We start from the raw sequence: 72089 nt of genomic DNA on the forward strand, positions 1-72089 counted from the left end.
TCCGCATGATGACGAAGTTGTCGGGCTTCAAATGCCACCAGATGGGCGAAGACATCATCAAGAGTTGGAGCGGCGGGCAGAGTTGTCATCGTCGTGACAAACGGATCATATTCAGCAGGTAATCCTGCAAACAAATATGCGAGGATCTCGTCGTCGCGAAGAGCAGCATTAGCAGCAGCCAGCTCGGTGGCGAGGCCACGAACCTTGTGAAAGAAGTCGGCTGCTGTCATGTCGCGTTTCTTGCATGTTGCCAGTTCCACACGGATCTGCACCGTGCGTGCTCGTGTGGAGGACGCGAAGCGCTTCTGTACCGAGTCCCAGGCGTCCTTGGCAGAGGCGGCATCGATAACGTCGCGCAGCACCTCCTCCGGCATGGAGGATAAGAGGCCACTCAGGAGCTGTTGGTCAGTATTATACCAACGCTCGTACTCCGGATTGGAAATTTGTCCGGCACCGGTCGCCGTGGATGCAGCGACGAACATCAGGGGCGCCGGCGTGGTGCCATCAAGATGGCCCAGCAGCTTCGTGCTACGAAGAAACGGCAGAAGCTGGGCGCGCCAGAGGAGATAATTCCCCTTGTTGAGTCGGATTGTCACAGCTTGATGATGGGACAGGGACGCCATAGCAGATTGGGAGTTGGCAGCCATGGGCACCACGGAGGAATTGGTGGCAGGGGAGGAGGAGGATATTGTGGAGGAGATGGTGGACATTCAGAAAACCATTGGCTCTGTTACCATGTTGGTTGTGATAGGCAGCGCACAATAATGGGATGCGATGGCCCTTCTTATATAGATGATCACCGTGTACAACGATAGTAACAGCATGAGATAATTGAGGAGAGAATAAAGGAGACGCAGCTCCTAGGATGGAAAGGGTTCTATCCTAACCATATATACGAGATACATGCTATACATCTAACAATGTGCACCGACGGATCCAGTAACGGATCATGATGGAGCTACTAAACTAAGGCTATAAAATTCTTTAAAACAGAAGAAAACAATCTAATTGATGTTAGGAACAATTAGTACTCAAGAAACATGTAGTCTAAAAAAGTCGATACGAATTCTACAAATACAATAATAAATAATCAATACATACCGTTCTGATTCTTGATAAGGAATCCATCCATTCTATCTCTATAAACATAAAATTTAATTTTATCAACTAACCTACTAACCTAGCAAATAATTGATTAAGCCAAAATACCAAATAATCTTACTTTTTACCTAGCAAAGTAGCACTAGCAGCCACACACACATAACAGACTAACACGCACATAGCAGACTAGCAGCCACACGCTGCTCAGGATTCCTTCCTCCATGGTGGTCGGTCGGAGCAGTAAACGCAGGAGCTAGCGAGGGCGAGCTGCTCACGGGAAAGCGGGAGGCCGAGCGCGTGCCGGTGCCACGCCCGCGAGGCTGCGATGGAGCGCCGCCGCGCCGGCGCCCGACGATGGACATCCCTGTGCCCCTGTGGGAGTGTTGGCTGTCGCGGTGTCTCTAAGACTAGAGAGAGCGGCGGCTGGACCGTGTTCATGGGCACGAGGTCGAGACGAGTTGAGGAGTGGCTGATGTAGCTCAGGGTGACCTATTTTTTCTTGGACTTTTTAGGCCTATTCGGTGTTGTTAGTGGGCCACGACCGAGGCTACAGCCCGGACAGCCCCAGACGCAGATTCGCCTCTATCTATACAGCCCCGGACAGCAACTGGACTGGACTTTACGGCTTGGTTGTTTAGGGGTTGAAGGGTACATGAGCTAAGATTTAGCCCGTGCCACATGGATGTTTGAATGCAAGCATTAAGTACATTTTGATTATAAAAATAATTACACAACTAAATACTAAACGGCGAGATAAATTTGTTAAGCCTAACTATTATTTGATTAAAAATGTTCGCTATAGCATAGACCTGCTCATGGGCCATACAATCCGATCCGACCAATGTAATGGATGTGTACGTGCTATAATATTAATGGAACGGGTATGAGATATGATTTTTGACCAAAACCTGATCTACCCCGAAAATACCTGACCCGACATGTCAAATATGGTAGCATAGGCCGACCCGACACTAGGAACGGGTCGGGTATGGACCGTGTAAATGACCCATGGCTCGATCTTAACCCGACCCGACGTTTGAACATGGACTACATAACTTTAATAGATCCGTCTTATCGTATAGTTCTTTGTGTAATTACTTTTGTAATTAGACTATATTTAATACTTGTAACTAACATCAAACATTCGATTGACAAAGACTAAAATTTAGTCAGTTCAACCAAACATGGCCATAATTTTGGAGCTTCTTGGGCACAAATAGCAAGGGCCAAATGCCATTTCTATGCTCGTGTTTTCGCTAAACCATGTCCCGTCCCCGCCCATTTGTTTAGTCATGGTGCTGTCCTTGGAACATTCCAATTCCAGATGCTGACGCCTAAAAAGAAGCCGAAGAACCACGTGCACGCGCTGGGGAGAAAAGGCAGAGCGAGCGAGCGAAGCGGAAGCCAGAAGTGCATCGCACACGCACGCCGCCCACACGTTCGGTGGGTTTGGCTGACGCTCGCGCCGGACCCGCCACATCGGATCCCAGTCGGCGGCCTTGGGCCTAGCGGGCAAAGGCACTGTACGTCTGTACCTCCTGGATAAGTCCTGGCCCATTATTATATTATTATTATTATTATTGGAGCACATATCTACTCCGTTTTCTCTTTTCACAAGTGTGTGCAATCCATGTCACGTCACGCTCGCCAGCCATCAGCAGCCACAAAGAATCAGAATCTCGGAAGACTGTCATCAGCCGGATTAGCAAAGGCGGTCGCTTTTGTTATTATTATCTACACGGTTCCTTCATCTCATGCGCAATTTCGCTTAAGACCAACCACCCGATTCGTTCGTCCAGGACGATTCACGGCGTGGGCACGTCGGCACGTTCACGAGCTCACGCTTCTTAAGAACCAAACACCTTTTCAATTCTGTATTGAAAATTATGCTAGTATCTTAGAATCTCTCTATAACCTGATAATGAAATTTGCACTAGATTGTGTGGACTATCCAGATTCTCAAAATCTGCTATGAACCAACTGCCATCAGAGTTAGAAGCTATATCAGATCAATAGCTCCTTAGAATAAACTAAAAGAAAGCAATAAGTAAGTTGTTTTTCACTAGCTTCTTAGATAAGTTGTCTTTTTTTTCAACAAAAAAAACAGCTATGCTAAATAGGTCCATATATATCTCAACTTGGGATTCAAGTTTTCTTAAAAGAAATGATCAATGTAAACACCATATTTAGAGGTGTTTGGGTCTTCTCTAGACCACCATTTTTAGCTTTGCTGCAACATCTCCGGCGTGAGTAACTTCACCATAGAGTTTACGTAGTTTTTAAATTAAACTGTTTGGTTTATATGGTAACTCTAACTTTATAAATAAAGCTTGAGATGGCCTTGAGTGGGGAAACGAGCAAAGAAAACAAAACAAAACGAACCGGTTAATTATTTGTTCGTTCTTTTGTTTTCCATCACTTCTTTTTCCAATCTTGAAGTGAATCCCAATTTGACAATCTGATAGAAACTGCAAAACATCCTTATTAATTGAAGCATACTTTGAGATCTAAAAATCTAACTAAGGTGAACTTTACCAATCCAAAAATCTTACAAAACTTCCTATAGCTTTGGTTTACAACATAAAGCCAAAATCCGAGGCTAAGTTTGTGTAAACACCAAAAGAACAAATTCTATATAAAAAATTTTGAGACTGAAAATTTGTCTGATTGAAGCTATTTAGCAAATTCTATACAAATTCTATATAACAAATTCTATATAAAAAATTTGCCCAGGCGCCCAGGCGGACAGGCACAGTCAGCGACTCAGCGGTGATTCGGCAGCAGCCAGCGGCGGCGCAAGGCTTGGGTTGGGACTTGGGCGGCGGCGCGACGCTCTAGCTAGGGTTCGGCTTCGGCGTGGGCGCATGGCGTATTGACGTCTGGGCGATGCCGGCATGCCGCGATGGCGTATTGACGTCTGGGCGTGGGAGATGGTGTGATGCGTGATGGGCTGGCCTGAATGCCTAATGGGTTGGCCGATAGGGAATGAGAAAATATGGGATGGCCCATGTGCTTCCGGTTCGGTTTAAACCGAAATTTAAAACCGAACACCGAAATTAGTTCGGTTTCTGCATATTGGTAACCGAAAATAATCTGGTTTATTCGGTTCCGATTTTTTCGGTTTCGGTTCCGGTTTTTTCGGTTTCGGTGTTCGGTTTTCGGTTTTTATGCCCAGTCCTAACCATGACCCCCATACGCACCCCACCTTCGGTCAGCCAAGCCCTGACCGCCCCAACCGCTTCGCACTCGCGCGCCTGTGCCCAACCTGCTCCAGCCGATCGCACCTCACCCTCATCGTGTCGGGCCCAACCCACCCTAGCTGGTTACGCCCAACCCTACCGTGCTCAACCCGCCTAGGTCATGCGGTATCCACGAGCACTAGTCGCCCCGCATCCCCACTCACACGTGCTCCCTGTACATTCTCAATCAGGCCTAGTTTGGATACTTTGGGATTGAAGTGTTTTCAAGGGATTGGAGAGGGTGTAAATCCCCAATAGATCAAATACTCTCTCAATACATCTTAATTCACTTCAATCCCACTCATTACTAGAGTATCCAAACTAGGCCTCAAGAGGAAGAAGAACAATCGTTCTCGCGCTGGATCAAGAGGAAGAAGAACGATCGTTCTCGCGCTCGTAGGAAGAATAATGGATCATCCATTGATAGGTAGGGGTCCTAGGGACAAAAGAGGTCATTCTAACTAAAATGATTTTGTTTGAATCTGGAGCTACAACGTAAGCTAAATCGTTTCATGGTGGATCTTAAATTTACTAATAAAAATGCTCCATAGTAAATCCTTGATCTAGATTTAAATTTTGCTAAAGACCTCCATATTCATTCGTCCAAGACAGTCCATGGCACAGGTACCAACACGAGCTATTCTGGGACATCTCCCACAACTTTAGATTCACTAGAAATAGTTTTGTTTCACAAAAAGTAGTCCAACAATATGGATCCACGAAATTTAGGTTCACCAAATTGATAAATCTAAGAGCTAGATTTACTATTTTTGGTAAAGCTCCTCTCATGAGGTCCTCTGTCAACTTAAGTTTAGTGAAGTTGGTGAAAATTACCCACCAGCATCACCCGTTACACAAATTATTTGTTCGTTCTTTTGTTTTCCATCACTTCTTTTTCCAATCTTGAAGTGAATCCCAATATGACAATCTGATAGAAACTGCAAAACATCCTTATTAATTGAAGCATATACTTTGAGATCTAAAAATCTAACTAAGGTGCACTTTACCAATCCAAAATTCTTACAAAACTTCCTATAGCTTTCGTTTACAACATAAAGCCAAAATCCGAGGCTAAGTTTGTGTAAACACCAAAAGAACAAATCCTATATAAAAAATTTTGAGACTGAAAATTTGTCTGATTGAAGCTTTGACTACTCTCTCATCTTAAATCTGATTTAAATGTTCTTGAAATTATCTACAACTCATATAAAGACTTGATATTTTTGACACCTCTAAGACCACTCCAGACTACCTTGAATGCAAACTGCATATAGATCGACGATGTAATGAAACCAACCGTGAGCAAGTATTGTGCTTACACTAACCTGAACTAACTTATCTTGTTCTACGCACTTAATGTCATAACCTCGGATTGAGTTTGGATTTTTTCAGTTAAATTCTAGGTTTCACCTATTCAACCACGTCTAGACGACTATCACTATCTCCAGATAAATAGATTTCTAGCTTACACTGTTTTTACAAATAAATCAATCTCTAAGAGGTTCGATGATCTACCCCCGTCCATTTATTCTTCTCGAAGCCTCATTGCATTTACTCCATCTATACCATTTCCCATTTCAGTGTTGAGTTAGTGTGCTCCTGTATCACCGATTAGTGTGAAATAGCTCATCACTGCATCTTTAAGGGCTAGTTTGGAAACTTAAATCCCCTTCGGGATTGAAGGGGATTGGAGAGGAAATTAGTGCATTTCCACCTCAATACCCTCCAATCTCGAAGGGGATTTGAGGTTCCCAAAGTAGCCCTAAAGCATGAAAATCGCTCCTCCCGTCTCCTATGTGTGCCCTCCCAGCATTTAAATTCCCATAAACAAAAAACGTGGAGTCGGTGAGGATTCAAACCATGCTCTCATCGGCTCAAAGCGTTCAACTTCTACCACTGCAACGCACATCCGTTTGTGTTATGTAAACCAGAGATATTATATATATATACTAATAATTTGAAAATAAAAATATAATTATGTTTAAATAAATATCTCATTTTAGTAAGATCTACATACATATTATAAATTTTGGTAGTTCTTTCAAAAAAATTGATAAAAAAATACTTACGATAACATTAGAAATCTATTTGTTTAAAGGTAGATGAAGTACTAATTCACCCTAAGTCTCTCTAAGAATATGCGTATGTTGCAGGTGTTAGTGTATACGCGTGGGTGTGAGGGTGTGGGGCTAAAGATGGTAGACTTCGATAAGGCTGGTTCCAACACGCATAGTTACTAACCGCGTATGTGGCCTATAGACTGGTCGGTACCGTCTGGTCGGCTTCAATGTTGGTCGATTCGACCATCCGGACAATACTAAGTGTGTTGGAGCCGGATTGGTCAATACCGACTGGTGCATTGGACGGTTCGATCAGTATCAACCACCTTTAGACATGTGGCATGCTTTGATTGGTCAATGCCATTTTAAACCGTTTAAAGTCCATTTTTTTAAAATATCATTTAAAAAAACTAGAATATGACCTATAAGTAGAGAAGGATGTATTATATCCCCCTCTCTATTTCAATATAGATATGAGGTGGAGTCTGAACTTTCAAACCTTCACCGACTTGATCACAACTAACCTTCACAACTTTCTACCATCCATGTCAGTGTGTCTGGAGGGTCTTCTTCGATGGTCTTTCTCCCATACATCATCATCAAAAGGATATTTTTGTATGTCCCTAATCTCGCACTCCACAACCTCTATTTCCATACTCATATTCCATGGATGCTCCTCCTTCCAATGATGACCCTACCATGATGTTCCTCCTCCAACCACTAAAGCTTCTATCATCAATGCTCCTCCTCCACCATCTACTTATCCATACCCTCCTCCATACTGTATGAATATTCATAAGATGGTCCTCTATTGGATCATATGGTGCTCCTCCTCAATTCCCTTCTGCATTTGGTGCTTCTCCTTCATATGATGCTCATTCTCATTTTGTCCTCCAGCATGCATGATAGTACCCCAAGCAGTGATAATGATGACGATTTGAATCAGTCAGTTTACTCCAATGCTCCTCAATTCTAATGACGAAGGGACTGGAAAGGCATATAATGAAAGGCTAGTGTATATATATATATATTTTTTCAAAATCTACATATTTTGAGGTCCACAATGATTTTTTGAGTTCATAAATTTCTAGGTCCACATATGGCTACTTCATTTAGTGGACGCCAATGACGAAAACAGTAAAAAGGGGCCCAATCGTTCGTATTTAATCTGATTACACCCCTACGAATGATGGGAACAAAATATCCTATCTGAACTTGGATGATGATAATAGCTCCATGTCACAAGAAAGTGTGGACGCACCACGTTCTATTGACTGTGAAGGGCAAAAGTTCAATAGAAGAGAAATGACATAGCGACAAGTAGCAAAGAGTCCCTGTGTGAAGAAAAAAGATGTTAAAGAAGATATACAAGGCTAGTTAGAGGATTACTCAAACTAAATTATTTGAGAAATTCATCAAATTGTTGGATTACTTCACATGGACGAAGATATGAAAGGAGATTAAGGATCCACAAGCTGTTCTTAAAATAGTTGACAAAGCAATCGAAATTAAATGAGGTAGAAGCGAAGAAAAAGGTGAAAGAGGATAATGAGGAAGGGACGTAGTGGTGTATTAATTATTTTTATGAACTATATAATTTTTATCTTTTAAGTCACATGTATTTTAATTGTTTTTTTACAAATTATGTAAATTTTATTTACTTAATTATGTAATCGAATGTATTTATGTTTTTAATAAAACAATGTGTTTTGTGTCAACTAAAAATTTGTGAAAAAGTTGACGTAGTGCTGAGATAGTGAGATGCATGTGTGCATGGAAATGTCGATAGTAGAATCCATAGTACGATTGGTAGTTGATGTGGCAGTAATACATACTCGTAGAGTTGGGACCAGCGTAAGGAGTTAGACATGCATGGACGTTGTTTATACTCAATATAAATAAATGTTTGCGACAGACATAATATTTTTCCTAGCATAACAGATATTATTTGTGTAATCGAGACAATCCTTGTTTCTATATATATCTAATTGATACCCACATACATATAAACTCGGAATCCAATATAAGATGTAAAATAAAATACGGGGCTACTGATAACTGTTATCTGTTCATATTCGAAATTCGCAAAGATCTGTTTCTCGCGAAAAGAAACCTGCAAATCGAAGCGAAAGTTACGTTCGATCCTGACCTTGTACTTTCTGCGAATCCTCATGGCATCATGCATGGACACACGTTCGTCCCCGGCTTTCCTCATCTCGTCTCAGGCTCTAAATTAAACGGAATAAGGAACAAAACGAGTCGTGTTACGAGCTCCCACTGCCCGTTTCCTGCTTTGAATCCGGATGACTAGATGTGCCAAGCCTTTTCCCGTCAGTCCTTTTTTTTATGCCTTGCCAGAGCACCGGTTTATTAGACTAAAGTCATCAATTTTCTATTTTAAAATTTACCTATACGAATAATACAGTCTAAATTTCGCATCTATGAATAATAAATACAGTCTATATATCCACTCGAGTACTCGACCGAGTACACCCACGCTCAACGCGGATCGGAGGTAAGGTGAAGCTTCGCGCGCGTCGTGCAGATTCCGTACGTGAGCTCGAGCTAAATCTGGGTTTGGCGGTTCGATCGAATCTGATTCCTTGACTAGACATAGCACTTCGGATATTGTTCGAATCTCCTGAGAGATTGGAATCTGATGAACACTGTTCCACGTTTGGAGCCGCGTGCTGCCATTATTTTTTGTTTCTGCTGAGCTGGGCTAGTTTTACACAAATCTAATCATGGGTCGCTGGATTCGAAAAAAAACGCAGCTCGACTCGACCCACTCAGCAGCGTGGGCTACTGGGCTGTCATTTTTAGCCTGGTGCAAAAATCAAGTCAAGCACGGGCCTAATTTTTAGCTCGTTGGCCAACCACAGTGCCCTAATCTGGATCTGGAAATAGTTTGGTTTAACGTTAAAGTAGGATAGGAGGGGGCGATACCGTCTCATCGATTTTTGTGATCATGTTACCACAAAAAATTAAGTCGGTGTTCATCTTTTTTCTACGTGACTCTCATCTAAACGTTATTAAAAATATATCTGTTTTCTTCCACTCTTCTCATACGTCCAACCATACACACCCTAAATGTCTATTTCAAAAAGCTCGAGCCAATTTTATACCTCCTCGTAGAGTTTAAGATAAATTATACACTGTCACTAACTAATGTGCTTGTACCAACTCTACGGTAACTTTTTAGATGAATTGCAATTGATAGAACAAATTCTGCACTCACTTACTTCACCGCATAATTTTCTATGCTCTTGTTAAAAGCTAGTTAAAACAATCAGCTGAAATATTTTGGCGTGTGCTGTTTTTTCTCCTGTGTGATGTCTTTATAAACTGAACCAGAATTCGGTAAGTAGAAGTCGAAATTGCATATGCTTCATAGCTTATCAAGATGCAGATGCCTATAGTAATATGAACACTAATGTTTAGACATAGCACTTGCATTCTCTCTCCCATTCTCAAAGAAAGGTACATAGGTCATCAAAAAGAGAGGAATTTCATCTCAGATTTAAAGTTTTCTCCAAATTTTGACACCCTAACATCAACAGGGATAAAAAAACTCACGATCCATTGTTGCTACTGTCATTGCTTTAAGTCAGGTATCCGCTAACCGTCGTACTCCGTCGGTACGACGCACACCATCATTGTTGCAACAACCCTACAAATCCGAGATCCAAAAATCCATTTCAAACTTCTTCAACATTTCCTTGATATATTTTCTTTGACTCACAAAAGTACCATTCTTCATTTACTTGATATGATGTCTAAGAAAAATACTAAGCTCTTCAATTACAGACATTTCAAATTCATGAGACATCATTTTTCTAAACTCTTCGCACAATTCTTTATTTGTTGATCCAAATATGATATCATCCACATAAACTTAGAATACAAACAAGTCTTTTGTAATTCATTTGGTGAAGGGAGTAGTATCAACCTTGCCCATCTTGAATCCCTTTGAGAATAATAAATCCTTTAACCTCATACCATGATTTAAGTTCTTGTTTTAATCAATACAATGCCTTCTTAAGCTTATAAACATGGTTGAGTTTCTTGCAATCTTTAAAACCACATCGTTGTTCAATAAAGACTAGTTCATTGACATCCATTGAGGAACGCACTCTGGGCGTCCATTTGATATAACATGGTATCATGAGCACATGTATATATTTACAATATTCTTATTGCTTCCATACTTGCAACTAGGGCATATGTTTCTCCAAAGTCATATCCTATTAACTCGAGTGTAACCTTGAGCCCTAGTCTTGATTTGTTTCTTACCACTATGCCATCTTCATTTTGTTTGTTCTTGAAGACCCACTTGGTTCCAATCGTATTTCATTTCTTGGGCCTCTTAACTAATTTTCATACTTCATTTCTTGTGAAGATGTTGAGCTCTTCATGCATAATATTAACCCAATCAATATCCAATATTTCTTCTCCAATCTTCGTTAGCTCAATGAATAACACAAATGAATAGTGCTCATAAAAGGAAGCTAGCCTTGACCTTGTTTGAACACCAAATCTCAAATCTCTAACTATGGTCCAAAGGATGATTTCTTGAAATTGTAACTGGTTGGATAACTCGATCTTGAGTACATGTGCTAGTTTGATCACTTGATTTTCTTATTTCCTACCTAAGGGCTAGTTCATGATTCAAGTTCTTCTCTATTTCACAGAGATCAATGTTAGCATGATTCCTATAAAACATATAAAACTGAAAAAATAGTTTGATATTGAGCTCGATAATAATTGATATGCTTGTTAATATAAATGATGTAAGCATTATGGACAACAAAAACAAAGGAAAACACGGGCAAACATAAGTTTGTGAGTAGGGCTGGAAATGAGTCGAGCCCTCGGCTCAGCTTGGTGCGGCTCGTTGGCTGACCAAGCTTGGCTTGGCTCGGTTCGTCCACTCAACAAGCTGAAGGAGAAGCCTCAACTCATCTCAAAGTCGGATCACGAGCTACACCTTGATAAAAAATATTACATTAGTGATTTAATAGTATTTAAATATGAAAAATACAATTATCATTCGATTTTATAAGTACTATAAATTATAAATTGTCTTATATTCATCATCAAAGGCTAATGAACGAGTCAAATATCTATAAAATTATCCAATATCCACTGTCGGAGATGGAATCTCCGGCCGGGTGGCGGAATGCACCCGCCCTAATCCTAAGATGAGGAGGGGCCTAAGCGTTTTGCTTGTTAGTTGGAAAATAGGAAGAACACAAGAACACACAAGAGTTTAGAGTGGTTCGGGCCACCGGAGCGTAACACCCTACTCCACTGTGTAATGTATTGAGCTTGTATGAACTTTGAGAGCCTGAGCTAGGTCTAAGTGTGCTTGAGTCTAAGTTCGGTCTGAGTCCCAGTTCGGTCTGAGTCCGTAACGTTCCACACCTCCCCTTTTATAGCTCAAGGGGGGCGCGTACAAGAGTACTGAGCCCCGACATGTGGGCCCAGGAATATAATGGATGTAATACTTGGAGTTGCTGGAGCAATCTTCTTGCACCCTGACATCCGCAATCTGCGTGGTATTGGCGTGCAGGGGAAACTTCCCTGGCAATGCATAAGTGATGATGGACACAATGCACCTTGCAGCACGGGCGTACTGTTTGGCAATGGACTGGACAGGCACGCCGCCTACAGGATGGCCTGGTCGCCGCCTGCCAGCTGAGTGGACAGGTCACAATAAATGCTGAGGCGGCACATCGCCTGTCAGCAGGGTGGACAGACGGCGTGTCCTCTCTGCAAAAAATGCAGAGACCGCGCAACCCAGAGGCCTTACGTCAGGCTCCGCCCGCTGGCTTACGTCATGGGCAACAAGCCACGTGGCAGCATCGGGTCTCCACCTGAGCGGGGAGCGCAAGCGCATAGGATAAAGCCTGGGCATGTGTCAGTACCGAACCCTTGCTTAGGCCAGGGTATCCCCTGTCCCGGGACCTCGTTGTGGGTGGCCCGGACCTTACTCGGAGGGATCTGGACCCCATCCAAGGGACCCGACATGCTTACTTGGGAGTCCCGGACCGTATTCGGGGGTCCGGGCTGTGCGTACAGGGGTCTGGTGCTTCCTCGTGGAGGTCCGGTCCAACTGATTGCATCCTGAGATATATCATCTTTTCTGGCCACGTGGCGCCCCTGGAGCCGTCCACGTGGTAGGGTCGGGTGTTGTTCACCGCGCGGCTAGAGATTGCCGCACGGGCACCATGTCTTCATACTGTAGTAAGGGGTGCCCCTGATTCAGGGTACCGACAGTGGCCCCCGGGCCCGCCTCAGAAGAGGGAACGAGCCTGCATGTGGGGCCAAAGTTTGATTGGTGATTGGCACGCTGCTTCTGTGCGCTTGCTGTCGTAATTACTGCATGTTTGCGCCAAATGTCACGCCTGTCCCCGCGACTGACTGACCCATGACTTCCGTACTTGATGGTTCCGCTGGGCCATGCGCGGGGTGCCTCGATACCGCTGCATTGGTTTTGAAAATTCATCTTCTCAGTCTTCTGCGGCGGCCCCGAGGAGGCGCGGTACTAGCGCGAGCGGTGGTGCGACTTCTCTGCACCCAGGAACCGGCGCCCAAGGAGGATGACTCGTAGGCCCGGGCCCTTATGCCAGGGACTGGGCTGTTGGTTTTGGCGGAGGCGAAGAGGCGCACTACCGTAGGCGGATGCGCGCTCTTCACACGGTGGTTCGCCTTCTTCGTACTCAGGAACCGGCACGCCAGGTGCGTGACATGTGGGCCTGGGCCCCCACGTAGGAGGTTGGGCCGTTGGTCGCGGCGAAGATGAAGCAGCGCACCTACCGCGGGGCGGTAGCACACTCCTCGCGCGGCGATTCGCCTTTTTCGCGCTTTGGGACCAGCGGCCCAGCTGTATGACATGTGAGGCCATGCCCCCGTGTCATAGGATGGGAACCCTGGTGCACATCGGGGGAGACTTTGCATGTGACGCTTCGGGGCGCGAGCGGGGGAATCTGCCTTTAAAAAGAGGTTCATCCCTCGAGTAGCAGCCATGCCTTGCTTCTCTCCCACTCGCGGTGCCTTTTCTCCTTCGAGCTCTCTGCGCCCCTTTGCCTTCAAGGTTTCTGCTTTGTGTCGCCATAGTTTACCATGGCCTTGTAAGTTCATCTCGAGCATGCCCAGACTGAGTGGGTGCTCGACATGGTGTGCCGCCTACTTGGATGGGATGCGTCGGCGTTCGGCGGAAGGATTTGCGTCGGCGCCATCCTCCCCGCGAACTTGCCGCCAGAGAGTTCGTGCTCTTTTTGTCTTCAACCTCTCCAGCGGGCTGGTGTTGCCGATCTTGCCTTTCCTCTGCTGGAGGTGCACGGCCCCGTGGGGGCGGCGCTCTTCCACTAGTGCTTGGCTTCAATGATGTTCATCAGCCTTGCAGTGGTGGAGAGTGAGCTGGGCTGCGGCTCCATCTTTCACATGAGCTGGTGACCCGCCTCTTCCTCCAACATTCGGAGGAAAAGGATGATCACCAGCCTTGTGAAGGTTGGAGGCGAACTTTAGCTACGCGGCTTTAGCCAGACCACAAGCGCCGTCTGCCACCGTGCTTCCAGCTCCATGGCTTGGATGGTCTTGTCCACACCCCTGTAGGAGGGCAGGGGCGAGGGCCTCTTCGCCATGGCGCGCACGCTGAGGTGGTCGCCACCGCTGGGGAGGCTGCTCGGCGCAGAGGTGGTTGCCGCCGCTGGCAAGCTGTCGGTGTAGAGGTGGTCGCCTCCGTTGGCGAGCCGCTCGGAGCAGAGGTGGTCGCCTCCGCTGGCGAGCCGTCGGCGCAGAGGTGGTCGCCTCCGCTGGCGAGCTGCTCGGAGCAGAGGTGGTCGTCGCCGCTGGCGATCTGCTCGGAGCTAGCTACCCACGCAACCCTACTGGTGTGGAGGTAGTTCATACCTGTAGAGTAGAGATGGATCTAGGACTCCGCTTGAAGGCGGATGTAATACTTTTGCTTTTTGTAAGGTACTTTTGAGTACTATTTATTAAGCAGTATTAGCACTTATCTGTGTAACACTTGTCCCTATTGTGTGTGGTGTAACCGATTCCTCCTTGGTACCTGGCCCCCCTGGGATGTAGGCTCGATTTGTCGAGGCTGCAGACCAGCATACCTAAGAAAGAGTTGGCAATGGCCCCAGGAGGTAGCCTCGACTGGGACCTGGGCCTGCACACAGCTTCGGCTAGGAAGCATTAGTAGTACACCCACAGGACCCGCCATCTGACACTAGCCATCCTTTGATACATGCTCGGGACCTGCAGGGTCTAGTCTGGGAAGCCAAGTTGTGCGTCCGGACCCCCTGGACGGTGGTTCTAGATACTAGGACACCCGTCACAGAGTGGTGGAGCGTGCAGGCCCACGGTACGGGACTAGGCTGAGCGGCTACATGGCTCTGGACCACCTTAGGAGACAAGTGTACATTCTCTAGTTTCGGACCCCAGGTTGCCGGACCCACATGACTTATAGCTCCAAGTACTAGGGTACCCGTCACGAAGTGGTGGAGTGTGCAGGCTTTCGGGTATGGAACCAGGCTAAGCGGCCACACAGGCTCCAGACCACCCCATGGAACGGGCTCCCGTTCTTTAGAACCGGCCCCCAGGCTGTCGGGCCCTCCTGCTTTCGCAGAGAGGTCCTAAAATGCAAGCCTGGTTGTTCAATTCGGATTCATCATGTCTGATGGGATGGGAACTGGTTGGGTGGGTTAGATAAAATAACATCCGGAAAACTGCAAGGTAAGACCATGGAGCAGTAGGATAAAACTATCATAGAGGCACATCTGAGGGGGTAAATCTTTTCTTTATAACCTGTCATGCATGGGTGTAGACCAACAGGACAGGCTTATGAGGGCGGACCTCACCGGGCTGGCGTACACGTATGCGTTACCTAGTTACAAAAGGGAGAAAAATTCGACCCTACAAACTTGCTCCTATGGATAGAACTTACAGAGATGCTCCAGTGGTCAGGAAGAGGTACTCCTTCAGTCGTAGCAAGATAGTCACCCCCGGGTCGGCGTATTCCCGTCACCTTGAAGGGTCCTTCCTAGCTGGGGGAGAGTTGTGGAGCCCTTCTTGGTTTGGTACTTGTCGTAGGACTAGGTCCCGACCCTGGGTTCCCATCTGCGTTTGATGACGGAGTCCTCGTCCTCGTGCTGTAGCCATTTCTGCATGGACTTGTCAGAAGCCTGGACTCGGGGGGAGTCCAGAAGGGTTTCCGAGGGAAGGCAGGCTTCGGTCCCGTAGACCAGGGAGTACGGGGTCCCTCCGGGGGTCCATCTAGTTGTCGCCACCGGAGTAGGAGTCTCCGGCGAAGACATTCTTCAAGTCCCCATCGGGTGACTGATACCCGAGGCCCCGTTCAGCCGCGACCACCTCGCCGTCGTCGACCCTTTCCTTGCCAGGTCAGCGACGAGGTGGGGAGCCATCCTTGGAAGACTGCTCGCGCCGCTCGCTGACGCGTTTTGCGAGGTCGATGATCTCGCGACACTCTGCAGCGTTGTGGTGACCATTGGGATGCACAGGGCATGAGCCGCTGTTACCCCTCTACGGCCATGGGCGTTTGTTGCGGTCGCCCCAGCCCCCAGTCGCGGCTGCGACGACTAGAGCGGTGGACCGCGACTTCTGGTGGTCGCGGTCCTTCTTCTTTTTCTTTTTACCGCCCCGGGGGACAGTACCAGAGCCACCCGTCTGGGTAACCCCGGTCTGCGGGGCCGAGTGCCATGCACGGCCCTTGGCGACTCTGGCGCACTTGTCGGCCAGAGCAAAGAGTGTGGAGACAGTCTCCACGTCATGCGTGGCCAACTTCTCCAATATTTTCTCATCACGTACTCCCTGGCGGAAGGCCGTGATGATGGAAGCATCGGAAATGCGAGGTATAGTACCTCACACCTTGGTGAAGCGGGAGATGAATGTCCAGAGAGTCTCCCCGGGTTCCTGCCTCACTGCATGGAGGTGGGCCTCCACGCCGTGCTGTTGGTAAGCGCTGGCGAAGTTCGTTGTGAACCACGCACAGAGCTCTTCCTAGGAATAGATTGATCCTGGGGCAAGATTCATGAGCCAAATCCGGGCAGGCCTAGACAAGGCAACATAAAAATATGTTGCCATCATAGCGGTGTTTCCACCTGCTGCTGTGATAGCGGTGACGTACACCTGCAGAAATTCCGACGGATTTGACGTATCGTCGTACTTTTCTGGCAGGTGCGGCTGGAACTTGGACGGCCATGACGCCGCGCGGAGATGATCCGCGAGAGCGACGCAGCCCACGCCGGCCAAGGGGACACCCGCTTGGTACCGGGTGCCCATTGGGGCCTGCGGTGCTAACGTAGCGAAGTCTTGATCGAGGTTGCGACCCTCGATGTTTTTCCGGTGCTCGTGTGAGAGCACCTAGAGGGGGGGTGAATAGGTGATCCTGTAAAACTTAAACTTATAGCCACCAAAAAGTTGTTAAGTGTTAGCACAATTATTGCCAAGTGGCTAGAGAGGAGCCAAAACACAATAACCACAAGAAAGCAATCACAGAGATGACACGGTGGTTATCCCGTGGTTCGGCCAAGTACAAAACTTGCCTACTCCACGTTGTGGCGTCCCAACGGACGAGAGTTGCACTCAACTCCTCTCAAGTGATCCAATGATCAACTTGAATACCACGGTGTTCTTCTTTTCTTTGCTCTTTTCCCGTTTGCGAGGAATCTCCACAACTTGGAGTCTCTCGCCCTTACAATTGAGTTTCACAAAGAAGCACGGAGTAAGGGAGGGAAGCAACACACACAAATCAACAGCAAAATGCGCACACACACGGCCAAGACTCGAGCTCAAAAGACTATCTCGAAGTTCTCACTAGAACGGAGCTCGAATCACTTAGAATGACAAACGAATGCGCAAAGACTGAGTGTGGATGTTCAAGATTGCTCTAAGGTTGCTTGGTGTTCTCCTCCATGCGCCTAGGGGTCCCTTTTATAGCCCCAAGGCAGCTAGGAGCCGTTGAGAACAATTCTGGAAGGCCATCCTTGCCTTATGTCGTCGGGTGCACCGGACAGTCCGGTGCACACCGGACACTGTCCGGTGCCCGATTTATTTCCATAAACAGCGCAGCCGACCGTTGCTGACTGTTGGAGATCTGGGAGCCGTTGGCGCACCGGACATGTCCGGTGCACACCGGACAGTCCGGTGCCCCCTTCCGACCGTTGGTCCAGCCACGTGTCGCGCGCAGATTCCGCTGCCGACCGTTGGCTCAGCCGACCGTTGGCTCACCGGACAGTCCGGTGAATTATAGCCGTACGCCGTCGGTGAATTCCCGAGAGGAGCTAGTTTGCGCCGAGTCAGCCTGGCGCACCGGACACTGTCCGGTGCACCACCGGACAGTCCGGTGCTCCAGACCGAGCTGAGTCTTGGCTGCACACAGCCAAGTCTTTCTCTTTTCTTTTTCTTTCTGTTTCTAACACTTAGACAATTATATTAGTACACAAAACCAATGTACTAAGACTTAGAAACATACCTGTTCTCTTGATTTGCACTTTGTTCATCCAGAAGCATAAATTCACATTTAAGCACTTGTGTTGGCACCCAATCACCAAAATACTTAGAAATGGCCCAAGGGCACATTTCCCTTTCAATCTCCCCCTTTTTGGTGATTTATGCCAACACAACATAAAGCAACAAGAACAAGTGCAATATCACTTCAAATAAAACTCATTTTTGTTTTGAATCGAATTTGGCATATATGGATCATCCTTTGCCACCACTTGGTTTGTTTTTGTAAATCAAACTCAAATCTCTATCTCTAAGTCAAACACACATGTTGAAGCATAAAGAGAGTCATTCTAAAAGAGATTGATCAAAGATTTCAAAAACTCCCCCTTTTTCCTATAATCACTACTTCTCCCCACAAGAAGCCAACTTTTGACAAGAGATGCAATAAAAGCGTTTTGACAAACCAAAAAGCTCTATTCTACTATTTTCAAAATCTCTCAAGTGGTAGCTGATCCATTTATTACTTTGGCCTTTATTTTCTCCCCCTTTGGCATCAAGCACCAAAACGGGATCAATCTTGGCCCTCTTAACCCCATTGCCTCACAAACATCTTCAATTAAGATCAAATGGCAATAAGAGTTCATGAGATGAACTTGGAATAGGTTACCCTCTCATCGGAGTGCAGTGGAAGTCTTTCATGGTCCAAGTCCACCTTTTCCCTTTCAATTCTCCTTCGAGACTAAGTCAAACAAACTCAAGCATATGGTTAGTCTCAAAGGGTCAAGTTGTAACACATCTCCCCCTAAAACTGTGCATCATTTTGCAACGGACTTGTGAGGTCCAGGGAGTGTTTGTACAACTTGAGCACCACAATAAGCAACAAAATGCAGAATGAACATGATCAAAGGCATAAACACATGTATGCTACAATTCAATCCAAGTTCCGCGAATCTAAGACATTTAGCTCACTACGCAGCCTGCAAAAGGTCTTCTCATCTAGAGGCTTGGTAAAGATATCGGCTAGCTGGTTCTCGGTGCTAACATGAAACACTTCGATATCTCCCTTTTGCTGGTGGTCTCTCAAAAAGTGATGCCGGATGTCTATGTGCTTTGTGCGGCTGTGCTCAACAGGATTTTCCGCCATGCGGATAGCACTCTCATTATCACATAGGAGTGGGACTTTGCTCAGATTGTAGCCAAAGTCCCTGAGGGTTTGCCTCATCCAGAGTAGTTGCGCGCAACACTGTCCTGCGGCAACATACTCGGCCTCAGCGGTGGATAGGGCAACGAAAGTTTGTTTCTTAGATTTCCACGACACCAGGGACCTTCCTAAGAATTGGCACGTCCCCGATGTACTCTTCCTATCGACCTTACATCCAGCATAATCGGAGTCTGAGTATCCAATCAAGTCAAAGGTAGACCCCTTTGGATACCAGAGCCCGAGGCAAGGCGTAGCAACTAAATATCTAAGGATTCGCTTCACCGCCACTAAGTGACACTCCTTAGGATCGGATTGAAATCTAGCACACATGCATACGCTAAGCATAATATCCGGTCTACTAGCACATAAGTAAAGTAATGACCCTATCATTGACCGGTATGCTTTTTGATCAACGGACTTACCTCCTTTGTTGAGGTCGGTGTGTCCGTCGGTTCCCATCGGTGTCTTTGCGGGCTTGGCGTCCTTCATCCCAAACCGCTTCAGCAGATCTTGCGTGTACTTCGTTTGGGAGATGAAGGTGCCGTCCTTGAGTTGCTTCACTTGGAACCCAAGGAAGTAGTTCAACTCGCCCATCATCGACATCTCGAATTTCTGCGTCATCACCCTGCTAAACTCTTCACAAGACTTTTTATTAGTTGAACCAAATATTATGTCATCGACATAAATTTGGCACACAAATAAATCACCATCGCATGTCTTTGTAAAAAGAGTTGGATCGGCTTTCCCAACCTTGAAAGCATTAGCAATTAAGAAATCTCTAAGGCATTCATACCATGCTCTTGGGGCTTCCTTAAGTCCATAGATGGCCTTAGAGAGCTTACACACGTGGTCGGGGTACCGTTCATCCCCGAAGCCAGGGGGTTGCTCCACGTACACCTCCTCCTTGATTGGCCCGTTGAGGAAAGCGCTCTTCACATCCATTTGGAACAACCTGAAAGAATGGTGAGCGGCATATGCTAGCAAGATACGAATTGATTCTAGCCTAGCCACAGGAGCAAACGTCTCCTCAAAGTCCAAACCTGCGACTTGGGCATAACCTTTTGCCACAAGTCGAGCCTTGTTCCTTGTCACCACCCCGTGCTCGTCCTGTTTGTTGCGGAACACCCACTTGGTTCCCACAACATTTTGCTTGGGACGAGGCACCAGTGTCCAAACTTCATTGCGCTTGAAGTTGTTTAGCTCCTCTTGCATGGCCAACACCCAGTCCGGATCTAGCAAGGCCTCTTCTACCCTGAAAGGCTCAATAGAAGAGACAAAGGAGTAATGCTCACAAAAATTAACTAATCGAGACCGAGTAGTTACTCCCTTGCTAATGTCACCCAGAATTTGGTCGACGGGATGATCCCTTTGAATCATCGCTCGAACTTGGGTTGGAGGTGCCGGTTGCGCTTCTTCCTCCATCACATGATCATCTTGTGCTCCCCCTTGATCACATGCCTCCTGTTGATGAACTTGTTCATCGTCTTGAGTTGGGGGATGCACCATAGTTGAGGAAGAAGGTTGATCTTGCTCATCTAGTTCCTGTGGTCGCACATCACCAATCGCCATGGTTCGTATAGCGGCCGTCGGAACATCTTCTTCATCTACATCATCAAGATCAACAACTTGCTCTCTTGGAGAGCCATTAGTCTCATCAAATACAACGTCGCTAGAGACTTCAACCAAACCCGATGATTTGTTGAAGACTCTATACGCCTTTGTATTTGAGTCATAACCTAACAAAAACCCTTCTACAGCTTTGGGAGCAAATTTCGAATTTCTACCCTTCTTCACTAGAATGTAGCACTTGCTCCCAAATACACGAAAGTAAGATACGTTGGGTTTGTTACCGGTTAGAAGTTCATACGACGTCTTCTTGAGGAGGCGGTGAAGGTAGACCCTGTTGATGGCGTGGCAAGCCGTGTTCACGGCTTCCGACCAAAACCGCTCGGGGGTCTTGAATTCTCCAAGCATCGTCCTAGCCATATCGATTAGCGTCCTGTTCTTCCTCTCTACCACACCATTTTGCTGTGGTGTGTAGGGAGCGGAGAACTCGTGCTTGATCCCTTCCTCCTCAAGAAACTCTTCCACTTGAAGGTTCTTGAACTCGGACCCGTTGTCGCTTCTTATCTTCTTCACTTTGAGCTCAAACTCATTTTGAGCTCTCCTGAGGAAGCGCTTGAGGGTCCCTTGGGTTTCAGACTTATCCTTGCCTTGATTCCCATCACCGAATACAATTGAATCTTGGGAATCTTTACTCTTGACGTAGGAGGTGAACATCTTCTTCTCCCCCGTCATATGGTTTGTGCATCCGCTGTCTATAATCCAGCTTGAACCCCCGGATGCATAAACCTGCAAGGCAAATTTAGGCTTGGGTTTTAGGTACCCAACTCATGTTGGGTCCTACAAGGTTAGCACAAATATCCTTAGGGACCCAAATGCAAGTTTTATCACCCTTGCATTTTGCCCCTAACTTCCTAGCAATTACCTTTCTATCCTTTCTACAAATTGCAAAGGAAGCATTCAAAGCATGATATATTGTAGAAGGTTCATTCACTACTTTCCTAGGAGCATGAATAACATTCTTTCTAGGCACATGATGAATAGCATTTCTCCTAGACATATTTCTACCATGCATATAGGAAGAGCTAGAAGCGATCATGTGATGAGAATCAACATCATAAGCATTGTTACTCCTATAAGCATTTCTAGGTTGTCTCCTATCATGATATAAAAAGGCATGGTTCTTTTTAGCACTAGTAGCCATAGGGGCCTTCCCTTTCTCCTTAGCGGGAATGGGAGCCTTATGGCTTGTTAAGTTCTTGGCTTCCCTCTTGAAGCCAAGTCCATCCTTAATGGAGGGGTGTCTACCAACAGTGTAGGCATCCCTAGCAAATTTCAGTTTATCAAAATTACTCTTGCTAGTCTTAAGTTGAGCATTAAGACTAGCTAATTCATCATTCAATTTTGAAATAGAAACTAAGTGTTCACTACAAGCATTAATATCAATGTCCTTACACCTAGTGCAAATTTCAACATGTTCAACACAAGAGTTGGATTTATTTGCTTCTACTAGTTTAGCATTTAAATCATCGTTTATGCTCTTTAAGTTAGAAATAGAATCATGGCATGTAGACACTTCACAAGCAAGCATTTCATTCCTCTTAATTTCTAATGCAAGGGATTTTTGAGCCTCTACAAACTTATCATGTTCTTCATACAACAAATCCTCTTGCTTTTCTAAGAGTATATTCTTTTCATTCAAGGCATCAATTAATTCATTAATTTTGTCTACCTTGGTTCTATCTAGGCCCTTGAACAAACATGAATAATCTACTTCATCCTCATCACTAGATTCGTCCTCACTTGAAGAAGCATAGGTAGAGTTGCGAGTACATACCTTCTTCTCCCTTGCCATAAGGCATGTGTGACGTTCGTTGGGGAAGAGGGTTGATTTGTTGAAGGCGGTGGCGGTGAGTCCTTCATTGTCGGAGTCGGAAGAGGAGCAATCTGAGTCCCACTCCTTGCCTAGATGTGCCTCGCCCTTTGCCTTCTTATAGTTCTTCTTCTTCTCCCTCTTGTTCCCTTGGTCCTGATCACTATCATTGTCGGGACAGTTAGCAATAAAATGACCAAGCTTACCGCATTTGAAGCATGAGCGCTTCCCTTTGGCTTTGGTCTTGCTTGGCTGTCCCTTGCGACCCTTAAGCGCCGTCTTGAATCTTTTGATGATGAGGGCCATCTCTTCATTATTAAGTCCGGCCGCTTCAATTTGTGCCACCTTGCTAGGTAGCGCCTCCTTGCTTCTTGTGGCTTTGAGAGCAAGAGGTTGCGGCTCGTTGATCGGTCCATTCAAGGCGTCGTCCACGTACCTCGCCTCCTTGATCATCATTCGCCCGCTGACGAATTTTCCTAGTACTTCTTCGGGCGACATTTTGGTGTACCTGGGATTCTCACGAATATTATTCACCAAGTGAGGATCAAGAACGGTAAAGGACCTTAGCATTAGTCGGACGACGTCGTGGTCCGTCCATCGCGTGCTTCCGTAGCTCCTTATTTTGTTGATAAGGGTCTTGAGCCGGTTGTATGTTTGAGTTGGCTCCTCGCCCCTTATCATCGCGAATCGTCCAAGCTCGCCCTCCACCAACTCCATTTTGGTGAGCAAGGTAGCGTCATTTCCCTCATGAGAGATCTTGAGGGTGTCCCAGATTTGCTTGGCGTTATCCAAGCCGCTCACTTTGTTATATTCATCCCTGCACAATGAAGCTAGAAGAACAGTAGTAGCTTGTGCATTCTTATGGATTTGCTCATTAATGAATATAGGACTATCCGAACTATCAAAGTGCATTCCACTATCTACAATCTCCCATATACTAGGATGTAGAGAGAATAGGTGACTACGCATTTTGTGGCTCCAAAATCCGTAGTCCTCCCCATCAAAGTGTGGGGGCTTGCCGAGTGGAATGGAAAGCAAATGTGAATTTGAACTTTGCGGAATACGAGAGTAGTCAAAGGAAAAGTTAGAATTAACCGGTTTCCTTTGCTCGTAGTCGTTGTCCTTTTGGGAAGAGGAAGATTCGTCGTTGTCGTCGTAGTAGACGATCTCCTTGATGCGCCTTGTCTTCTTCTTCTTCCCTTCCTTCCGTCTATGGCCCGAGCCGGAGTCGGTGGGCTTGTCATCTTTGGGCTCGTTGACGAAAGACTCCTTCTCCTTATCGTTGATCACGATTCCCTTCCCCTTAGGATCCATCTCTTCGGGCGGTTAGTCCCTTTCTTGAAGAGAACGGCTCCGATACCAATTGAGAGCACCTAGAGGGGGGGGGGTGAATAGGTGATCCTGTAAAACTTAAACTTATAGCCACCAAAAAGTTGTTAAGTGTTAGCACAATTATTGCCAAGTGGCTAGAGAGGAGCCAAAACACAATAACCACAAGAAAGCAATCACAGAGATGACACGGTGGTTATCCCGTGGTTCGGCCAAGTACAAAACTTGCCTACTCCACGTTGTGGCGTCCCAACGGACGAGAGTTGCACTCAACTCCTCTCAAGTGATCCAATGATCAACTTGAATACCACGGTGTTCTTCTTTTCTTTGCTCTTTTCCCGTTTGCGAGGAATCTCCACAACTTGGAGTCTCTCGCCCTTACAATTGAGTTTCACAAAGAAGCACGGAGTAAGGGAGGGAAGCAACACACACAAGTCAACAGCAAAATGCGCACACACACGGCCAAGACTCGAGCTCAAAAGACTATCTCGAAGTTCTCACTAGAACGGAGCTCGAATCACTTAGAATGACAAACGAATGCGCAAAGACTGAGTGTGGATGTTCAAGATTGCTCTAAGGTTGCTTGGTGTTCTCCTCCATGCGCCTAGGGGTCCCTTTTATAGCCCCAAGGCAGCTAGGAGCCGTTGAGAACAATTCTGGAAGGTCATCCTTGCCTTCTGTCGTCGGGTGCACCGGACAGTCCGGTGCACACCGGACACTGTCCGGTGCCCGATTTATTTCCATAAACAGCGCAGCCGACCGTTGCTGACTGTTGGAGATCTGGGAGCCGTTGGCGCACCGGACATGTCCGGTGCACACCGAACAGTCCGGTGCCCCCTTCCGACCGTTGGTCCAGCCACGTGTCGCGCGCAGATTCCGCTGCCGACCGTTGGCTCAGCCGACCGTTGGCTCACCGGACAGTCCGGTGCATACCGGACAGTCCGGTGAATTATAGCCGTACGCCGTCGGCGAATTCCCGAGAGCAGCTAGTTTGCGCCGAGTCAGCCTGGCGCAACGGACACTGTCCGGTGCACCACCGGACAGTCCGGTGCTCCAGACCGAGCTGAGTCTTGGCTGCACACAGCCAAGTCTTTCTCTTTTCTTTTTCTTTCTGTTTCTAACACTTAGACAATTATATTAGTACACAAAACCAATGTACTAAGACTTAGAAACATACCTGTTCTCTTGATTTGCACTTTGTTCATCCAGAAGCATAAATTCACATTTAAGCACTTGTGTTGGCACCCAATCACCAAAATACTTAGAAATGGCCCAAGGGCACATTTCCCTTTCATCGTGTGCCCTCTCTAAAGAGATCCGGGCGTCCTCTCCCGCACGCCTGCGGTTGAGCTCTGCCCGAAGGTCGTCGGTCTGCGTGCCCCTTACTGAGGGTGAGCGCACAGACGCCGTCGCCTCACGTTGGCGCCAGGATGACCAAGGCTTGCACCAGGTCGAGGTGGAATGCGCTATGCCGAGCAGCCGGTCGACATCGTCGCGCCACTGCTTCATGGCCCCTGACGAGACCGTGGAGCTTGGAGGGTGGCGCAGCAACTCTCTGGTCGTGGACAACGCGCCGGGCGCCGCCCTTGACGGAGTTCGGGACGCCTGTGCAGGCGTGTGCTGCCGCACAACATGCACAACAGCAGCCCCAGACATAGGGAGGTTGGATACTCGTGGCACGAAGGACGCAGCTTCTTCCTCCACCACGAAATCCTTCGAAGTGTCGGCGCGGTGCTCAACGATTTGCACCATCATGCCGAGCAAGAAAACAAGCAAAAACATAATGCCAAGCCCCTACATGGCGCGCCAAATGTCGGAGAGGGAATCTCCGGCTGGGTGGCGGAATGCACCCGCCCTAATCCTAAGATGAGGAGGGGCTTAAGCGTTTTGCTTGTTAGTTGGAAAATGGGAAGAACGCAAGAACACACAAGAGTTTAGAGTGGTTCGGGCCGCCGAAGCGTAACACTCTACTCCACTGTGTAATGTATTGAGCTTTTATGAACTTTGAGAGCCTGAGCTAGGTCTAAGTGTGCTTGAGTCTAAGTTCGGTCTGAGTCCCAGTTCGGTCTGAGTCCCAGTTCGGTCTGAGTCCGTAACGTTGCACGCCTCCCCTTTTATAGCTCAAGGGGGCGCGTACAAGGATACTGAGCCCCGACATGTGGGCCCAGGAATATAATGGATGTAATACTTGGAGTTGCTGGAGCAATATTCTTGCACCCTGACATCCGCGATCTGTGTGGTATTGGCGTGCAGGGGAAGCTTCCCCGACAATGCATAACTGATGATGGACACAGTGCACCTTGCAGCACGGGCGTACTGTTTGGCAATGGACTGGATAGGCACGTCGCCTGCAGGATGGCCTAGTCGCCGTCTGCCAGATGAGTGGACAGGTCACAATAAATGCTAAGGCGGCACATCGCCTGTCAGCAGGGTGGATATGCGACGTGTCCTCTCCGCAATAAATGCAGAGACCGCGCGGCCCAGAGGCCTTACATCAGGCTTCGCCCGCTGGCTTACGTCACGGGCAACAAGCCACATGGCAGCATTGGGTCTCCGCCTGAGCGGGGAGCGCAAGCGCACAGGATAAAGCCTAGGCACGTGTCAGTACCGGACCCTTGCTTAGGCCAGGGTATCCCCTGTCCTGGGACCTCGTTATGGGTGGCCCGGACCTTACTCGGAGGGATTCGGACCCCATACAAGGGACCCGACACGATTACTTGGGAGTTCCGGACCATATTCGGGGGTCCGGGCTGTGCGTACAGGGGTCCGGTGCTTCCTCGTGGAGGTCCGGTCCAACTGATTGCATCCTGGGATATATCATCTTTTCTGGCCACGTAGCGCCCCTGGAGCCGTCCACCTGGTAGGGTCTAGTGTTGTTCACCGCGCGGCTAGAGATTGTCGCACGGGCACCGTGCCTTCATACTGTAGTAAGGGATACCCCTAATTCAGGGTACCGACATCCACCATTATTCTATAGGTAAATTAATTTGGTACAGCTCGCGAGTCGGCTCTCGAGCTAGAACGGACTAGCTCGGCTCGACTCTCTAGACCAACGAGCTCAAAAACTAGGCTCGGCTCGTTCGAGGCTCGCGAGCCACTCCGAGTCAAGCCGAGACGTCCGATCTCGAGCGGGCTTGCGAGCAAAGGTACATAAGGATAATGCATAAGAGTTTCTGTTGTGCTCACTGGGGAGATAGGACATCACCGTTTCATGCGATATCCTCAAACTCCGACACTTAGTGGTGGCGCTCACGAATAAGAAAGACTTGAGGAAGGTTGAATTTATAGCAGGAAACTTTAGTACGTTTGGACGAGAACTAAAAGTTCTTGGAGGGAACCCTAAACATCTAGGAAGGAATGGAAAAATTCCTAACATCCGTACTAAAGGTGTCTCTATTTGGCCACATCTTGGAGATCTTGATTATCTGTTGGTGTTTCGAACCGGTACTAAAGAGTTGAACTTTAGCACCGGTTCTTCGCTACATTTAGTACTAAATATATCTCTACATATTAGTAATAGTTGGTGTCTTGGACTGGCACTAAAGGCTTAATATTAGTACCAGTTAGTGTGTTGAACCAGTGCTAATGCATGTGCTTCACATGAACTTGTTATTTAAAACTAGTAATGATAATTGGATCAGTACTGGTTTTAAATCAACCGGAACAAAAGTTGATGGACGAAATCCTCATTAATTCTCCAGTAATGCTACGGTTACTCGTTAGCGGTTACTATGGGCTAGTTTGGGAACTCCATTTTCCCATTGGATTTCTATTTTCCAAGGGAAAATAAACTAATTTCCCTTGGTAAAATGAAAATCCCTTGGGAAAATGTGGTTCCCAAATTAGCCCGAATAGTGTATGGTTTTCCAATAGTTTCTATTCCAGCACTGTAATTTGAATCATCTCAATTATATTCCACTCTAGTTTTCCATTTTATTGTTTGCGAAATCGTATATGAGAAAACAAAATAATAATGTGATTCAAAGAAACGATATTGAAAAATGTTTTTATCGTTCCCGAACATTTTCAAGTTTCAGTCCTAGAGTGGCATATAGATCTTGTTAGAGAAATAGGCATTTTCAGTTTTAATTTAATCCAGAAAACCACAGTGATGTATGTGACGACATGTATGTACATGTATGTATCACTACTCACATAAGCAGTAAACAATAGTAAAACATGCACAATTACTAAGAATAGAATGTACCCTGCGGAGGGACCGACGCTCAAGGCATAAGTGACTCCATTAATTCACACGATACATCTCGTGTGTATGTTCGATGTAGCCATACGCAGTCGATGCAGGCAGATGTACGCAGTGTAGTCCCTCAAACGGCGACGGTGGCGAGGAACCCGATCAGCGCTGGTCGAGCTGACGAAGCGAGCAGTCGCGAGTACGCTCCCTAAAAACCTGATCGCCCGCACACCCGTGTGAAAGGGAAATAGGGTTTAACCTTTTCCTATAAATAATTTTGGTGGTTGAATGCCCAACACAAATATTGCACTAACTAGTTTGCTTTAGAGTATATGATATACAGGTGCATAAAGGTTTAACACAAATCAATAAAAGATTGAAGAAAGGGTTCAAATTCAAAAGGAGCAAGAAACCGAGTGTGCCCTGGTCTGGCGCACCGAACTGTCTGGTGTGCCACCGGATAGTGTTCGGTGCATCAGAACCGTACAACTCCAAACTCGCCACCCTCGAGCTTCTCTAGGTGTGCTCCGCTATAATTCACCGGACTGTCCGATGCACCAGCAGAGCAACAACTCCTTCACGCAACGGTCGACTGCAAAAGCTGAAGAATCATATGAACAGTGCGCCGCAGAGCAGAGCAGCCGTCAGAGGCGCACCTGACAGTGAACAGTACATGTCCGGTGCGGCACCGGACTGTTCGGTGCCACTAGAAGACAAAGCCTCCAACGGTCGACCGCGCCCGAACCCTAATGATTGGGTGACGTGGCTGGCGCACCGGACAGTGTCCGGTGGCGCACCAGACTGTCCGGTGCGCCCATCGACAGCAGCTTAACCCCAACAGTTGTTTGGTGGTTGTGGGCTATAAATACCCCTCAACCACCTCCACTCTAGCAACCATCCAAGCATTCCACACATTGCATTCAATACAAAAGCAATAGACTTCACTCCAAGACACAAATCAAGCGATCGATCCACTCAAAGTCCCAAATTCAACTCTAGCGCATTAGGGCTTGTGAGAGGATCACTTGTGTTTCTTGTTGCTTTCGTTTGCTTGGTTGGCTTTCTTTTTCTTGTCCTTGTTACTCTCAAGTGCTTTGTAAGCAAGAAAAGAGACACCAATTGTGTGGTGGTCCTTGCGGTGTCTAAGTGACCCGTAAGAAGTAAAGAAGAAAGCTCACTCGGTCTAAGTGGCCGCTTGAGAGAGGGAAAGGATTGAAAGAGACCCGATCTTTGTGACCACCTCAACGGGGACTAGGTTCTTTAGAACCGAACCTCGGTAAAACAAATTACCGTGTTCATCCGCTTTATTTCTTGGTTGATTTGTTTTCCCTCTCTCTCCCGGACTTGATATTTGTTCTAACGCTAACCCCGGCTTGTAGTGTGTGCTTAAGTTTGTAAATTTCAGATTCCGCCTATCCACCCCCTCTAGGCGACTTTCACTGTGCAAGTGTCGCTCTGCGGTCGGCGATTTCGGAGGCCTGCTCTCCCACACTCTCTGTGCTCGCAGAAGGTGGGACGGGAATGATTGTGTGCAACGCGTCTAAGACTGTTCGGTGTTCGTACGTGTTGTTGTAAGCAGAAGCAGCCTCACCTTCTCCGTATATATATACACCGTAAAGGGAGGTAAACGGACAACAACGGTCGCCACCAGAGCCACCGTTACAGCCAGTCAGAAACTGACGCCATCAGCGACGTCTGTTACTAGCTGACAACCATTACAACTTGGTTGTTACTAACCATAACCCAGGAAACGACCAGTAACGTACGACAGTAATGGACGGTCATCACTTTAGGCAAAATGCGCAACCGTTAGGAAGGAATATTCGGACCAAGGTCCAATCTACCACGGCTACGACCATGGCCTGGCCGGCGGCGCGCGTGCATGTGGCAGTCCTTCATCCTTTTCTCTGCTTCTCGATAGATGTACCAATGGTCCACCTATTTAAGTTGATTGAATTATCCCTTAAACTTCCGGTATGGTACTAAAGTACTAGTACACCATGGCATTAAAGTGAGCCTTTAGCATTGACTCTTATTGAATAATAATATGGGTCAGGCTCACATTAATTCAACAGATCTTCGAATTCATTTGTCCTGATAATATTAATACATGACAATGGAGTAATCTAGCAACGAATTTACGACAGTTGATGTTTGTCAGTACGATTGCTTGCCACTCAGATGAGACCTTGTTCGGTTATTCCTATCCCATGTGGATTGGATGTGATTGGAAAAATTTAAGGAAAGATTTAATTCGTTTGGAGTTGAAACCCGTTGAGGGTTGTTTCCACACTAATCAATGTGGATTAGAAGGGATTTGTTGTGTTTGAATCCTTAGACCATCTCCAAAAGCTTCCCAGAAGTCTCCCCTAAATCTATTTTTTTTTTGGGAAAAACACAAAAACATGTCTCCAACAGTTTCCCTAAAGTGCCCCCAACTTTTTCATAGCACTTAAAACTCCCTCATTTGTAGCTACAAATAAGGGTTTTTTTGGGCTCCCCAGAAACAAACTGCTGCTTTAAGGGATCTATTGGAGAAAGGATTAAAATTTACCCCCAATTATTATTTAGATGTCCCTTAAAACTGATTTTAAGGAGTCGTTTTATGGAGAGCTCTTGGAGATGCTCTTAGTAAGTCAAAATCCCTCCTAAAACATGTCAACCCCTATAACCCATATGGATTACTTAATAGGAGTATCATTTAATTCATATGGATTGCGGATAAAACGAATAAGTACTGAAGTGGATGGGAAATATATATGTACGTTCCTTCTGCACCAAATGTTCAACGGTTAGTCAATATGAGAATTGAAATCCTGTTACTGTTATTGTATATATTGTGCGCGTTTGGCCGGCTTCTTCAACATAAATAAGATGTCAAAATCGCTGCAACGTACGGGGCCTATCAATACCCGAAGACAAAAAGGACTACACGACACATGGAATAATAATGAAAAGATTCTTCCTGTGCATGCATGGGCAAAACACAAATGGCGTTTTTTTTTTTTGCCTCTGGCCGCATCAAAAGGAGAAGTTTCAGCAAAAAGCCCAAGAGTTGACTAGCTTTTCTGAAGTCTTGTTTACATTGAGTTGAAAAAATGTTTCTTGTAATAAGCTGTGAGCTTAATTAGATTACAACAGGTGATCCACAGTTTAAGGTAGTATATCCCAAAATTAATATCCACTCCGACTGGTCATATATATATTGGCAGTCGATTGGGTAAAGAATTGTTAAAAAAATCTTGTTCCTGTAACAGAAAAATATCGCAAAAATAAGAGCTCGAGCATGGATTTACGTAGCACAGGCGGACCCAATGCAAAGTATCAAATGCAGTCGTCCAAGAACTCTGACCACCAGTCGGTCATGTCCTTGACTCCCTCATCATCGGCCCCTCTCTGTGCCAGCCGCAGCCGCTGCTGCGTGGAGACGTCCTCGTCGCCGTCCTCGTAGCTGGAAGATGTGTCGTCGGTGGGCGCAGCCCTTTTCCTCTTCTGTCCCGTTTGGTCACCGTCTGGCAGCGCAGTAGATGGCGCCGGCGGCTTGTTCTCGTTGCCGCCACCCGTCGCGGCGGCGGTGCTGGACCGGCGGCGATCGAACTGCCGCAGGCACCCGGACTTGGTGTAGAGCCGACACAGGCTGTACTGGCTCCACGTCTGCAGAGAGAAACAGAGACAGCAATGCACCTTTGGGCGTCGCGTCGCAAGAAATCGCGCAACTTGTGCGCGTGTGTGCCTGTGCCCTCACGACTCGCGTGACTACAGTGTGCAATTAGCAGATAGTGAAGTGATAAGCAGGCACTTTTGTCGGCTGACCGGAGCCATGCATGAGTTAGTTACCTGGAGAGCATGGCTCGGCGGCGCCGGAGCAGCGACGGCGGCGGTGGCGTCGTCGTCCTCGAAAGCCTTGTACTCGTTTAGCTTCCATTTGGTCTTGGCCCCCGCCGGCGCGCGGCCGCGGTAGAACACCATGGTCTTCTTGGTCCCGATGGGGCGGCCGTCGGCGGCGTAGACCAAGCCCGGGGTGCCCGCCGCCTTCCAGTAGCCGGACGGCGTGGTCCGGCTGGGGCGCCCGCCCCGCGCCTCGCGCTCCTGCCGCGGGCAGAAGTAGAACCACGGCTCCTCGTTGCCGGAACACGCGCCGCGGTGCGCCTCTGCATATGGATGCAATCGAGGCATCGTTGAGTAACTAACTAACTAACCAAAGACATGCAGCTAGTCGATCGGTCGATGGACTGTGCTTTTGCCATGATGGACGACGCTACGCTAGCTTTCTGCGGATGGGACGTCGAATGAACGTGCCTGAGATCAGGTCCCATGGATCAAGGGTGCAGACGTCGGCGACGGGGATGACGCGCTCGATGTCGGCGCGGCGCGTGCCGCTGAGCTTGTTCCTGAGGTAGAAGCAGATGAGCTCCTCCTCCGTCGGGTAGAAGCGGAACCCTGGGGCGAACTCGGCCATGTCGACGACGGTGTATAGGTCGCCCGTACGTGGTCGTGTTGACTGTTGAAGAAGAACGCAACGTACTACGCTACGCTTCGAAAAAGGCTCCAAGAACAGAATGAGAATTGAACACAGGTAGGTAACGTCAGGTTATATATATAGGCAGGCTGGATGCGCGTTGTTGTTGTCGAGAGTTTGACATGGTGATGGTTTAATTTCACGCTGCTTCATTGCCAAAGAATTTTCCTTTCTCGTGCTGTGGAAAAAGGGGGGAGTGGAGGTTGCATGCTGCGGTACTGCGACGTGCGCTTTAATTTGTGGTGTGGAGTGGAGGACGACCGGGTCAGTCTTCTTTTCGCTCTTTTCTCTAGTTGTTGTGTCTATTCTGTCTTCATTTTACTTATATTATTATTATTATACGTATTAGACTTGGAGTAACTCTGTGATGAGGATTATTATGCTCTCGGTACTACAGGATAACTGGCCGGGCAAATATTTGGGAACCAAAACATCTGAAGTGACCTCGTTGAAGAACGGAGGCGCGTAAAATAGTTTCCAAATGCAAAGTCAGTAGCTGCATGCGGACAGCAGCATCAGGCTAGCTAGTTGCAATGCCCGCTTCTCTCAGTGCCTAACCTCCAGCAACACCCCCCCTTAACTTTAGATTACTTTACGGCTGCTAACAGGTTGATACAGTTAGCATCTACACGACCTTGTTTAATTTATTTGTTTACCAACATCTAGAGCATATGAGGCACTTGGCCTTGACGGTTTCGACAAAAAAAAACCTACTATTCAATTAAGCTTTTCATGTAATCGATGTGCAATTAAACTAACAAAAGTTATAAAGAAATTCTCTACCAAAATATATCAAATTTGGAGTTCTAACAAGTCATCATATATTAAAAAATAAAAAAAACACACAAAATCTTATCCAATATAAAAGTGATTAAAAACTCTTTTATGGCTCTTAATATGGGACGGGTTAGAACTTGGAATTTGATGTATTAGTAGAGTAAATAATAAAGTATATTTCCAAAAAAATGCTTTAACAATTTTTAACAACCTTTAGTAGTTTACTTACACAACAATTGCTGGAACGGTTTCATTACACAGCAGCATCCGGCTAGTTGTAATGGCCGCTTCTTAGTGTCCGGCAACCCACCCGCCCTTTAATTGTAAGATTACTTGCGGCTGCTAACAGGTTGACACAGTTAGCAACTCAACGACCCTTAGCTTGTTCAATTTATTAGTTGACCATCTACAAGCGCAGATCAAGCACTTGCGTGACAGTTTTGTTAGAAACTATTGTGCAATCAAGTTTTATGTGTGACTAACTAACTATGAAAAAAAAATTAAACTTATAGACGTATTTTATTATTTACTCTACCAATATATATTAAACTCCGAGTTCTAATTTAAAAACATAAATAAAGAGATAAAAAAACAAAACCACTTGCATTATAAAGGATTAAAAATGATAAAAAATTGTCTTCTATGGCCCTTAACACAGCATAAATTAGAACATAAAACTTGATATATTTATAGAGTAAATAATGGAGCAGGTCTTAAAATTATTTTGAGAATTTTTCATGATTTTTAATAGTTTGATTGCAAGAAAAGTTCCATTATTGTGCAGAAGTTTTTGCAGATGGTTTTCACTTCATTTTTATTTGGGTTTTGAGGAAGTGGTTAAGGATGCTTTTGTGTCCTTAGTGCGGGAGGTTGAGCAGAAACTTCTCAGATGTGATGTTATTTCCCCCCTAACTCCAAAGGACGACAGAGCCATCACCCTTACTAGCCGCAGCTTAACATTTTTTTTTGTTTCAAAAGAGCTGAATTACATGTTGATCAAGATTTGACATAGGTTGACTTCTCAAAATCAAACTACTTTTATTAAATACAGATAATATATTTTGGATAGCCTTGTTGCCGGTTGCGAGATTATTTATGGCGTTGTTAGAAACAAGGAAAAAGTGATCGTGCAAACCGCGCAAGAAGTCATTATATATATTTTTGAAAACAACTCTCTTACCGTGCACCAACTTTTAAAATGATTCTTGCACCTCTCCTCATATATTTTTAAATACATCATCATACATTCTATCATCATGTTGGTTTGCACAGTTTACACCAAGTGGTTAGTTTTGAATATGATACGTATGCATCAAGTGCAAACTAGCCACTTGATGTAGATCGTGCAAGCAAGCGATCTTGATAATTTTTGAAACAACCCTCCTACCATGCATCAACTATCAAAACAACTCTTCCACCTTCCCTGCTATTTTCAAATATGTCATTCCACCTCCACCAATATGTTGTTTGCACCTGATATGTTCGCTACTATATAACAAAGGTAATGATATATTTTGAAAAGCATCCGGTCCTACAAACTATAACCAAGGCAATTGAATCTTTTGAAAGTCCTTTCATGGTTAACCTAGTAACATCTACCTTAATTACAATGTTAATCAATGCAAAATTTTATATACTGAGCTAAATTATTATTATTTTGTAAAATACGGTACAGATGATCAAAGGGAGTATATACCACGCGAGTAGTCGAGTACTTACGTAATGCTTAGGGCTTGTTCGGTTGCTAGGGGATTGGAGGGGATTGAAGAGAATTAAATCCCCTCCTATTCAATTTTAAATAGAAGGGGATTTAATCCCCTTCAATCCCCCTCAAACCACTAGAAACTGAACATGGTCTTAAGTGGATCGACGCAAAAGTCCTAGACCCCTCACCCTAGTTAATAATTTAAATTGGTATGGTACTATGCACTCATGCATGTTCCTTTTGCTTTTTATTCTTTTATTAGCAAAAGAAAGGTTTTGTCCCGCTTCGACAGCGAAAAGGTTGATCTGCGGTAACAAAAAAAATCCAGCCACTTATTTCTTGACGTGTTCAATGACCCATAGTACATAAAGCGATCTGCAGTCTAGTCACGAGATCTGGCTAACAGGGGCGAGGAAATCCTCTGAATAAAACGTTGATCTCACTAAAATCCAACCAACGATCCAACCCGTTGACCCTAATAGATGTTGGGATATCTAAATGAATTATCCATTTTTTCCCTATCAACCTAGATTTTTGAGCTAAACTATTCAATACATGAAACATAATAAAGTATCAAAGGCAGACACATGTCTTGATTTTGAATCCTGGACAGAATCCGTTAATTTTTAGTTTTAACCTAAGTAAGAGTCTATTTGATATATGTGGTTAATTAGGATAAAAATCTATTTGATATATATTGTAAATTAGGATTAAAAAAGTCTAAATTAGTTATGGTTCAATAACAACTAGTTGCAGATTTGTCTAAAAATCTAGCACATCTATTAGCTCTCATGGATGTACTACTAGAACTAATTTTTAGCTAGTTAGTAATATGCTATTGTATATAAAGAAATACTAAATAGAAGCTAATAGTTCAGCTAAGCCTACAAATGAAAACGGTCGTTAAACACTAAAACCATTATTTTTTTCATATTTTTTATCGGAAACAAAATCGAAAACGGTAACTTTAGAAATAGAAACGATATCGGTATTTCGGAAACATCGGAAACGAAATTTTGGTGCGGAAAATACACCGGTAACTATCGAAATCCAAAATACGATCGGTAAACATATCAAACTTCACAATACAACAAAGTTGACAAAAGATCACAAAGACCACAAGTTCACAATCCATGATATAACAAGTTCACAATATAATAAGTTCACAAGGATCGCAAATTTATAATATAAAAAGTTTACAAATATCACAAGTTCACAATATGACAAGTTCACGGTATAACAAGTTCACAGACTCAAAGTTCACAATTCACAATATCCACTTGATCTAGCTGACATGGCATGCTTACTTATGAAATATTTTTTCCTCACATAAAGAGTTTTTTTCACAGCATCACATGAAAATCCTAAAACCTAGTATGTGCAAAAGACAGATTGTTATATATTACTAATACATAACATGTGCATAGAAAATAGTTGATTCGTTCGAGAGATAATAATCGTTAATCCCAACTGCTTTCCAACACCATCTAACCCAAAAAAATCTTAAGGCGTCCAAAAAATACAAAATTAAGTAATCCTTATCTAGAGACGTACATGCGATGCGAAAAATCACATGCTGGAAAATTTCGAAAAATTCCGAGACACAATTCTGGAAAATTCCGAGACACAAATCCGGTAATTTCCGACAAAAATCGGTAACCAAAGGAAACGGTCGGTAAAACACACCACGCCGATTTCGAAAATCGATTATATTTTCGAAAAATACTGTTACCGGTGAATACGATCGAAAAATTTCGAAATCGGTTTCCGGAATACCGAAAAATCAAAACTGTTTTCATCCCTAGCTAAGCTTTTAACCAGCTATTATCTAGCTATCTAAACGAACTCAGCTAATTTAGACCAATTTTGGGTCCTAGCTAATAACTAATCCTACCAGATCTAAACAGCAGGGCACGTGTTAACTACTTGTCAGGACTCATAATCATAAGCAGTGCTGGTATTGAAACCTTCAAACATTCTAATAAAGGAGAAAACAGTGGAAGTTGACTCGCACAAAACGGTCAGCTAGCTCGAGGGTCTAGATACCAGCTGTTATATATATTCCATGTTCCTGCAATTTATTTTGTCTGCTCTACCTTGGAGAAAAGACGAAATTACGAACTCGATGTTGAACTGCCATGCATTCTGAACTGTTCAGTGTTGGACCTTTTCATGTTTGTTGTGAATAATTGTGATAGGCAGGCAAAATTGTACTCTCTGCAGACCAAGAGACCATAATCACTGGAGTCCATTTCGCTAGCTGCTGATGGTATACATGAGTGCTAAAGTGTCGTTAGTACACAAGGGTTGTGTCTGTCAACTCCTAATACCATAGATAGTAGTGGTCAGCTGCCCAGCTCGTTTACCGGATCGACGACAAATTAAAACGTGTGATGTAAAGCCGACCGCGCACTTTGGATGTATGTATGTACTTGTCGATAAAAGGTCCACGCGCAACGAGCGGCAGTCGTGCTTGCTTTCTCTCTTTTTCTCTCCCGCATAGCGTATACGATGGAACTGGAACTCCGCACACTCTCTGCTATCCGGTGTTTTGACAGTCAGACAATGATGGTCCAAAGCAAGGTACTCGTTGCTGTTCCCCAACAACACACGAAAGCACTAGCTAGGAAATGAATTTTAAAATCTAGGAACTCAAAACGAATATTTAGATCCCCAAACTATCTCAAATAAAAATACCATCAACTACAAAGTTCTAGATTACATTAAGATAGCAAACTTTGTGATTTTAGGGGACTGAGACAAGATTTAAAATAGAGTTTGTTCTAATTATTTTTTATATATACATGTTACCAATATAAGGACTCAATATACATCTAAAAATATTTATTTATATCAAATAGCAAGTAAATCAAAAGATACCAGCATCATTTCTAGTTGTAGTCCTCACAACATGAGGGCACATGGGTTGAGAGTTGAGACAACCCAGGGTTAATCCAGGCCATGGTTCACTCGATGTTGTATTGCCACCACTATTCTACAATTGCCTTCCTCTCGTTAGGAGCCAAGGGGTTGTAAAGGAGAGCCTCCACATGCTCAAAAAGACCAAAAGAGATAACAATGCTAAAGCTGAGGTGTCATCATGCTTGTCACGATGTCCAATGCTGAGAGGGGCTTCCAAGCTTGGAGGCTGGCTCTAAAGGGCCCTAGAGCGAAGCTAGGGGAGTGACACATGCCAAAGGATGACAGTCTCCCAACGTATAGTGAGGAATCCATCGTGAGGCTTCTAGGGCGTTATGCACACTGAAAAGAGCATGGACAGCAGCGGAACCAGCAGCGGCAACGCGATGTGACACCACTGATAGGTTGCCAGACTGAATTGATAGAGGAAGTTGTTTAGGCAATACCAAAAGAAAAGGATGAACTTGATTTGGCACCAACTCCGCTTGGGACAGCATACTAGATTGAACAAGACCATCACATCCTCTACAACATGACACACGATCAACATTGCTAGAGTGGTGTCTGAGGCCATCGTTCCATCGATTGGGTGTGCAAATGAATCCATTACTGTGCAACACAACAAAGCACGTCATGCCCTACATGGCATGCCAAATATCATTGGGATGTGACACCATGCTACTAAGGTTTCCAAAGAGAAATAGAGAGATAGGGGGAATCAGCCTAGGATTACGCAATAGAGTGTTGACATGGCAGTATGCACACATACGATGATGTTTGATCTCTCGTAATACCTACATCCTCTATGTGTTGGATGTAAAGATGCAACCATGGACAAAGTTTACATACCCAGATGATGACTGTCACACCCGGTTTTAGAAGGCAAACCGAATGCGAACCATGTACGTGCCAGGATCAGTTATTCACGTACACAGCAGTTACATAATATGGACATCATCACACAGTGCTCAAAATAGTATTAATAAGGGAAATAGTCGATTACATCATACGTCTGAGACGTCCATATAGTTCTTACAATAAATCAAAGTGCGGAAAAGAAACGTAGATAACCGCGGCCTTCACAGGCAGCCAACTGGGGGTTGCCGCTAACCCACACCTAGAACTCGTCGTAATCTTGGAACTCCTGGAAGTCTCCTTCCACAGCTTCATCTTCTCCTGAGCAGTGGTTGCAATGCTGACAACCTGGGGATGGGGGGGGGGGTTTGGTGTGTAGAGCAAGGGTGAGTACACATCAACATACTCAGCAAGTATCCTGTTTGGCTGTAGTGGACTAGCTTTATGTGGGGATAAGTCAAGCAGTTGCTTTTAATTGGTCAGATTATTACTTACTAGTAGAAAGCCAAGTTTTAGCATTAACCCAAGTTATTAACCCAAACGTACTCCTTTCCAAACGGAAAGAGTACCACTTACCAGCATCATAGTCATAACCAGAATCATCGATCTCATAACCACCTGTACCAAAGTATCTCTGATCAAGTACCACTAATCACTGGAGCTCCCTTGGCCGCTCATAACCGTGAGCACGGCTGATATATCAGTTTTCAAACACTCTGCAGAGGTTGTGCACTTTACCCACAAGCCGTGATTCCCATTCTGCCCGGAGAGAGCTACTCCCCATTGACCACTACCTAGGTGGCCTAGCAGGGCATCACTACGTAGCCTTTACAAAGATTCCCCGGGGCTGTAGCCACCCGTTAGGTTTCCTAAATGCACCGCACTCCTCCCCAAGGGGCGAACCCAAACTTGGCAGAGCGAGCCGCATACACCGAGCCCCATTGACGGCACGACGGCTAAGTGAACTACACCCCGGATCCTCTAATTATTCAGCTAAGGGCACCCCATTCCACCCTCATGGTTGCACTGTTTTCCCGGGCGGTCATCCATAGAACAGGTCCTTACGGAGAGGCACTCGAGAAACCGCTCGAGCCCCCTTAAAGGCCACAAGTACAACATCATAATAAGAGAAGGGAAAACAGCGTATCATAGATAATCTCATCATGTTCATTGATTAGAGTTAAGCAATAGCATAAAGCTAAACAGTAATAATCCAACCCAGATAGGTAAACAAGGACATGGATAACAAAAGCTAGTCAATCCTTAGGCATAAATGTGTAAAGCGGGAGGTGAATTAAATAATGAATAGGACATAGATAGGTCAAGGGACACTTGCCTCCACCAACCGACTGCTGCTCAGGGGCTTCTCCTGCGAATTCCTCGGGCTCTTCGACCGGATCGTTCTCTATGCGAGCGCAAACATACATACATCCACATATTTAATACAAAAGAACAGTACACCATACAAGGGAACAAATAAAGCGAATATGCATCAAGTATGACATTTGACATTGCATTTGTTATGGTTAGAAAGAAACGGGAAAGGGTCTCGCAGGGGGTTAAATCTTATGCACTAATGATTAGTTAAATTATGCACTCTAGTTTCAATAGGTTCCTAACAAAAGAATTCTGTTATATGCACTAGTGGGAACCTAATCATTTTAAGTTGATCAACATCGCACGAGATAAACAATTAACTACATGAATCAATTAGCATAACGGAATTTTAAATTAAGCTTCATATTTCAATAACATTAACAATGATTAGCCTACCTAAAATAAAATAACTATGATCACATAAAGTAAATAAAATAAAATAAAAATAAAAAAAATAAAAAAAACAGAGGGGGGGGGGGGCGGTTGAACCGGCCCTAGGGGCGGTTGAACCGGCCCTGCGCAGGGGGCGCGGCCAAGGGCCAGGCGGCCGGGGGCGGCCAGGCGGCCGGGGGCGGCCAGGCGGGCGGCCGGGGCGCGCGGCCAGGGGCGCGCGGCTGGGCGGGCGGCCGAGGGCGCGGCCGGGCCAGGGCGCGGCCGGGCGGGCTGGGGCGCGGCCAAGGCTGGCCAGCGGCCGGCTGGGCGGCCAGGGGGCGCGCCGGGGGCGGCCAGCGGCCGGCTGGGGGGCACGGCCGGGGCGGCGGCCGAGGAGAGAGGAGGGGGAGGGGAGAGGGAGGGAGGAGGGAGAGAGGGAGGAGGGGGGAGAGAGGGAGGAGGGGGGGCTCACCGGCGAGGGGCGGCCGACGGCGAGGGCGGCGGCCGGCGCTAGGGCAGGGGCGGCGCTAGGGCAGGGGGCGGGTAGGGGCGGCGGCTAGGGAGAGAATGAGAGAGGGAAAAATGAGAGGGAGAGGGAGAGGGTTTGGGGAAAAAGGGGAGGTGGGGGGGCGGTTGGGCCTTTTTGGGCCCAAGAGGGGGCGCCAGGGGCGGCTGGGCCGGCCGGGGTCGGCCCACGGCGCGGGAGAGAGAGAAAAAGAGGAGAGAGAAAGAGAGAGAAAAAAGAAAGAAAAGATCTTCTCCTCATTTTCGAAATCCGATCTTTCTACATGAATGCATTTGCGCTTTCAAAGCAATCAAAAGAAATGCAAGGTTCGGCATGGTGCATCAAACAACATAAAGTACTTAGGGTTTTTCATTACACGGGAATTCCAAACCGAATCCCGCTAAAACTTTGGAAAAGATCAAGGTTTAGCGAGGGCAAAAAGAAAAAGAAAAGGTAACGCCCGAATTTGGCGAGTAAAGAAAAGAAAAAAATTCAACTGCAAAATTCGGGGCGTTACAAACCTATCCCCCTTAAAAGAATCTCGCCCTCGAGATTCAGGGCTGGCTAGCAAAGAGCTCAGGGTACTTGACCACTAGATCATCTTCACGCTCCCAGGTTGCTTCTTCCTCTGAGTGGTGATTCCATCTGACTTTGCACATTCTGATGGTCTTCCTTCGGGTGACTCTATCTGCAATCTCAAGGATCTGCACTGGCTTCTCAACGTAGGTCAAGTCCTCCTGGACCTCAAGACCTTCCACTGGCAACTGCTCTTCCGACACACGCAAGCACTTCTTCAACTGAGACACATGAAAGACATTATGCACAGCAGACAACTTCTCTGGCAGGCTGAGCTGATAAGCCACTTCTCCATGCTTTGAGAGGATCTGGTACGGACCAATGTAGCGGGGTGCTAGCTTGCCTTTCACTCCGAATCTTCTGACTCCTCTGATCGGTGACACTTTCAGATAGACAAAGTCTCCGACTTCGAAACTCAGCTCTCTTCTTCTTGTGTCTGCATAGCTTCGCTGCCTCGATTGCGCTATCTTCAGATTCTCTCGGACCATCTTAATGTTCTCTTCGGCTTCAAGCAAAATGTCTGGCCCAAACACTTGCTTTTCTCCAGGCTGATCCCATTGCAACGGAGTTCTACAACTCCTTCCATAAAGCGCCTGAAATGGTGACATCTTCAAACTGGCCTGATAACTATTGTTATAGGAAAACTCTGCATAAGGCAATCGCTTATCCCATCCGGACTGATCTTGCAACGCACAGGCTCTCAACATGTCTTCAAGAATTTGATTGGTCCTTTCGGTCTGGCCATCCGTCTGCGGGTGATAAGCTGAACTGAAATTCAGATGTGTGCCCAAGGCTTCATGCAACTGCTGCCAGAAATGAGAGGTGAACTGCGTTCCTCTGTCTGACACTATCTTCTTTGGCACACCATGAAGACAAACGATCCGAGACATATACAACTCTGCCAATACTGCACTGTTGTAGTTGGTCTTAACAGGTATGAAGTGGGCTGACTTGGTCAAGCGGTCCACCACTACCCAAATGGAATCGTAGCCGGCTCGAGTGCGAGGCAATCCGACTATGAAATCCATACCAATTTCATCCCATTTCCACTGAGGGATCTGCAACGGTTGCAACAATCCAGCAGGTCTCTGGTGTTCTGCCTTAATTCTTCGGCAACTATCGCACATAGCCACATGCTCTGCGATTTCCCTCTTCATTCCGTACCACCAGAATTTCTTCTTCAGATCCTGATACATCTTCTCACTACCAGGGTGAATCGAATAGGCTGTCTCATGAGCTTCCTTGAGGATCAACTCTCGAATAGACTGGACATTGGGAACACATAAGCGGTCTCTGAACCATATCACGCCTTCTGCGTCTTTTCGAAAATCTTTGCCTTTGTCTTCTAGAATCAGTCGCCGGATCTCACTGATTTTCTCATCATTCTTCTGCGCTTCTTTGATTTCGCGCTCCAAGGTAGGTTCCAATTCAACTGTGACTCCTCGCGAATTGTTCAGAAATCCGAGACTCAACCTGTCAAACTCCTTGGCCAACTCATAAGGCATCGGACGAGCGACCATCAGATTGACTTGACTCTTTCTGCTCAAAGCATCTGCCACTACGTTTGCTTTGCCTGGATGGTAATGAATCTCCAACTCATAGTCTTTGATCAACTCTAACCATCTTCGTTGCGTCATGTTCAACTCTGACTGAGTGAATATGTACTTCAGACTCTTGTGGTCTGTGTAAACATCACATTTCTGTCCATACAGATAGTGCCTCCATGTCTTCAGTGCGTGAACCACTGCTGCCAACTCTAGATCATGGATTGGGTAGTTCTTCTCATGAATCTTCAACTGTCGGGACGAGTAAGCCACAACTCTTCCCTCTTGCATCAACACACATCCCAAACCTGTGTAACAAGCATCGCAATACACCGAGAAGGGCTTGTGCACATCAGACAAGACTAGGACAGGCGCTGTTGTCAACTTCTCTTTCAGCGCTTCAAAGGCCTCTTGGCATTTCTTGGTCCACTTGAACTCAACTTTGTTGCCTAGCAACGCTGTCATTGGTTTCGCAATCTTCGAAAATCCTTCAATGAATCGCCGATAATATCCGGCCATTCCAATGAAGCTCTTGATTCCTCTAGCATCTGTTGGCGCTTTCCAGTTCAGAATGTCTGTCACTTTCTTCGGATCCACAGCCAATCCTTCCTTGTTGATTATGTGACCCAAGAACAGGACTTCATTGATCCAGAACTCACATTTGCTCAACTTTGCATACAACTGGTGCTCTCGCAATCTCTGCAACACCATCCTCAAATGCTCTGCGTGCTCTTCTTCGCTTTGAGAATAAACCAGAATGTCATCAATGAATACCACCACAAACTTATCAAGGTAATCCATGAATACACTATTCATCAAGTTCATGAAGAATGCTGGCGCATTGGTCAAACCAAAAGACATCACTGTGAACTCATACAAACCATACTTGGAAATGAATGTCGTCTTTGGAATGTCCGAAGGTCGGATTCTGAGCTGATGATAACCTGACCTCAGATCAATCTTGGAGAACACACTGGCTCCTCTCAACTGGTCGAACAGATCTTCTATTCTGGGCAAGGGATACTTGTTCTTGATCGTGACCTCATTCAGAGCTCGGTAATCAATACACATCCTTTTGGTGCCATCTTTCTTTTCCACGAACAAGACAGGGGCGGCCTAAGGCGAGGTGCTTGGCCGGATGTAACCTTTCTCTGACAGCTCATCAATTTGCTTCTTAAGTTCATCCAACTCTGGTCCAGATATTCTGTAAGCTCTCTTAAAGATAGGGGCGGTTCCAGGAAGAAGCTCTATGGCAAACTCAACTTTCCGCTCTGGTGGCATACCCGGTAAGTCCTTTGGAAACACATCTGGGAACTCGGACACAACCTTGATGCTCTCAATTGGATCTGCTTCACTGCTATCGACAGCTGTCTGATAACAACTTCCTTTCTTTGGCTCAGGCGGGACTAACTCGGTCACCACTTCCTCTCCTAGTGGGGACACCAACTTGATTGTCCTTTTATCACAACTGATAACTGCCTGATACTTATCTAGCCAATTCATCCCTAGGATGACATCTATTCCCTGAGTACCCATTACTATAAGGTTGGCGGGAAATGCTATCCCCCTTATTTTCACACTTATATTCAAACAAATGCTATCGGCTCGAATTCTACCACCGGCTGAGTCAATTTGAATGGGGGTTGACATGGTAGTAATTGGAAGATTATGTGCTTCTACCCATGATGCAGTAATGAAAGAATGCGTTGCTCCAGTATCAAATAACACTTCTGCAATATGGGAGTCGACTGGGAACATACCTACTATCATGTCGGGGGTCTCCTGAACTGCTTCAGCCTCCAAGTGGTTCAGTCTTCCATGATTATAGCGCGGCTGAGAGCGATTGCCTGCTCCAGGCTGAGGCACATTCTGCTTTGCTGGGGCATTGAGGCCTGACTGCTGCTGGGCTGCCTTCTTCGGACATTGCATCACCCAGTGGCCTTGCTCTCCACAGAGGAAACATGCTCTGTTTCCAACCTGAGCTGGTGCTGCTTGACTGTTCTGCTGATTTGCGGGGGCAGGAAGGCGAGGTGCCTGCTGATTCTGCCTTTGAAACTGACCTCCTGACTGATTGCTCTGACGGTTCTGGTACTGGTTCTGAGGGTACTGCCTTTGAAACTGCTGATGCTGCTGAGGTGGACGCTGGTTCTGCCTGAACTGCTGAGGTTGATTGCCTGAGAAACGAGGGCGGTTGCTGCTTCCAGGCTGGGGTCCACTGATCTTGCGCTTACGATCTTCCATCTCCTTGCGCTTTCTCCCCGTCATGATTGCTCTGTCAATCAGGTGCTGGAATGTCGGGAAGGTGTGATTCATCAACTGATATTGAAGAGGGTCAACCAAGCCTCTCAGAAAACGGTACTGTCGCTTGGCGTCGGTGTTGACATCTTCAGGAGCATAGCGAGATAATTGCAGAAACTTGTCCCGGTACTCACTGACAGACAATGGCCCTTGCTTGAGGGCCAGGAACTCCTCCTTCTTCATTGTCATCAGACCTGCAGGAACATGGTACTGACGAAAGCTACCTCTGAACTCTTCCCAAGTGATGGCGTCAGGATGGGCATGGGTGGCGAGGTAAGACTCCCACCATGATTGGGCTGCTCCTCTCAACAGACGGGGACCATACAGAACTTTCTCCCTGTCATCGCACTGAGCGGTATGCAACTCCCGCTCCACAGTGCGCAGCCAATCTTCAGCATCCATAGGGTCAGAAGAATGAGCGAACGTTGGTGGATGACCTCTCATGAATTCAGCACGCTTGTCTCTGGGCATCTGAGGCATCTGAGGCTGAGGTGGGGCCTGCTGCTGCTGCTGAATGGCGGCCAAAGTCTGACCGATGGCTTGAACTGCCTGAGTCTGCATCAGAAACATCTGCTCGATCGACATCGGGGGCGGGGGTGGCAGGTGCTGCTGCTGGGGCACCTCCTCCTGTTGAGCGGCTCGCTCCTGCTGAGCACGCCTTCCTCCTCTACGCCTGTTCTCTGACATCTGCAGAATGCAACCACACATCAGAACTGATCTGGCAGATCTTGCAGCATAAGAAAAGAGAATAGAATTCTTCAACAGCACTGAACAGATGAGCATCTTCACTGATCTCCAACACAGACCACACAGCTTCTCAGATAGAAAGGAAAGTGGAATAAAAGGGGTTTCCCAACTATATAACTAACTCCATTAACATAATAGGTAAACCAAAATGCAGGGGATACCCACACTCTGATAACAGTCATTACAAAGATCCGAACCAAACATAGTTCATCATGACAAACATAGATGCACAGGATATAGTAAACTACCCTGTCTAACTAAGACTAACTAAGACTGAGACTAACGCTAAGACTGAAGCTTCTACGTATATATTTCGTATTAATTACAAGATCCAACTCTAACGAGCTATGGTTCTAGAGTTATCTTGGTCTTGCAGGCGGGATTGCCATAAGACTGGTGTCCACGCTGAGGTGAGCGGTACGGGTGCTGAGTCCCGACGGGAGCGGGGGAACCACCATCCAAATGACGACGTTCCGCGCGCTCAGCCCGCAGCAGGGCGATCTCAGCACGAGCCCTACTCAGCTCATCTAATGCATGGTCCAGCTCCGTGTTTAGCACGGCGGCTAGGTTGACTGTGCTGCTCAACCTAGGATTGCCCTCACCGACAGGTGAGACAATCACGCCTCCTGTGCTGCCAGATGGACGGCGGGGGTAATACTTCAGGTCAAGACCATCAGCTGCCCCACCGAAAACCGAGCAGTAGTGCGAAAGCGCACGCCGTGCAGCATCTTGCATGGCTGCCTCAGCTGAGTCCTGTTTAGAGATAGAATAGTGCTCTGAACAGGCCTCCGCACCCTGGAGACTGTTCTCCGGGTAGCGCACCAAGCAAGTCGCCTCCCAGCGGTCCGGGTAGACCCCGCGACTATGCTGGTAGACCACACAGCGATACTCGACGGACCAAGTATGCCGGTCAAATGCCCGACGTAGCAGGGTGTCGAGCGCATCATGGAAGTGACACCCGCGAGCAGCGTCGCGAGTGATGGGTCGAGCAACCCATCCTTCCGGCTCAGGGTTAGCAGAGAAGTCGGTGTCGTGGCTCGAGCTGTCGTCGCCACCTCCGTCGTCTGGGTCTCCTCCAGCAGCTACTCCAGAAGCTGGGGCGCCCAGTGGTGGTGCAGGGGGCGGCTCCAGAGGAAGCACAGGGGAGCAGCTCCTCACAGACTCGATCTCCTGGTGGAGCGAGAAGGAAGAGCCCTGCTGCTCCTGTCGTCGACGCTCCTGCTCCTCACGCAGGCGGTGGTGTAGTCTCTCCAAGTGGCTGGACTGTCCGGCCACGGGACGGCGAAGCGGACGCTCAGCAAGGCGGGAGGGTAAGAAGGGGATGACTGACTTTCGTGCAGTGTGTCTAAGTCGAGCCATCTACAAAAGACATCGCAAGCAAAAAGGTGAGAACAGAATTAATATGACCAGCAAATAATGAATCATAAGTAAATGAAGGATTGGAATAAAACATGATTTTCAGCAAGGTATAGTATATAGTAGAACATAGGTTTGGTCGGTATGACCAACTTTTGAAGGGATATCAAGGTCAAGGCAGGGACAGAGGTCTATAGTCCTTAGAACGACCATTCTACTCTAGGTTAGCGGTCCTACAGTCAGCCTGGCTTTGATACCACTTATGTCACACCCGGTTTTAGAAGGCAAACCGAATGTGAACCATGTACGTGCCAGGATCAGTTATTCACGTACACAGCAGTTACATAATATGGACATCATCACACAGTGCTCAAAATAGTATTAATAAGGGAAATAGTCGATTACATCATATGTCTGAGACGTCCATATAGTTCTTACAATAAATCAAAGTGCGGAAAAGAAACGTAGATAACCGCGGCCTTCACAGGCAGCCAACTGGGGGTTGCCGCTAACCCACACCTAGAACTCGTCGTAATCTTGGAACTCCTGGAAGTCTCCTTCCACAGCTTCATCTTCTCCTGAGCAGTGGTTGCAATGCTGACAACCTGGGGATGGGGGGGGTTTGGTGTGTAGAGCAAGGGTGAGTACACATCAACATACTCAGCAAGTATCCTGTTTGGCTGTAGTGGACTAGCTTTATGTGGGGATAAGTCAAGCAGTTGCTTTTAATTGGTCAGATTATTACTTACTAGTAGAAAGCCAAGTTTTAGCATTAACCCAAGTTATTAACCCAAACGTACTCCTTTCCAAACGGAAAGAGTACCACTTACCAGCATCATAGTCACAACCAGAATCATCGATCTCATAACCACCTGTACCAAAGTATCTCTGATCAAGTACCACTAATCACTGGAGCTCCCTTGGCCGCTCATAACCGTGAGCACGACTGATATATCAGTTTTCAAACACTCTGCAGAGGTTGTGCACTTTACCCACAAGCCGTGATTCCCATTCTGCCCGGAGAGAGCTACTCCCCATTGACCACTACCTAGGTGGCCTAGCAGGGCATCACTACGTAGCCTTTACAAAGATTCCCCGGGGCTGTAGCCACCCGTTAGGTTTCCTAAATGCAGCGCACTCCTCCCCAAGGGGCGAACCCAAACTTGGCAGAGCGAGCCGCATACACCGAGCCCCATTGACGGCACGACGGCTAAGTGAACTACACCCCGGATCCTCTAATTATTCAGCTAAGGGCACCCCATTCCACCCTCATGGTTGCACTGTTTTCCCGGGCGGTCATCCATAGAACAGGTCCTTACGGAGAGGCACTCGAGAAACCGCTCGAGCCCCCTTAAAGGCCACAAGTACAACATCATAATAAGAGAAGGGAAAACAGCGTATCATAGATAATCTCATCATGTTCATTGATTAGAGTTAAGCAATAGCATAAAGCTAAACAGTAATAATCCAACCCAGATAGGTAAACAAGGACATGGATAACAAAAGCTAGTCAATCCTTAGGCATAAATGTGTAAAGCGGGAGGTGAATTAAATAATGAATAGGACATAGATAGGTCAAGGGACACTTGCCTCCACCAACCGACTGCTGCTCAGGGGCTTCTCCTGCGAATTCCTCGGGCTCTTCGACCGGATCGTTCTCTATGCGAGCGCAAACATACATACATCCACATATTTAATACAAAAGAACAGTACACCATACAAGGGAACAAATAAAGCGAATATGCATCAAGTATGACATTTGACATTGCATTTGTTATGGTTAGAAAGAAACGGGAAAGGGTCTCGCAGGGGGTTAAATCTTATGCACTAATGATTAGTTAAATTATGCACTCTAGTTTCAATAGGTTCCTAACAAAAGAATTCTGTTATATGCACTAGTGGGAACCTAATCATTTTAAGTTGATCAACATCGCACGAGATAAACAATTAACTACATGAATCAATTAGCATAACGGAATTTTAAATTAAGCTTCATATTTCAATAACATTAACAATGATTAGCCTACCTAAAATAAAATAACTATGATCACAGAAAGTAAATAAAATAAAATAAAAATAAAAAAATAAAAAAACAGAGGGGGGCGGTTGAACCGGCCCTAGGGGCGGTTGAACCGGCCCTGCGCAGGGGGCGCGGCCAAGGGCCAGGCGGCCGGGGGCGGCCAGGCGGGCGGCCGGGGCGCGCGGCCAGGGGCGCGCGGCTGGGCGGGCGGCCGAGGGCGCGGCCGGGCCAGGGCGCGGCCGGGCGGGCTGGGGCGCGGCCAAGGCTGGCCAGCGGCCGGCTGGGCGGCCAGGGGGCGCGCCGGGGGCGGCCAGCGGCCGGCTGGGGGGCACGGCCGGGGCGGCGGCCGAGGAGAGAGGAGGGGGAGGGGAGAGGGAGGGAGGAGGGAGAGAGGGAGGAGGGGGGAGAGAGGGAGGAGGGGGGGCTCACCGGCGAGGGGCGGCCGACGGCGAGGGTGGCGGCCGGCGCTAGGGCAGGGGCGGCGCTAGGGCAGGGGGCGGGTAGGGGCGGCGGCTAGGGAGAGAATGAGAGAGGGAAAAATGAGAGGGAGAGGGAGAGGGTTTGGGGAAAAAGGGGAGGTGGGGGGGCGGTTGGGCCTTTTTGGGCCCAAGAGGGGGCGCCAGGGGCGGCTGGGCCGGCCGGGGTCGGCCCACGGCGCGGGAGAGAGAGAAAAAGAGGAGAGAGAAAGAGAGAGAAAAAAGAAAGAAAAGATCTTCTCCTCATTTTCGAAATCCGATCTTTCTACATGAATGCATTTGCGCTTTCAAAGCAATCAAAAGAAATGCAAGGTTCGGCATGGTGCATCAAACAACATAAAGTACTTAGGGTTTTTCATTACACGGGAATTCCAAACCGAATCCCGCTAAAACTTTGGAAAAGGTCAAGGTTTAGCGAGGGCAAAAAGAAAAAGAAAAGGTAACGCCCGAATTTGGCGAGTAAAGAAAAGAAAAAAAAATTCAACTGCAAAATTCGGGGCGTTACAATGACTGAGATAGTGAGTCGAACATAGAACCTAGGGAGTCTATACTTAGGTTCCAGGATCTCAACATACGAGGTAGCAGCCACTAAAAGCTAGTGGCAACAAAAGCCTGATGCAACATATTTCTATGTTACTCTACATGTTCCTTTTATAGCATAAGGAAGAGAGAGTTACATTCCTACCTATGGCGGACACTGCCTAGGAGAGGTCCAAGTACTCATATCTTGTCATGGTTATTGTGCGAGACATGGTTCACACTTCCAATGTGTCACAGTGGCGAGTATGATGTGCCATAATGGCAGGTATAAGAGTCCATATCATTGAGTATGATGTAGTTGGTAGCCGCTGTAACAACACATACTACATAGTTCTCGCTGATACACCTACAACATCAAGCGTGGCTATAGCAACGCCCCAATGCTAGCATGTGTGGTGTAGTTGGTAGTCGATGTAGACGTACAAACCATATGGTGCTTACAGGTACATCTGTGACATGGCTACAATGACATCTTTTTACCGAAACATCACCCCTCTCAATGAGATGAGAAGGATGGAGGCCGACCTCGACCTCTATGACTTATGTGGTGGGGGCGCATGTGGTGCCCAAACCATGCCAACGATGGTGTCCTACCATCATGGGGGCGTCTTAGGGTGTGTCGGGTGTTCCTACGTAAATTTACAGGCTTGTAGGGCTAGAGGATTAGCCCCTGTAATGTCATCCTCGTACCAAACCAAGTCTACAGAGATCTATCTTTTACTGATTGGACTAGGAGTACGTTTTGATAGTATTCGGAAATATGACTTCCTCCACATGCTGACATGCTCACAGTTACTGTGTGATGTAGTTTACAGTTGGAAAAGTTATGTTGGTTGGCCAGTGTGTTGAGTAGTTATTCAACATGTTGAATGACATATATATACCATGTCAATCGGGTAAATTATCTATTTTAAAAGGAAAATTATATCCTATTATATTGTTGTCTCAACTTAGGCCAACCAACATCAACGTCGCCGTCGTCCATCAACGTCGATGTTCATCCACCTTGTTGAGCCCTCCTCTGGTCTTCCTTCGTTGAGCCCTCTTTTAGTCTTCCCTCGGCGACTCGTTGTCCCTCGCCCTCCCATCCTGGCTCTCACTCTCGGTATCACCTGAGTCAGTTAGCGTCTTTTCCTGTGCACCTACCACTGATCTGCTTTTTAGGTGTGTATATGGTGTTACATGCGTATGGTGTGATGTGTAACTATTTAAGGTACTGTTGTGAGTATGTAAACTTGTTATATTGTGAATTGTAAACTTGTCAATTTGTGAGATGTGAGTATGTGAATTTGTGATCTTTATGAACTTGTTATATTGTGAACTTATTATACATGTGAATTGCGAACTTATGAATTATGAACTTATTATATTATCAACTTGTGATAATTGTGATCTTATTATATTGTGAACTCGTTATATTGAAATATTTTTATAGTGGTATGTTTACTGGTTGTATTTTAGATTCTAACCGTTACTGGTGTATTTTCCATACCGAACTTTCGTTTCCGTTGTTTCTGAAATACTGATTTCTTTTACGTTTCTGGAGTTATCGTTTTTTATTTCTTTCGTTTACCGTCTTATGCCCGCTTGGCTCCCTCTATCCGGTGCGACAGCTTAGCGACCTCGAGTCGTCGAGCGCGTACGACGCCCACAACGACAGAGTGATCACCGACACCGAGCGACGGAGTGATCCATCCACGCCCACACAATCGGCAGGCACAAGTACGCAGACCCCTTCCTGGTCCTGGTCGCGCCGGTGCCCCTACACGGCCTACACGATGCAAGCAAGCATCATCGTCCGTTCCATCCGGATAGGACTAGCTAGATAGCTAGCGGGCAACAGCTCACTGCTCATCCCTAGACGGCGTCATTGGTCGGGCGCAGCACAACTACCACTCCGCCCTAGCCTCCTAGCCTCGGCGGAGCCGCCAGTGCACCGCCGTGGACGAGCGCGTAGTAGCCGCGTGGGCGCCAGCCACAGCCAGTGTGTCCTCTCAGCTCCGGCCGTGCCGCTGTCGTTCGTCGTCGCCGTCGACGTCGACGTATCGTCGAGCATATGCTAGCTTGCGTAATCAATGCATGATGGATGATCCATCATACGTGCGTTTGCCTTCGTGTGCGCGTGACCCAGTCTGTGGTTTGATCGCTTCGCTTCTGCTTTGGTACGCAGGCAACAGCCATCAGGTCGCTTCTCGCTAGCTGGATTTGATTGTTGATGTGACCGGACAATAGGAACTGGATCGGACGGAAAAGGTCGCTGTTTCTGTCTCTACTAGTCGCACGCAGGTAGGCACGCTCCCGTGTTGTCCGGCGACATGCTGCTGCAGCTGCGTCAACGGGGAATTAACACAACTGGCAGTCGGATGCGTCAAGCAGCTGACGACCTTGACGAAACATGGAAAAAATGCTAGTACTACGAGCAGTACCTCAAGCTATGGCCGATCACTATCGATCCACTCCTTTGGTACTAAAACAAATGGAAATGGTCACTTTAAAGTTGTGGATATAGCAAAGAAAGATAACTAATTCGCGGGATTAGTTCCTCGCCTAGTGGAAGGGGAATTTCTATCCTTCAATATACGGATCACTACCGAAGTACCAAAATCGTGTTCTTTGCCGAGTGTCTAATACACTCGGCAAAGGTCATTTTACACTCGGTAAAGTTTTTGCTGAGTGTTACACTCGGCAAACATTTTATTGGCAGAGTTCTTTGCCGAGTACTTTTTGGACACTCGGCAAATTAAGAATCGCAAAAACCACAAAACATTTTTAGAATTATAGGAACAACTCTCCAACCCACTACCTATTAACATACCCATCATCCTAATCATTATTCACTATTATTTTAAATCAAATTTACATGTTTATGAATGGTAAGATTCGAACTACAATCTCTCTCGCATATACCCTCCTCTACCACTACACTACTACATCAATTATGTCTATATTACGTTTTCATTCCTCATCACTATAACCAACCGAGAGTAATTTGATTATTTAAGGCACTAAATGAATTCATTTGAAAATGTGACCAACTATAAAGTTGCATAACTTTTCGAGATTTACAAGTTCTATTTCGATAGTTTCTACATCCGAGGCCATTTACAAAATTTGAATTTTAAATTTGAAAAACTTCGCACGGATTTTTCAATGATAAGATAATTTCAAATAAAAAATTGTAAATTACCAAGTTTCATTACATTTCAAGATCTATAGCATTTATTTTGGTGGTTCTTCCATCCGAGGTAGTTTGAAAAATTCAAATTTTAAAATTCAAACATAGTTTTGCATGACAAGATGATTTCAAACCAAAACATTATCAACTACAAAGTTTCATAACTCTTCAATGCCTATAACTTTCATGTTGGTGGTTTTTTCTTTCGAGGTCGCTTTCAAAATTCAAATTTTTAATTTTTAAAATTTAGACGTAGTTTTTGTTGACAACATGACTTCAAATGAAAAAAAGTCAACCAAAAAATTCTATAACTTCTCAAGATCTACAAAGTTTATTTTGGTTGTTTGGTCATTTGTTCATCTCACATGATGGTTCTAACAATATGCACAAAACTTATACATCTCTAAACTACGAGAGAGATAGGTTTTATGAACAAATTTATTTTTATTTTGTCATATGAAGAAATGTTCAAAATATAAATTGTACATCATGATGAGTTATACAAATTTGTAGTTGAAAACTTTTTCATTTAAATTAATTTATTGCTTTAAAGTGTGATTTTTAAATTGTCTTTGCCTAGTGTTAAAAAAAGCACTCGGCAAAGAGCTCTTTGTCGAGTGTCAAAAAACACTCGGTAAAAAAGCTCTTTGCCGAGTGTCAAAAATAAAACACTCGGTAAAAAAGCTCTTTGCCGAGTGTCAAAAATAAAACACTCGGCAAAGAGCTTCTTCGCCGAGTGTTTTCTTTTACCGAAGGTTTTTTGTGTGGCACTCGACAAAGAGCCAAATTCCGGTAGTGGATGATATTATTGATTTTATGAATGATAACTTGGAACATGCACGTAATGTGAAATTATTCATGACCGCTTTCGAACAAATGCCAGGCTTAAAAATCAACTTTCACAAAAACAAGCTTTTTTGCTATGGTTTAGCTAACGAGTATGAACTGAATTACTTTGATCTTTTTGGTTGCGGGGTTGGTCCAGTATCTTTCAAATATCTAAGGATTCCTATGACCCACCATAGGTTACGAAATAGTGAATGTTGAAGTGTCATTGATAGATTTTAAAAAAGATTAAGTTCCTAGGAAAATAAATTACTTTCTTCTGGTGGATGCCTAGTGCTAATTAATTCGGTATTAAGCAGCCTACTCATTTTCATGATGTCCTTTCTTGAGGTGCTGACAGAGGTGTTACAAAAATTAGATGTCATTCGTTCTCGTTTCTATTGACAAGGCGTCCATTCTAAAAAGAAATATAGATTGACAAAATAGAAGACTATTTATCTACCTAAGGAGATCGGTGGATTGGGGTTGCCAACCTAGCCATTAATAATGTTTGTTTAATTAGCAAATGGCTCTTTAAGTTACTAAATGAGAACAGTAAATGACAGGAAAATCTTAAAAAGAAATACTTCGGATCCAAATCGCTTACTCAAATAGTGAGAAAATTTGGAGACTCACATTTCTGGTCTGGTCTCATGAATATTAAAGAAAGTTTCTTGAGCTTGGGGAGGTTCCATGTAGGTGACAGTCAAATGACCAGGTTATGGGAGGATAGATGGATCCACAATAGACCGCTTAAGGACCATTGTCCGAACCTTTTTAATATTGTGCGTAAAAAGAATGTTTTAGTCAAAAATGTTATGAACGGAAATATATCCAACCTATCCTTTCGTAGAGCTATTGTCGGAGTGAAGCAGGTTGAATGGCATAATTTATTACATTTGATGGCAACCATTTATTTTAGAGAATCCAGAGATAAATTTTTATTCGGGAGGCTCACATAGATGGAATTTTCTCAGATCGTTCAATGTACTTTCTTTTAATGAATACTCCCCTTGTAAATTGCAATATACTTGTGAGTCTAAATCTTCCTATTAAAAATAAAATTTTCTTGTGGTATTTAGGCAGGGGAGTTATTCTAACTAAAGACAATTTAGCTAAGCAAGGTTGGAAAGGTTGTTTAAAATGTAACTTTTGTAATCAAAATGAGTCTATTCAACATCTGTTATTTGATTGTTACCTTGCTAGAAATATTTGGAGAATTATTTGCTTTACCTTAGACATAGAGAGACCGAACAATGTTAATCATATAATTCGGTCCTGGATTGCTAACAAGGGAACAACACATACAGAAAAAAACTCGTAGTTGGAGTGGCGACTATGTTTTAGTCTATGTAGCTTTGTCGCAATGATGTTGTATTTACTTTTAAACCAAAACCATCAATTATGAAGGTTCTTTTCTGGGCAACATACTAGCTCAGATTCTGAAGATTGTTGCAGAAATAACAACCTCAACATGAGGTCCTTGCGGTATGTCGATCCTTAGGGGTGGTGGCTATGAAGATCTTTGCAAGCCATGAATGGAGGTCTAACGCTATATTAGAGGGAGATTGATTTGATGATGTTTTCCTTCTGAGAATGTTTATGATGGATGGTTGTCTTTTTCGATTTGTAAGGTCGTATGCAAGAGATTGCAAAAGGCTAGAGCTTTTTTCCATAATCTAAAAAATATAACACCCTAAAGTTTGATGCATATAACACTTAAGCCACTGCCCTCCTGAACTCGAAAACCGGGTTTCTAACACCACAAACTATTCAAAGCCGAACAAATCATCCCCAGGAGGGGTGTGGACAGTTTTGCTGACATGGCACATCTAGGACCCACTCGTCGATGCCACGTATGCAAACATAAAAAGGAAGCCACCATTGAGCGCCCCTACTCCCCGATGCTGCTCCTTCCCCTCTCCCGTCGCTGCTCTCCCACTCCACCTCTGGGTTAACCAGCATGAATCGTCGCAACAACGCGAGCTTGCCCCACTCGCACGCGCCCGACAACGCGAGGTACAACTCCTCCAAGTCATGCGCGAGCTCGACCCCATGGAGTCGGCAGCAGTCAATGTTGTTCTCGATGGTCTAGCTCCGTCAGTGGGTTGTCGTTGCCGAGTTTGTCACACGGCGGGAACCCAGGTTCTGGTGCAGCCATCGACAGTGCTTGGTGCTTGACCCTAGGCCCTAGGCGATAGCTCAACGTTGACCATGCATTGACATGATCAGCGGAGACGACCTCGGCATCATCAGGGTTGTCCAAGTCGGTACGAATCTCGCGACAGACGCGCTCGACACCCTCAATAGCCCTGTCGTCGGCCACATGGTTGGCTGGCTGCCACGCCGTCGGAGGCTACGATGTAGATGAGGTGGCGGTTGACACTGATGGTGCCATGAAAGACGAGGACCTTGATGAAGGCATAGAGCTGGGGTGGTCCTAATGTTGGTGGCTACACGCTTCGTGGTCGGTATCGCATCTAATATAGCAGCGATAGAGAACGAGGAGGAAGGAAACGGTGCTAGTGGGGAGGGGGCGAGCAGCGACATGGAGCGAGGAGAAGGGGAGCGACGCCGACGAGGAGCGAGAAAGCAGAGACGACAAAGAGGAGGGAGTAGAGCTAGTGAGTAGGGGCATGCAACAGTGGCTTCCATGGTATGTTTGCACACATGGCACCCATAGGTGGGCACTAGATGCACCATGTCAACAAAACTACAAACAAAACCACTCCATGGAGTGATTTGTCCGGTTTTGAATAGTTTGTAGTGTTAGAAAACCTGTTTTCGAGCTCAAGGGGTTAAGTATTCCTAAAAGTGAAATGGGCTAGATAGCCCTTTCTACCTATTTTGATCACACCATTATGGAGTAACATGTTTGCTATGAGTATGTGCACATGTTCACTTGTATATAATTTGAAGGTGCTAAGTCCAAAAGAGCTCAAAGCAGGTTAGAAATTGTAACTTTTGGTTAAATGGTAAAACCATGAGGTTTAAACACATAGATAAGTTGCATATGCCTAATACTATGTTTCTAGCACTCTTGTTTGATGTTTAACTCAAGTTTGTTAGAAAAGTGTTTTTAGGACTTAGTTTGAGCCAAACTGCAAATCCTGATAAGTAAGATGGTGAGTTTCCTACACTTAGTCAATTGGGTTATATGCTAACAATGTTTGTCTAATTGATAGGAAGGCTCACAAGAAACTACAAGTCAAATGGACTCAATATGAAGAAAAAGGGTTTCACTAGGCTGGATTGTGGTTCACCAGACCAGTCCAGTGGTGCACAAGACCGCCTCCATACGTGAATTCGCGACTCTTGGGTTTTTATTTATAAAAATCACTGGACCTTCTATAGTAGCCGGTACGGTGGTGCACCGGACCGTCTGTAACGACTATCTCCCACGGGCGCACGCTGGCCAACGGGTAGCTAACGTGGCACCTGGTTCAGAGGTGCACCGGACCGGTCCGATGCTAGTCGGCTAATGAAGGTGCGCAGTCAGATTCTAGAGAAGGTGCTACTGTTCCCAGTCTGGAGGCACACCGGACTGGTCTGATGCCCCTAAGAACAGCAGAGGAATGAAGTTTGGAGCCTAGTGTCGTGTTTGAAGCAAAATGTTGTGGGCACCAAGTGGGAGTTCCACAATAAGCAAGATGAGTATCGAGTGGTGACAAGGAACACAGCTCGACTTGTGGCAAAAGGTTATGCCCAAGTCACAGGTTTGGACTTTGATGAGACATTTGCTCTTGTAGCTAGGTTAGAGTCTATTCGTATCTTATTGGTCTATGCTACATTAACATTCTTTAAGTTGTTTCAAATGGACATGAAGAGTACCTTCCTGAATGGACCAATCAAGGAGGAAGTCTACGTGGAGCAACCTCCTAGATTTGAGGTTGATAGGTATTCTGACCATGTGTATAAGCTCTCTAAGGCGCTCTATGGTCTTAAGCAAGCACCAAGAGCACGGTATGAATGCCTTAGAGGTTTTTTAATTGCAAATCATTTTAAGCTTGGAAAGGCTGATCCCACTCTTTTCATTAAGACTGTAGATGAAGATTTATTCGTATGCCAAATAAATGTCGATGACATAATATTTGGTTCTACTAACCAAAAGTATTATGAGGAGTTTAGAAAGATTATGGTGCAGAAATTTGAGATGTCAATGATGGGCTACCTAAACTACTTCCTTAACTTCCAAATAAATAGCTCAAGGACGGCACCTTCATTTTCTCAAACTGCACCTTTATTTTCTCAAACTAAGTACATGTAGGACATCCTCAAGTGGTTTGGGATGAAGGATACAAAGCTCATCAAGACACCGATGGGAACAAACAGACATCTGGACCTCGACATAGGAGGTAAGTCTGTAGATCAGAAGGGATATCGGTCTATGATAGGATGCCTACTTTATCTTTGTGCATCTATATGGACATTATGTTATCTGTATGCATGTGAGCAAGGTTCCAATATGACCCTAAGGAATGTCACCTTATGGCAGTGAATGGGATCCTAAGATACTTAGTTCACAATCCTCACTTCAGGCCCTAGTACCTTAAGGGAACTACCTTTGACTTGATTGGATACTTAGACGTCGATTATGCTAGATGCAAGGTAGATAGGAAGAGCACATCCGGGATTAGCTATTTCTTGGGTAGGTCCCTTGTGTCTTGGAGCACTAAAAAGCGAAATTTTGTTGCCCTATACAACGTCAAGGTCGAGTACATTGTCGTAGGTCATTACTGTGCGCAATTGCTTTGGTTGAGGCAAACACTCAGGGACTTTGGCTACAATCTGAGCAAAGTTCCACTCATATGTGATAATGAGAGTGTTATCCGCATGGCGGAGAATCCCATTGAACATAATCGTACTAAGCACATAAATATCCGACACCACTTTCTAAGAAACCACTAGCAAAGGGGACATATCGTTATAGGCCATGTGAGCACCCACTCCCAATTACCTGATTTTTTCACCAAGCCTTTAGATGAGAATAGGTTTTGTGAGTTGAGGAGTGAACTAAATATCTTAGACTCTCGGAACGTGGATTCAGATGTTGCACACTTGCAAGTTCTTTATATACTTTTGATCGTGTTGTATTTCATATTATTTGGTATATTGTGGTTCAAAATGTAGAAAGTCATCCTTAGACCTCACAAGTCCAAGTGCTTTGGATGCACGCATCTAGGGGAGGATTGACTACACTTTGACCCTTATGGGACTAACATTGCTTTTGAGTTGATCTTGTGTGTAGTCCCAAGGTGATGGAAAGGGAAATGGTGGATTTGGACAAGGAAAGCCGCTTCCACGGCACAACGATATTAATGTTTTTTGTCTCCAATCCCATGATTTCTCATTGCTTCTCGCTTTTATTCGCTATTTTTGGTGAGCCAATGGGATTAGGACACTTAGTTTCTCCGATTTGGTGCTTAACGCCAAAGGGGGAGAAATTAGAAGCCAAAGCAGTTGGATCAACCACCACTTGGTTTTAAAAATATTTTGAGCTTTAAACTTGTCTTTTTTATTCAAAAACCTCATGATAGCAAAGAGAAGCCCTCTTATTGTGAAAACTGAAGTTCTCTTGGGGAGAAATTAATATTGTGAGAAAAGGGGGAGAAATTAGTGTTTGATCAAAACAAGTTCTTTCAAAATGGTTTGATTTGAAAACTCAAATGCATTTGACTTAGAAGTCAGAAAAATGGTTTTATTTGCAAAACCAAAAGCAAGTGGTGGCTAAATGATCCAAATATCCCATGTTGAAAAACTTCATTTGTATGAGTTGAACTTCAAATTGCAACTTTTAACTCATATTGCTCTTGGGTTAGTCAAATTTTAATTGCTTCAGGTGTGTTGGCATAAATCACCAAAAGGGGGAGATTGAAAGGGAAATGGGCTAGATAGCCATTTCTACCTGCTTTGGTGATTAAGTGTCCAACACACCATTATGGGCTAACTTGTTTGCTATGAGTATGAGCATAGGTTCACTTGTATGCAATTTGAAGGTGCTAAGTCCAAAAGAGCTTAGAGGAGGCTAGAAACTGAAAATTCTAGTAAAATGGTAATACCATGGGGTTTGAACGCTTAGATAAGTTGCATGTGCTAAGTTCTATGTTTCTAGCATTCTGGTTTGATGTTTAACTCAAGTCTGTGAGAAAAGTGCTTTTAGGACTTAGTTTGAGCCAAACTGCAAATCCTGATGAAACTATGGTAAAATGGTGAGTTTCCTACACTTAGTCAATTGGGTTATATGCTAACAATGTATTTCTAAGTGATAGAAAGGCTCATAAGAAAGTGAAAGTCGCCTAGAGGGGGGTGAATAGACAAATCTGAAATTTATAAAGTTTAAGCACAACTACAAGCCAGGGTTAGCGTTCGAAATATAATCGAGTCCGAAAGAGAGGGAAAACGAATCAACAAAGAAATAAAGCGGATGAACATGATGATTTGTTTTACCGAGGTTCGGTTCTTGCAAACCTACTCCCCGTTGAGGTGGTCACAAAGCCCAGGTCTCTTTCAACCCTTTCCCTCTCTCAAACGGTCACTTAGACCGAGTGAGCCTTTCTCTTCAATCAAATGGGACACTTAGTCCACTACAAGGACCACCACAACTTGGTGTCTCTTGCTTTGATTACAAGTGAGTTGGAAACAAGAATAGAGGAAGAAGAAAAGCGATCCAAGCGCAAGAGCTCAAAAGAACACAAAAGTCTCTCCCTAGTCACTAATTTGTTTGGAGTGATTCTGGACTTGGGAGAGGATTTGATCTCTTTGTTTGTGTTTTGGAATGAAGTCTAGAGCTCTTGTATGAGGTTTGATGGCTGAAAACTTGGATGCATTGAAGTGTGGTGGTTGGGGGTATTTATAGCCCCAACCACCAAAATGGACGTTGGTGAGGGCTTCTGTCGTATGGTGCACCGGACAGTCCGGTGCGCCAGCCACGTCACACAGTCATTGGGTTCCGACCGTTGGAGCTCTGACATGTGGGGCCACCGGACAGTCACTATTCACTGTCCGGTGCGCCTTCTGCGCCTGCTCTGACTTCTGCGCGCGCAGTCACGCACTGTTGATCACTGTTCACCTTTTGCAGACGACCGTTGGCGCTGTTAGCCGTTACTCCGCTTGGCACACCGGACAGTCCGGTGCTACACCGGACAGTCCGGTGAATTATAGCGGAGTGGCTCCCCAAATTCCCGAAGCTAGCGAGTTGGAGGGAATCCACCCTGGTGCACCGGACACTGTCTGGTGGTGCACCGGACATTGTCCAGTGCGCCAGACTAGGGCAGCCTTCGGTTGTCTTTTGCTCTTTTTCTTTGAACCCTTTCTTGGACTTTTTATTGGTTTGTGTTGAACCTTTAGCACCTGTAGAACTTATAATCTAGAGCAAACTAGTTAGTCCAATTATTTGTGTTGGGCAATTCAACCACCAAAATCATTTAGGAAAAGGTGTAAACCTATTTCCCTTTCAGAAAGTCCAAGTCAAATGGACTCAATTTGCAAAAAAAAGGACTTCGCTGGGCTGGACTATGGTTCACCGAACCGATCCAGTGGTGCACTGGACCACCTCCGTACATGAACAGGCGACTCTCGGGTTTTTATTTATAAAAATCACCATACCTTGTACATACTATAGTAGCCGGTCCGGTGTTGCACCGGACCTTTTGTAATGGCTATCTCCCGCAGGCATGCGGGGACCAACGGTTAGCTAATGTGGCACCCGATCCGAAGGTGCGCCGGATTATAAAAATCACCATACCTTCTACATACTATAGTAGCCGGTCCGATGGTGCACCAGACCTTCTGTAACGGCTATCTCCCGCAGGAATGTTGGGGTCAATGGTTAGCTAATATGGCACCCAGTTCGAAGCTGCGCCGGCCTTGTCCAACCCCAATCAGCTAAGAAATGTGCCCAGTCAGACCCCAGAGAAGGTGCTACTGTTTTTGGTTCGGTCGCACACCGGACCGTTCCGGTGCCCTACGGAACAACAGAATTCCAGCAGGTTTTGCATGGAAAGAGCAATGGCCATGTGGACTCTTTGGCTATAAAAGGACCTCCTAGGCTACCTCTTTCTGTACCCCAAGCATACCAAAACCACTTGATCATTCTGACACTCTACCACAAGACATTCTAGCGATTCTAGTGATATCAGAGCGTTATTTTGAGCTGTTATTGTAACTCTCTGTGATTGCGCTCTTGTGATATTGATTCTTGTGTTGTGTGGCCGCTTTTGGCTCTTGTGTGTACTCTCTCTTCTCTCTTATGTTGTGCTTTGAGTTGTAACTCAGATTTTTGTGTATGGCTGCAAGAGACTTTAATTTATGGAGATTCCTTTTGAGGGGATTACTATTGATATAAGGAAGACTGTGGCACTCAAGTTGATCATTGGATCTGAAAGTCGCCTAGAGGGGGATGAATAGGCAAATCTGAAATTTATAAAGTTTAAGCACAACTACAAGCCGGGGTTAGCGTTAGAAATATAATGGAGTCCGAAAGAGAGTGGAAAAACAAATCACAAGCAAATAGCGAGAGTGACACGATGATTTGTTTTACCGAGGTTCTGTTCTTGCAAACCTACTCCCCGTTGAGGTGGTCACAAAGACCGGGTCTCTTTCAACCCTTTCCCTCTCTCAAACGGTCACTTAGACCGAGTGAGCTTCTCTTCTCGATCAATTGGGACACTTAGTCCCCACAAGGGCCACCACACAATTGGTGTCTCTTGCTTTGATTACAAATGACTTGGGAACAAGAAATGGGGAAGAAGAAAAGCGATCCAAGCGCAAGAGCTCAAAAGAACACGACAAAACTCTCTCTTCTAGTCATTATTGCTTTGAGTGGAATTGGGACTTGGAGAGATTTTGATCCACTCTAATTGTGCCTTGTATTGAATGCACTAGCTCTTGTGTTGAATGTGTTGGATGAAAACTTGGATGCCTTGAAGTGTGGTGGTTGGGGGTATTTATAGCCCCAACCACCAAAGTGGCCGTTGGGAGGGGCTGCTGTCGATGGGCGCACCAGACAGTCCGGTGCGCCAGCCACGTCACCCAACCGTTAGGGTTCGACCGTTGGAGCTCTGACATGTGGGGCCATCGGACAGTCCGGTGGTGCACCGGACAGTCACTATTCACTGTCTGGTGCGCCTTCTGGCGCCTGCTCTGACTTCTACGCGCGCAGTCCGCACTGTAGCGTTGTCAGCCGACCGTTGAACTCGACCGTTGGCGCAGTAGCCGTTGCTCCGCATGGCACACCGGACAGTCTGGTGCTACACTGGGCAGTCCGGTGAATTATAGAGGAGAGCCATTTCCAGAAACCCGAAGCTGAGCAGTTCGAGTGGATTCACCCTGGTGCACCGGACACTGTCCGGTGGCACACCAGACAGTCCAGTGCGCCAGACCAGGGCAGCCTTCGGTTTTCTTTGCTCCTTTTTATTTGAACCCTTTCTTGGACTTTTTATTGGTTTGTGTTAAACCTTTGGCACCTGTAGAACTTATAATCTAAAGCAAACTAGCTAGTCCAATTATTTGTGTTGGGCAATTCAACCACCAAAATCATTTAGGAAAAGGTGTGACCCTATTTCCCTTTCAATCTCCCCCTTTTTGGTGATTGATGCCAACACAAACCAAAGCAAATATATAAGTGCAGAGTTGAACTAGTTTGCATAAGGTAAGTGCAAAGGTTGCTTGGAATTAAACCAATTTATACATTCATAGGATATGCATGGATTGCTTTATTTCTTTTAACATTTTGGACCACGCTTGCACCACTTGTTTTGTTTTTGCAAACTCTTTTGGAAATTCTTTTCAAAGTCTTGTTGCAAATAGTCAAAGATAAATGAATGAAGTTTTGAGAAGCATTTTTCAAGGTTGAAATTTTCTCCCCCTGTTTCAAATGCTTTTCCTTTGACTAAACAAACCCCCCCCCCCCTTAATGAAATTCTCCTCTTAGTGTTCAAGAGGGTTTTAGATATTAATTTTGAAAGAGGTCATATCAATTTGAAATTATATAAAAAATAAGATACCAATTTCAAAAACTTCTTTAATACAAATTGAAAGAACACAATTTTTGAAATTGGTGGTGGTGCGGTCCTTTTGCTTTGGGCTAATACTTTCTCCCCCTTTGGCATGAATCGCCAAAAACGGGTGTTTGTGAGTGAAATATGAGCCCTATTGTAAACTCTCTCCCCCTTTGGCAAATAATATACGAGTGAAGGATTATACCAAAGTGAAGAGTGATGCGGAGTGACGGTGAAGGGTAAATAACATGATGGAGTGGAGTGGAAGCCTTGTCTTCGCCGAAGACTCCTTTTCCCTTTCAATCTATGACTTAGCATGAAATACACTTGAAAACACATTAGTCATAGCACATGAAAGAGATATGATCAAAGGTATATGAATAAGCTATGTGTGCAAAATATCAATCAAAATTCCTAGAATCAAGAATGTTTTGCTTATGCCTAAGTTTGGTAAAGGTTTTCTCATCTAGTGGTTTGGTAAAGATATCGGCTAATTGTTCTTTGGTGCTAACATACGCAATCTGGATATCCCCCTTTGTTGGTGATCCCTCAAAAAGTGATACCGAATGGCTATGTGCTTAGTGCGGTTGTGCTCAACGGGATTATCTGCCATGCGGATTGCACTCTCATTGTCACATAGGAGAGGAACTTTGGTTAATTTGTAACCATAGTCCTTAAGGGTTTGCCTCATCCAAAGCAATTGCGCGCAACAATGGCCTACGATAATATACTCAGCTTCGGCGGTAGAAAGGGCTACTGAATTTTGTTTCTTTGAAGCCCAAGACACCAGGGATCTTCCCAAGAACTGACAAGTCCCTGATGTGCTCTTTCTATCAATCTTACACCCTGCCCAATTAGCATCTGAATAACCTATTAAATCAAATGTGGATCCCTTGGGGTACCAAAGACCAAACTTAGGAGTATAAACTAAATATCTCAAGATTCGTTTTACGACCCTAAGGTGAACTTCCTTAGGATTGGCTTGGAATCTTGCACACATGCATACGGAAAGCATAATATCCGGTCGAGATGCACATAAATAGAGTAAAGAACATATCATCGACCGGTATACCTTTTGATCTACGGATTTACCTCCCGTGTCGAGGTCGAGATGCCCATTGGTTCCCATGGGTGTCTTGATGGGCTTGGCATCCTTCATCCCAAACTTGGTGAGTATGTCTTGAATGTACTTCGTTTGGCTGATGAAGGTGCCCTCTTGGAGTTGCTTGACTTGAAATCCTAGGAAATACTTCAACTCTCCCATCATAGACATCTCGAATTTTTGAATCATGATCCTACTAAACTCTTCACATGTAGATTTGTTAGTAGACCCAAATATGATATCATCAACATAAATTTGGCATACAAACAAATCATTTTCAATAGTTTTATTAAAGAGAGTAGGATCGGCTTTTCCGACCTTGAAGCTATTAGCGATAAGAAAATCTCTTAGGCATTCATACCATGCTCTTGGGGCTTGCTTGAGCCCATAAAGCGCCTTAGAGAGTTTATATATATGGTTAGGGTACTCACTATCTTCAAAGTCGGGAGGTTGTGAAAGGGAAATAGGGTCAAACCTTTTCCTAATTGATTTTGGTGGTTGAATTGCCCAACACAAATAATTGGACTAACTAGTTTGTTCAAGATTATACATTCTAGAGGTGCCAAAGGTTCAACAGAAACTAATCAAAAGAACAAGTTAGGTCTCAAAAGAAAGGAGCAAAAAAAGGAAACCGAAGGCTGCCCTGGTCTGGCGCACCGGACCGTCCGGTGTGCCACCGGACAGTGTCCGGTGCACCAGGGTGAATCAGCTCGAACTCTTCACCTTCGGGTTTCCCAGGCGCAGCTCCGCTATAATTCACCGGACTGTCCGGTGTGCCACCGGACAGTGTCCTGTGCACCACCGAACTGTCCAGTGCACCAGCGGAGCAACGGCTATCTACGCGCAACGGTCGACTCTAACGGATGAACAGTACCGCGGCAGAAGTCAGAGCAGAGGTCAGAGGGGCACCGGACTGTCCGGTGTGACACCGGACTGTCCGGTGCCACATGAGGACAAAGCCTCCAACGGTCGACCAGCTCAGAGGCCTAACGACGAGGTGATGTGGCGGCGCACCAGACACTGTCCGGTGGCGCCCATCGCCTGCAGACTTTACCAATGGCTAGATTTTGGTTGGTGGCTATAAATACGACCCCAACCGGCCACTTCAAGGTGTGGGAGCCCAAGCAACATTCCAAGTCATCTAGTTGACATACTCAAGCCCTCCCGACCACATATATTCATTGATCCATTCTATACACAAGATTTAGACCACCACAACCAACACAAGTGCCACAAAAGAGAAAGCAAGAAAGAGAGAGCTACTCATTTGAGTTTAAGCACTAGTGCCTTGTGAGATTCTTTGAGAGATAGTGTGTGCTACATCTTTGTGTTCATTTGCGCGTGGAGTTTTGACTCCCATTGAACTTCCTCCAAAGTTTTGGAGGCTTGTAAAAGCTAGCAAGAGACACTAAAGAGTGTGGTGATCCTTGTGGGGTCTTAAGTGATCCTTGAGAAGAAGAAGAGCTCGCCGGTCTTGAGTGATCGGTGGAGAGAGGGAAAGGGTTGAAAAAGACCCGTCCTTAGTGGACTCCTCAACGGGGACTAGGCCTTCGAGGGCCGAACCTCGGCAAAACAAATCACCCGTGTCTCGTGTGCTTATTACTTGTGATTTGTTTGTTCTTTCCCTTTCTAAGTTTTTCTTGCACTACTCTTTGCTAATATTATTTGGTGTTGCTTTGAGTTAAGTTCTCATTTGGTGAAGCAACACTTCGCAAGAAAGAACTTGTGTTATTGCTCTTCTTATCTAAGCCCTCGTGATTTATTCTTATAGACATATTAGTAGTATTGATTTATCAATTCCGCATTATTTGAAAGCAATACTCTTTACAAGCAAGGACTTAGTTTTTATACTCCGATAATTGTATATCTTGTTATAACCACTAATCAAGGGATCTAGTTGGGGGATAAAGTTTTAATTTTTAGGTTTCGCCTATCCACCCCCCCCCTCTAGGTGACTTTCAATTGGTATCGGAGCTAGGCACTTCATCTTGAGTCTAACAACTCAAAGCGATGGCTCGTAGACGATCCCAAAAGAACAAGAAGAAAACTCCGAAGGAGAACAAGGAGGTAACTCTTGAGATATTACTTTCCGATTGTTCTAATTATGATTCATGGTCTACTAGAGTGATAAATGCTTTTAGAACCATAGATCCACAATTAGAACAAATCTTAGACAAGAGTATTATTCCTCCTAGTTATAATAGGAAAATACTTCCGAGGAAGATCAAAGATGTATACGCTTAAACTATCTAGCTTATGACATCTTAAGTAATTCCCTTAGCAAAGAAGATTATCATGCCTTCATAATGAATTATAATGAATCTATTTGTGATGCGCATGATATTTGGACTAGAATTAAAACTAAATTTAATGAGTCCAAACATGGTAGTTCATTTTGTGCTTCTACTTCCTTTAGTATTTGTAAAACTAACCCTTTGAAGGAAGAAGAAGAAAATGAACGATGGAGACCAAACGGTGAATCCACCTCTCCAAAAGGTTTGTCTTCCCATTTCGATTCCCACATATGCTGTGTGGCTAATGAAAATGATAGCGGAAGCACAAAAGAGGATGAGGAGGAAGAAAGAAGCTTTATGCAACTCTACGCTCGCCTAAGCCAAGAAGATAAGGCGATCATGCTTAAACTTCTAGAAAGAGCGAGAGAGCAAAGCGAAGCTCGTCATATGATAGAAAATGTTCTCTCCATGAAAATGCAATACTTTGACGAGTTGACTAAAGAACATGAGGAGCTAAAGTGCTCTCATGTTGATTTGGTCCAAAGGTATGAAACTATTTCAATTGAGCAAGATAACGCTTTACATTGTATCGCTCAATTAGTAAATAGGAATGCCTTGCTTAAGGACCAAGTTGAAAAGCTAAAAGATGAAAATCTAGCTTTTCAAGAAAAATATGATATGCTCCTATGCTCTCATGAAAATCTTATGGATGATCATATCATATTAAATATTACTCATGAAGTTGTGATAGAAAACTTAAAATCCCAACAACCTCACTCCTGCACATGTATTCAAATTGAAACTACATTACCATGTGCTAATGCTTGTTGTCCGTCGACAAGCAAATCTTCCTTTGAGCTAGAATTTGCAGGAACAAATGATGATACATATCAAAAGCTCAAAGAAGAAAATGAGAGGCTAAAAATGAGCTTGACACAACTAAAAGGGAAGTGCATTGCTCAACCTTCTCAAGATAACCGTGATCACATGGTGAAGAAGCTTGAGACGGGAACAACCGTGGCATGCCCTAAATCCCTTGAAGAAAATGTCAAGGACTTGAGGATTGTCAAGAGGAAGGAACAAAAGAAGAAAATCAATACCTCTTCCAAAAGCCTCAACCACACCTCCATAAAAGGTAACATGCAAGGTAATAATCAAGTCACACTTCACACTAAGAGAAGTAAGAAGTGTAGTGAATGCTTTGAGAAGGGGCACTCTATTAGGTCATGTCTCTATATTAAAAATGACTTGAGTATTAACAAGGATGGTAAACTTTGTTTTAAATGCTCAAAGAAGGGACACTTGGTTAAGTTTTGTCCCTATTTGAAACAAAAGGGCATAAGGTTAGACAAGAAAATATTAACTAACCATGTAGCAAGCAAGAAGCAAGGAAAGAAGAAATCTTCAAAATTTGAGGATCGTCTTTGCTACATATGCCGAAAGAAGGGACATCAATGCAAGGATTGTCCCATTGGTAACAATCCCACCTCTAGCTTGTCAAATATTTCTCATATAACTAGGCAACCCAAAATTGCAACTTGTGTTAGAAAGGTAATGAGTTTACCAAGTGCTAACACAAAGGACTCTTGGGTTCCTAGATCTTTGTTGACTAACCACGATGGACCCATCAAGCGATGGGTACCAAAATATGTTTGACAAGCTTTGTAGGAGAAAGAGATGATATGAAGCCTTGGGGTGCTTGACAGAGTCAAGACAATTCTTGTTAACTCAAGCTATCAATCTTCAAAGATCGATATCCATGATTGACCCAAAGTTATTTTTCAAATTACTATGTCTTAAACTCATATCATTTCTAGGGAAGATATTGATGTTGTAGGAAATGAAGAATTATCCTGTGCCAAAAAGTCAAGACCTACAACATGGAGGAAAGACAAAGGATGGTAACATCTATGCTTTTAAGTGCAAGTATCTTAAATTGTCATTTCTTATGTGTCTTGTGTAGTCACATAGAAAAAGAAAGCACTTCAAATGTTTTTTGAATTTTGTCACCATTCTTTGAAGAAACTCCTCTCATATGGTAGATTGCATGTTCATCATTTCTATTCTATAGCAATCTACATGCTTTAAATTGTTGTAAGTACCCCATGGCATGTTTTACACTAATTATCCTATTATTGTCATGATTCTAGATATAGAGAGATATTCCAAGTTCCTAAAAGAATGAGGTGTCATGTAAAGATTTCAAATCCTTAGGACACTTATAAAAGGAAAATTCTCTCTATAACTAGAATAATGAGACTAATGCTTTTATCTAAGTAACCCATGTAGTCTCACTAGTAGAGAATAAGTTTCTCTTTGGAAGTGTGCAATATAACATAAAAGGAAAAATCAATCCAATGACTTATGTTGTTATGCTTCTTGCTTAAAATTGGATATGATTCTTCTTTATTTATCGCTCTCCATGTTATGAATTAGATTTATTCCCATAATCTTAAAGAACTTACTATGCTTGTATTATAAGTTAAAACTGAGCATACTTCAAGGAAAAATCTAGTTCATATTATAAAGTTTCCATGCTTTAGTAATCCTCTTTTCACTCCTTATCAAATGATTACAAAAAGGGAAACTAGTGCTTGTGTTACTAATGACATATCTCTTGAGCTTACTTATGAAAATCTACAAGAGAATAAGTACAAGCCGCAAGCCTCAAAGGTTATTCTTCACCCAAAGGAAGAAAGGTAAGCAAAGGTATGGGAACTCATCTTATTAATCAAATATAATTCCCATCAATGGTTATTTACTCTAATTTTTCATATACTACCTATGTGAAGAATAGATTCTTTATTGGACCAAAGTCGGCTAGATGTGCATTCAATCTCATTCTCATAAATGCACTTGTCCATTAGAATCTATTTCATACCTTTGCTATATATGTTCTCATATTGACTTACTTCTAAGTGATGATTAATAAATTCAATATGAAGAAGTAAATTTCCTATGATTGATCAAAATATTTAAAAAGTGCATATTCCTATTTCTTAATGATGTGCACTAATGTTAAGAAGTTTACTTCATGTCTATGTGACTTATGGATGATGAATTGTCTTTATTTTCTATCTAAAGATATCATCATTTACTCCCTTGTGCTATTAACATCTCTCTTGAGTATTTTCAATAAGTTTGGAAGGAAAAAGAAACAACTACAAAGGGAGGACACTCACATGAAAGAGAAAGACATCAAGAGCAACAACACCTACTTGGATAATGAGATATTCAAAACATCAATGGTGTGGTTGTGAGCATTCTAAATCTTTTTCATTGTGAGAATACCAGGCATAAATTGTTTATTGCATATCTCTAGGGGGAGCCTATGTCTATATCTTGATTATGTTGAGACTATTGCTTTATCCTAGTAATCTTATATAGTCTCTTGCACGAGAATAAGTTTCTCATGATGTATGCTAATACATATCAATCCAACTTGTTAAAATAATGTCACTCTTATCAAGGATTGTTGCTTTCATTGCTAAAGTAGCATATTTATTGGATTCTCCTATTTTTGAGCTTATTTGATAATCTAATGCATATGTTGTTCTTTTGATCACATCTGTTATTTGTTTGATCATTGAATAACTTCAATTAACACTTATGTCTCTTAGTGCCGCATATTCTATCAATCGATATCTCTCTTGATATGCGCTAAGTTAAAAGGAGAATTCATGATATATTTATGCAATTTGTGATCTACTTGATATATAATAACACTGACTTAGAAAAGGATCACTAGTTGTAGAACTCTCTCTTGTGCAAAATATTTCCATACCCTGTCTTGAATATAGGTCTTAAGTGACTAAGACTAAGAACAAAGCACAATGAAGAGAGCATCTCTATGTGAAGGTACAAAAGGGTAAAACTACTCCATATCATTCATACATGTACCTAAATCTTCCTACATTCCTTGCATATCATGTTTAAAAGGAAGAGAAAGCATGTTCATGCATTAACCCTGCTTCATACCTAGTTTAACTTATCAATCACTCATTCTTGCATCTTTGCTAAAACTGGGTGAAGTAATTTTATTGTCAAAGAGCTTAAAGCTTAACCTTGTAACGAGGACAAGCTGCCTTTGTTCCAAAGGTGGATGGTCCTTAAGCCTCTTTGAAATCCTT

The 72089-nt window shown here is 45.0% G+C and overlaps 1 protein-coding gene across 1 annotated transcript; it reads right to left on the reverse strand.

Annotated features, from left to right (window-relative positions):
* Nucleotides 1-31103: 31103 nt before the first annotated feature.
* Nucleotides 31104-32695, reverse strand: LOC103630400 (putative NAC domain-containing protein 61). Its single transcript, XM_023300328.2, has one exon. It carries the CDS (start codon nt 32213-32215, stop codon nt 31796-31798), a length of 420 nt encoding a protein of 139 aa, XP_023156096.1. The 5' UTR covers nt 32216-32695; the 3' UTR covers nt 31104-31795.
* Between the last annotated feature and the right edge of the window lie 39394 nt (nt 32696-72089).

Source organism: Zea mays, chromosome 6 (genome assembly GCF_902167145.1).
Source record: "Zea mays cultivar B73 chromosome 6, Zm-B73-REFERENCE-NAM-5.0, whole genome shotgun sequence".
In the NCBI taxonomy this organism is placed as follows: Eukaryota; Viridiplantae; Streptophyta; class Magnoliopsida; order Poales; family Poaceae; genus Zea; species Zea mays.

What these genes read in the sequence shown, in the direction of transcription:
- LOC103630400 (XM_023300328.2), bottom strand. Translation starts at nt 32,215, where the DNA reads ATGCCTCGATTGCATCCATATGCAGAGGCGCACCGCGGCGCGTGTTCC.